Source organism: Gouania willdenowi, chromosome 6 (assembly GCF_900634775.1).
Source record: "Gouania willdenowi chromosome 6, fGouWil2.1, whole genome shotgun sequence".
Classification (NCBI taxonomy): domain Eukaryota; kingdom Metazoa; phylum Chordata; class Actinopteri; order Blenniiformes; family Gobiesocidae; genus Gouania; species Gouania willdenowi.
In genome coordinates, this window is record NC_041049.1 from 71,908,526 (window position 1) to 71,974,207 (window position 65,682).

A 65,682-nucleotide genomic window follows, 5' to 3' on the forward strand; every position below is an offset into this window, starting at 1 on the left:
TTGCAATTATTAATGACACAATTACAAATATAATTGACCCCAACCGTAGACACGTTTCTTCCTGCTGTTCTAACACTATCTCATCTTCATCTGTTCCACATCTGGTCGGAGCTGGTCCTCAGTGATTCTGTGATGTTTTGACCTCCTCTACGTGCCTGTATGATGTATTTATGTATTTATGTATTTACTGAGTGGAACACCAGCTTCTCTGTCTCTCTCTGCACAGGCCCAGATGAACAACATCCAGGAGGGAGCGGCGTCGGCGGCGTCCATAACCATGCACGCCTAACTTTTTGGGAGGAGCTTTCTCCTCTTTCTGCTTGGTGTTCAGCTGGTACAGACGATCAAACAAGTCGTGGTAAATACACGTGATGAGTAAACAACCAGAGGACTGGAAGGGTCCCGACCTTTTGGTCCTCATTGGTGGAGCTGAGCTGGAAAACAGCAACACAGAAGTGATGTCATCAGCTTTGTTTATGATGTAGCATTTTTATTGGAATGTACTCATATAATACATCCATCCATCCATCCATCCATCCATCCATCCATCCATCCATCCATTTTCCTCCTTAGGGTCACAGGGGTCTGCTGGTGCCTCGTAATTCATATCATGTAATTGTTTATTTTCTTTCTTTCTCAGTTGCATTTTTTCACTACAACCATGTGAACCATATTTTAATGAATAAAAACTATAAAATCATTCTGACTTTTAAGTCAGAATTATATACAACACCTTTTCATCTCAATTTTGTAGGTCTTTTTAAAGACCTCTTTTATTTTTATTTGTTTAAAGTCTTGTTTATTTATTTTCTTATTTATTTATTTATTTTTTCTTTTAATTTCCTTTACTATTTTTGGAATGTCTGCAAGCTCCTCCCACATTTTCTGCTTGAGAAATATGGTCTGAATCTGAATTACATTATTTATGTGTATAAGTTATAGCAGGGCTGCCATTGTGGGAGGAGGAACTTAAATTAAATTAAATTAAATTATTATTATTATTATTATTATTATTATTATTAATAATAATAATAATAATAATTATTGTAAATCCAAAAGTTCTAACTAAGGTGTAATATATTTTCATTATTGTATTTATATTTAAAAATACATTAGGACAAGTCTTGATTGTCCAGCTTTTTTCTGTGGGATTTTACATGATTTACAACAATTGCTCTTAAATTGTAAAACTCTAAAGCAGATGTTGACTTTTGCCTGACTGTAATCTAATAATGAATAATCTAAATAAAGTGTTTTCTTACCTTGCTGAAGATGAAGGAGTGAGTTGTGGTCCATCGTCACTGTTTAAAGTCTCTTCTGTGTCTGTTATGAAGCTGTTGCACAGATATTTCTTTATGAAGACGTGCAGATATTCTGTAAACCTAAAAAAAGAAGTCATGCACAGGGAAGAGGAGAGATTTCTTTTGTTGTTGATGGATTTAAAGAAATGATTTTGACTTATTTAGTGATAAAAATGAGTTTTCTGACCATGAGGATTTATGAATCAACATGTATTCATCAACGGTCATTATAATCAGATCATTTATTCAGCAAAATATAGGAGAAAAAAGCAAAGCAGTATCTATTGACTAATGTTATTCCAACAAAATATTGCATTGCATAAGAAAAGTATTCACAAGTAGTTTTCATTTACATAAACAAACATAAAATATCAATAAGGATAAAACAAACAAGATTACATAACATTAGAATCTTTCAGATGATGTGTATTAAATATTAGTGCAGTGTCGATACAGCTGTAAAACATCAATAATCAATATATGCAGAGACTGAGATCTGGACCCCCCCTGATGTAGACATTATGGGTTTTATCGTTACATTAAATCTATACTACACAATGCTCCAGCTGTTTACATCTGCTCACATCTTGTCCAGGCTGCTGGGGGGCTTCTCTGTCGCACCTTTTCCTGGTGGAAGGACCGTGATAAAAACACAGCAGCAGATGATGGTGCGCACTGATAATTGCATTTTGGCTGCTGTAAGTGTAGATGGATAATCAGGGTTACATTCATGGACTGTTGTATTTACAGTATAGGAAACAATCACAGGGTCACTTACCTCAGCCTCTACTGTAGAATGTGTCGTACAATGAACATTCACCTGAAATTTGCACAATTTCAAACCAGTTTAATTCCAAAGCAGTACAGACTTGTGTCAATGTCAGTTGCTAACATGAGGGGCTTTATAGGGGGTGGGAGGGAGCTGTACCTGAATGCCAGACCCAGTGGGAGGGACTGCAGGACACTTGATGTCAAACCATGAATGTCGTCAGTAAAACCCAAAACACTTGGATCCAATCAGCCACTGAACGATGCAAAGTGTAGACATTAATTGGGATTTATTACATGGATCGATTTTACCGACAGATATGATCTGTGGAGGCTTTTTGTTTGGTTTTATGTAAATTCTTAGTGTATTTTTTAAGTTTGCAAGGTGAATTAAATGGTCGTCTTGTGCATTTATTTTGGATGCAAAAGTTGGATCTGGATTTGACCTGAGGTTAGCTGTTTAATTAGCTGCAGAGCTAGCTCCATGTTCTCAGTGCGTTGGTATGGCAACGGTATGAGAGTGGTTTGTTTTGAGCGTTAATATCACAGATCAATCATTGAGTCTTCACTACACAATGCTTTTTCCCAGAGACCTTTCATTGTCGCTGAGGCCGAGAAGCAGTTTTTTGTGTTTCAGAAAACACATTTTATTTAGGATTTGGGTCTTTTAGTTCAAAAACATTTATGATCAAATTTCTCTTATTAATGTACCATTAAAAGTGAACCATTCTAATGATATTTCCCAGCAGGAAATAGAAACCAGCCAATGATGAGAGGCATAACTGACAGCATTTCTTTGTTACATTATTATTCCTAATAATAATCCTAATCCCTTAGACATGATGTGATACTCAGTGGACGAGATGAGAATGTATACATATATGTTTTTAACATGTGGGTGATTTACATGAATAGTTTAATGAACCACTACTGCTGTGATACAGAGAGAGAACCTATAATGTCCTGTAGACTCATTGTACAGTAGTGCTGCTCTAAGCAAAGTTTTAGCTTCTGTAGCTTTACATCGCAGTAAATAACATAAATATATAAATATATAAATAAATACATTCTTACTTACAGTAGACTATTGTTTTATGTTTATCATTTTCTGGCTTTGCAATGCAGTGCAGTTAAACTAAGGTGGCCTTGTGTTTGTTTGTTTTTTGCATATTAAAATATTTCATAGTAAAAATACACTTTTTTCCACATGTTTCCTCCTGGATCATCTAAACTACCACTAGCTCTGTATGTTATCAACCTCCTGAAGTGGCTTAATGTTGGTTTTTACATTTTAAGTGAACGTTAAGGGGGATTTAATGAGTTAATTCATCAACTTGGTCTTTGAAAAAAAAACTATTCTTTCAAAAATGAGTTTTACACTCTGAAGGTTAACTTCATCTTCAGGAATCGTTCTCCATGATGGACAACAGTCATTCCAACCATCTGCACTTAAATGAATTATTTCATCTCAATCCCATAACTAAGATTTATTTTCTGAATTGTTGCTAAAGGAATGTTCATAACACACAGTGAGACTTGTGGGTGTTTGTTTGGGGGACGGATCAAGGCGACGTCATCATTGGCCAACACAAACTATTTAATATGAGCAGACATTTGGTGTTGATTTGTCTACATTTCTGAACAGTCATAAAAGGTGTTTTCCTCAGCTTTATTATTTGAGCAGGATTTGAAAACCTTACTTCCCTATAAATCATGTGATCCCGACTATTCCCACTACTTTATTAGTAATCATGTCTAATCATTTCTAGCCCCATTACACCTGTACCACATCATACATATTGATGACAAATCAAATTTTCTTCTGCTGTTCTTTCCAGGCTTTCACTGATGACACTAGAAAATCATTATAATTCACTTCAGCTGCAGAGGATCATAATGTTTTGGCTGGTGTGTGCGTACTGGTCACTATCTACAACTGTTTACTCTTTATTTTGCTCTAAGGCAACAAGCAGAGCAAATAGGTCACATTTCCAACATGTTTAAAAGCTTCATTCCACTGTCTTTTTCAATCCTAGGTGATGGATGTCCCTCTAACGGCCCATGAACCACTTTTAAAAATAGCATGTTTGCGTAAGTTAGTCCCTCGGAAGGAAATGGAGAATTTGTAAGAATCACGTCCTGCTTCGTCACATTCTGCTGTCATGAGTCACCAGATTTCACAGATGCATCGTATGAACAGTTCTGATCTTTGCTGTATTCATAATTCAGTCACAGTAAACACTGATCACATCTCTGGCCTTTGGTGTGAACGCTGACATTAACACATTAAAGACTTCAGTGTTAACAGAGGTAAGTTCATTTTTGTCTTTGGAATTTTAATTCAGAAAAGGATACTTGGAAAAACCAAAATCAAGTGGCTGTTTGATTTTTATTTTTAAATTTCAAAACATTATGATTGAAATTAAAGGCATTTTTCTACCTAAATGTCAAAGAAGGATAAACAAAACGTTTTTCTTTACTGTTTAATGTTTTAATGTATGCAATAACAACACAGAAAAAAAATTGAAGACTAAAAAAAGTTGAAATTGGTTTTTTTTTGGAGGTAAAAAAAAGTTGAAAATCAATGTCGACATTTTTTAGGGCCAATAAAGACAAAAAATATCTGAGGTAAAAAAATAAATAAATAACGCTTGTGCAAAATGCCTGCCATGCAGTTTGAGGAAGTGGTTAAACTATACTTTAATTTAATTACAGATGTTACTTCAAAGTGCTCACGTGATTCCTCGTTAGTTTGATGGTTCGATTCCCCGCATGTCACGTGGGAGACTGGGGTTAAATTCTGTGATGGAAAGATTACATTATTATTAATCCTGTGCTTTTTTTCTATGTTTATAGAAGATATCATTTGTTAACCTTTCCACTGATTCAGTCTGCTGTGCTCATTATATTTTGAAAATGCAACTAAAAATCTGCAAAATGGTGACTTGTACCTTTAAGTCCTGGTTACAAAATCCTTAATGGATAGTTTAACGTTAAGTATAGTTTACCAATTTTCAAATTTTTTTCTTGAATTACATTAAATGTTTTTTAAATTTTTTTTTTTACCTCTGACATTTTGTTTTCTTCTGTGGTCCTAATACTCTACCGTACATTATCAATACATTTTTATAGGCAAAAAACACAATCAAGCTTATTGTTTAGTTACAACAGTAATTCAGATAAAAAATGTTTAGAATTCTTCTAAATGTTCACAATATCATTTTAAAGCTATCACTGTTTTTTTGTTCTTTAATATAATGTAATAATAAAAACATAATATAATATAATATAATGTGGTCAGTGATTCCATTCCTGTATGGCTCTAAATATAACTGTACGTTGATTTATAGACGTACATATTGGCAACTTTTGGTAAAACATAAAAGGTAATATTAATACTTTTTAGAAAGTTACTTATTGTACACAACCATCTCATATTTTCTACACTCGTTCTGAAAACACATTCTAGAGACACTCGTGCAGCTTTGTTTTGCACTAATTGTAACTTTTTCACATTTTTAATGAAGTGTTCGACCAAACGACTGAACAATAGTTTAAATGAGACATATGAAATTAACTGTTTAGGTAAATATTTTAATATCTGAGTAACACACATTATAATAAACCCTTTGTTTCCTAGTATGTAAATAACTTCCAATAAACTGCACCGGAGTTACCGTAAATCCATAGCATTCAAATTTTTTCAACAAAATTTTTTGATCAATTAGATCAAAAGTCTAATAATATCACACCAATGATGTTATTTTGATCCATTTCCCACAACCAATCATCTGTCATTTGGGTCAGTGTCAGTCAGAACGTTTCTCACTGTATGTGTGTCTAACTTATTATCATTAAAATAAGTATTTATATGTTCATAAATCATGTTCTCCATTAGTTTACGAAGAACTGGACGTAAACCAATAGGACGTCAGAAAATGGCCTCTTTTTGTTTTTCAATAAAGGAATGACGTCAGAAATACATTTTGAGTGAAACATTGATTAATAAGGTGAGTAATAACAGAGGCAATAATAAAAGTTTTAACAGTTGATTCATCCACTCCTGTAACTCTGTCTTTGACTGTCAATAATAATTGATTTTGTTTTGCAAACCTTTTTAATTTTTTTATTTTTTCCTTCCTATAATTTAATTATTAGAATCATAGGATGGACTCTCTGTTTTTATGTTTAATGTATTTTTTAGATTCTCAGTTTTTTTTAACAAAATAATTGTTCTAATGATCTCATGGTTTTGTTAAAAATCCATCTTTTGTCTCCAAAAAAAGATGAAGTTGTTATGTTTCCTTTCAAAAGTGAATTTAAGTTCTTCTACAGATTTTTTATTACAATAATATGTTTCCTTTTTCTTCTTGTTTTGTTTTACGACTGAGTTTCTAAGTTTGTGGTATAACATAATCTAGTCTGACTGATACTAATACTGATACTATTATTGATTTATTTGAATGATCTCTGTCCTGCATTTGTTTTCTTATATCTACGTCTAACCGCAGAGTGTCACAGTTGCGTACCGTAAGTTTTTTATATCTATTTACAGTTTTAGTCAGTAAGATGTTCACAGTTTTAAAAACTTCCTCAGCATCTTTTTCTTCCAGGACTTTTGACCAATCAGCACTTTTCACTTCATGCACATATTCAGTCAGATTAAAATATTTGAAAGTCATTTTTCTAATAAATTTCTGTCCAGTTCTAGGAACCTTTGTTTTATCATTTTATAGCAATAAGATTTCACCGAGCACAAACACACAGTATTTATTTATTTATAATAAAAATATACTAAATGTAAAACACAAAAAATGCACAAAAAGACAACTGAAAGAATAAAAAATACACATGACTCCAAAAAATATACATTACAGAAAAATACAATGCGGGCGCACGAAGGAGAAGGATGTAGACACACACACACACACACAGTATTTATAATAAAAATATGCTAAATGTGTAAAATAAAACAAAAAACTAAACAATATTTATACAAAAAAGTACACACAATTACAGCAGAAATGCATAAAAATACACAAAATTAAATATTTATACAAAAAAAACCACAAAATGAAAACAAAATCACACTACAATGTCAACAAAAAACTATAATTATACAAAAACACAACAAAAAGATACACAAATACACACAATGACTCCAAAAAAAATAATACACATAAAAATACACCAAAGAAAAAATATAAAAGTGAGTTAAAAAAAAACTCATTTATCATGTTTATGTCCCATAGAATTAAACCAGGGAAATCACACACGATGTTTTATTTTACACCCACAAATAAACCTTTTATAACACTACAGAGTGTGTACACCTCTATGTACATACAATCTTCAAACACATAATCATTTGGTCATAATTAACTCTGCTGAAGCTCCCACATGAATGCATACTTCTGACGGGCACTGGACTAGTTTAATATAAATTCTTGGAACGTGGAAGTCTGATTTGTGAACACATTTCTCTATGGATTATGTATTTTGTTGGATATAAGATAATTTATATTTATACAGTATTCATAAGATTAATGATGAACACGAGGCTCACTGAGTGTTTGTTGGTGTTTAGGTTGATTATTTGGTGCATATTTTGTGTGATCTATGCTATTGTGGAGGACGCTGGTAAACAATGCTGAAGCTGACCTCCGCTCCATCACGTCAAGTCAAATAATCTCGAGGTTGACTGGAGAACAGGTTCATGTACTGGCAGCAGAGCAGCACAGTCCATGGGGGTTGCAGGTTTTTCTTCCCTTCACAGAAACACTTGTGTTTTATATTTGCTCCTTGCCACACATTCTTTTGTGTTCATGGGGGAGGTTGAAGATGAGATGCTGACTTTTGAAGTCTTGCTGTCTTGTCACGTAAAGCATTCCTTACAGATGGAGTAGGACTACCAAGACCTCATTACTGCTCCTCTCTGACTCATTAGAATAAATATCTTTGTGCCTCGATCGCTGGACAAATATCATCCACACCTCAAGATAAATGTATGTCCTTTATGTATTCATGTCAATTAGCTTAATGAATATGTACACATGTGCTTCCATGTGTACCATCCGACCCATCGAGGTCAAACAATATCATTTGGAGGTTCATTGGCTGCACGTTTAGCTGTTAGTCACTAGATATTTATGTCTGGAATGAACAACTGATTTCCCTTCTCGTGGCCCCGGCCTGGTCGTTCTGTTGATGCATCGACAACCTCAGTGTGATGCACTAATAGGAGCCAGATCCTATTTTTTACCTCTTTGAGCTCACGGAACCTTCACACTCCCTCATTCACATGCCAGACCTTCTTTCACAAGGTTCTGAACCGTAGACAAACTACGACATTGGTTGTTAGAAAAGGTCGTGTACGTAAGACTTCACCTGCCATGGCTTTGCTAATCCTTCAACCTCTGGACACATCTGGATGCATCGTTGATCTTAACAGGAACCCTCTGGGGACCTTTTAATCGTCCATAGCCTCTATAATTTAAAGATGTGCTATTTTTATCCGCTTTCTCTCCAGATGCTCTCCTAAACTCTTAATATTGCACCAACGCACCCCTGGGGTCCATGAAGTGTCACATGTGATAACTTTTATTTGACTTCCTGCTCTTTAGACCTTCAACGTCCTCAGGGATTTACCTCAGAGCCCCACGTGCTATAAATACACCTCAAACATCCAAAACCTATATATTTTGAATTCCTCGGACATCTTCAGATGATCTCAAATACTCTGGTACTGAACCCCGCCCCTTTCTCTGCCTCTCACACACACACACACACACACACACACACGATCTCACACACACACACACACCCCCACCCACCCACCCACCCACACACAACACACACACACGCACACACACACACACACACACACACACACACACACACACACACACACACACACACGCACACACACGATCTCACACACACACACACACACTCACACACACACACACACACACACACACACACACACACACACACACACACACACAGCGATAGATTCCAGATCGAGTATTTAATACATTTCTGCTCCACATCACCTCTGAGGAATGCAGCACTCGTGCCATAAGTTTGGACCTGATGATTGTGAGCGTCTCAAAGAAAGAACGATGATGGGATGCAGACGCTGCTGGGGGTCAGGGGGTGTCGGGGGGGGGGAGTGTGGGGTGAATGGGAGGAGGTGAGGACGGGGGGGGGCAAACGGAGCCCATCGGGGGCAGTACTTGGCCTTAATGACAGGTTGTATAAAGCGATATTAGTGCAGATGTGGTTTTGGCCAAACACATCTGGAGTGCAGATTTTTGGAGTGTATTGTGTGTGTTTGTTTGGTCTGTAGCATCTCAAATAAACTGTTGCATGATGTGGAGAAAAGACAGAAAAGATTAACTTTGGCTTTTTGTAAAATGGGAGATTTTATAAAACTGTTTTCTGGAAATGCTTAAATATTCCATTAAAATACAGTTTTCTGTTGAATTGTTGTGTTGGATGTTAATCTGCATGAAATAATCCACATCAGTCCTAAAAACATGTGGTTTGAATCTAGAGTTTAACCAAAAGTGTACTTTAAATTTGTGGTTATTCATGCAAATTGTTGTTGAATTGTTATAAAACAAACAAAGATTTGAGTTGATTTTCATCATTAAACTAAACGTGTATCAGTAGAAAATAAGGTTTGGTTTCAAGGTTACAAAGTTTAGAGAAAACAGTTGGACACTATTTTGTTACTTAATGAATTAAATATGTTACCAATTATAATCAGACATCCACAATGTTCAATCTACTACAAAATGTGATGAAACATCCTCAATTTTACTTTTGTCCAGCACACAATTGTGAAAAATTCACTTTCTAATGGTTCTAATACAGGTTTACATGGAGCTTTAATTCCTCTTTAACCTGACATTGTAAACACATCATTCCTAATGTTAATTTAATTCTGAATTAAAATGAATTCTGAATTAGGTGGCTGGTTTATTCCATTTTTAATTCTGATTTGGAGAATTCCTCTTTCTTGCAAACACTTCACTTGCCTAATTCTTGCGCGACTTGCGGTGATGACGTGCAGGTGACGACATAATCCAAGATGGTGGCGGCCCGGACTCCAGCCTAGACTATTTAATAAGAGCCTTAAATTATAGACATAATGAAAAGAGTGGATGGACAGAGGCATAAACACACTGACTTATTAAACACACACACAGACGTATTAAACACACACACACAGACTTATTAAACACACACACAGACTTATTAAACACACACACACAGACTTATTAAACACACACAGACTTATTAAACACACACAGACTTATTAAACACACACACACAGACTTATTAAACACACACAGACTTATTAAACACACACAGACTTATTAAACACACACAGACTTATTAAACACACACACACAGACTTATTAAACACACACAGACTTATTAAACACACACACAGACTTATTAAACACACACACACTGACTTATTAAACACACACAGACTTATTAAACACACACACACAGACTTATTAAACACACACAGACTTATTAAACACACACACAGACTTATTAAACACACACACACTGACTTATTAAACACACACAGACTTATTAAACACACACAGACTTATTAAACACACACAGACTTATTAAACACACACACACAGACTTATTAAACACACACACACTGACTTATTAAACACACACACAGACTTATTAAACACACACAGACTTATTAAACACACACAGACTTATTAAACACACACACTGACTTATTAAACACACACACAGACTTATTAAACACACACAGACTTATTAAACACACACAGACTTATTAAACACACACACAGACTTATAAAAACACACAGACTTATTAAACACACACAGACTTATTAAACACACACAGACTTATTAAACACACACACAGAGACTTATTAAACACACACAGACTTATTAAACACACACAGACTTATTAAACACACACAGACTTATTAAACACACACACACAGACTTATTAAACACACACAGACTTATTAAACACACACAGACTTATTAAACACACACACAAAGACTTATTAAACACACACAGACTTATTAAACACACACAGACTTATTAAACACACACAGACTTATTAAACACACACACACAGACTTATTAAACACACACAGACTTATTAAACACACACAGACTTATTAAACACACACAGACTTATTAAACACACACACACAGACTTATTAAACACACACAGACTTATTAAACACACACAGACTTATTAAACACACACACACATAGACTTATTAAACACACACAGACTTATTAAACATGGAAAACGGAACAGGTTCACCTGACGACAGGCACTAGGACCTGGAGGCAGAGTAAATACGTCCCCGTACTGTATGTACAGACTGTAATATCACCAGTTTATCATTTTACCAGTTGTTAGAGCTACTGTCTTTACCAGGGAGTTAATATTTATTACTAGTGATTGTTTTACTATGATTTATTTACCAGTGATTAGTTCATATCTCCTTACGCTACGCGTTCTAAACTGAAACCATGTGTTATTGTTGAGCTGCTGCTTCAAAACTAAAACAAACTAAAAGTGAAAACAGTTCTAATGTGGTGTTCTGTGTTACAGCCGACAATAAAAGGTTTGTCGTGTGTTTTTCCCAATAGACGTGATACGTTACGTTCTCTCCTTGTCCAATCAGAGCCTTCCCAACCCCCAGACCTAAAGCTGAATTATTAAAGCTGAATAAACCTGTTTTCCATGTAAACCTCAATTGGGAATTACCATTACTATGTAAACACGAAGCAGGACACTTTAATTCAGAATAAATAATTCTAAATTAAAAAACATCATGTAACCGTGGCCAGTGATACACATTCTTTAGCATCATTCAGAGATACTGTATAAAGTTGATGAAGTTCTGTTTCCTCCTCTCTTGTTATTCCACATTTTTGTAAAAAGTCAGCTCCAAACGGACGAGTTGGATTTTTCTTGCGTTGTAACATCACATTGCGGAAACTCCTCCTCCTGACAATCCTGGCTCCTCCTACCCTATAAGAATGTGAGCTCCTCCCTCTCAAACTAGCTCACAGATAAAACAAACACTGTGGTTTAAAATAGAATATATATTGTACTTTATTGTCATATATGAAAAGCTTCATACACTAAATGTGTTAAACTCCTCCCTGAGGAGCAGTGGGAGCCACGATGTAGCGCCGTCAAAGAGCAAAACAGTCTTAAATGTAATCAGTCGTGTGAAGACAACAAGAAAGTGACGTAGCAGCTACGGTGAGTGTTTGAAACATTTGAATCATCTGACTGACTCTGATGCTGATGTGACAAACACACACCAACGTTTGTCTGACTCACAATCACAATAACCACTTAAATATCCATGTGTTTTACTGTAATATGCAGTTTTTGGCTGAAAACAATAACAAGTGTGTGTGCACGGAAAAGAAAATCGCTAGTGATCAGCTGTTGTGTGGAGTCAGCATCTATAGACACGCCCACTCATGCATATGCATGAAGGACTAACAACAGCCTGTTTTTAGAACTGCTCAGAAAGTGACTTTTCAGAACTAGAAAATAAACCTCAAATACTATGTTTTTAGTTCTTAGAACAAATGGAGACGTGTGAAAAATAGCAGAATACTGGAATGTTCTACTGGAATTAATAAATTAATTCTGATTCTGACCCTTAAATATTTCATATGACAGAATTGTTATGAATAATGAAATGTTTTATGATGAAGATAAACCTGTACTTTTCTATTTCACATCATTGTCCTATTATCACATGAAACATAAGTCATTTTATGTTTTATTCCTTTCCAAATTTTGGCACACGTTAGAAATACAGTCATTTAAAATCTGATTTGACTAATTTTACATATTTCCTCAATTTGGACCAAAGCTTGTAGAAATGATCATTTTACACTCTGAGGTTTCTCCATAATATAAACATAATTTAGCAATATGTACACAATGAACTAGATTATCTTAACTAGACTAAAATAATCTATAAGATCAATGACACAGAAAAGTTAAAACCAATAGCATCATATCATGTTTGAGCTAATGAAGTGACACATTTCAATATAACAACATATACATGACCAATTTAATATCATATATACAGTATAACCAGATAAGTAATCTACAGTCCTGTTAAATTATGATTTGTCATGATTTGTTTATTTTATTGGCATAACTGAACACATTTTCTTTTCATGGTTATCATGACATTAAAACGTGCTGTAATATTTTAAAGAATGTTTTTAGAATGTAAAATATGTATTTATATTTAAAGTCCTTTCTGTCTGACTTAATCTGTACTTCTATAACAATACATTTCATTTCTAACAGTAAAGGAAATGATCCTGGAGAGCTGCAGTCCTGCATGCTGTGAGTCCAACAGTGATCTCTAGAACATGCTGCACTGCAGTCCTCTAGGAACACGATTGGACAGTGATTTGTGGAGATGTAATCCATCAGTTTGATTTCTCTCATCACTCCCTCCTTTCACTTTTCTTTGTGAAAACTACGCCCTCTAGTGAGGACATAAAGCTGCAGTCAGCAACCTTTTATTGTTTTCTTTGTTTTGTTGCTTTGACTCAAACGTTCAGGTGATAAATCAGGTGCAGGAAATATGCATGATTAACATGTTAGAAGTTTATTAAAATGTTCCTAATATTCAAACCTAGTTTCACAATGAAGTTAAATTAAAAAAAAGAATTCCCGAAATAATGAAGGATTTCTGAAAATCACTAAAAAGGATATTTTCCAGGTAGCAGATTCATCTTTGGACCATTTGAAATCAAATACAAGGTGGATTTTCTGATTCTTCTAAAGTGACTCATCAAATTATCAACTAAAATATTGAAATTGTAAAATGATAACAAATGTGCACCGTACTGATTAAAGCCACATACTTTTCAAGAGTTCTGATGTCGTCAATCACAATAAGTCATTTAAGGAGTGAAATTCCTCCTTGATGCAAATGTGACTCCATATATCTCCTAAAATTAAACTGGTCAACCTTCATGGGTTTAAAGCTGCAGGTTGTAAGTTTTTTTGGCATAATTTGGTCAAAGATCTCCAAGAATCTGGAGATCTTTCTACAAACATGTGCTCCATGAGCTGCTTTTGATCGTTACTATTGGCTGCTCAGCTGAAGTCAGGAGCGTTCAGGGACCATCGGTAGTAAAAGTGAAATGACGGACGTTCTAGAATAAATCTCCAACCCGATGAACAACAGTTACACAGCAACTCAAGAGGAAAAAGGCAGACTGAGGTGGAGAAGAAACCAAATAAAGTCACAAACACTGAGGAGCAACAGATTGCTTTGTGACCTCATGGATCCCTCTGTGAGTGTGGAAGGTCCGCCGCACACACACAGTGATAACAGATGGGATAAATCATGTGTAAACCTAAGAGCAGCTTATTCAAGGTGAATTAATTTTATAAAACCCTAACCTTATGGATGTGGAGCGATGGTTCGCTCAGAGCGGCAAAAGTCACAGCCCCCTCTGTGAGCTCTCTGGTGGGGACGAGCTACAGCAGCAGCCGCAGCTCAGGACAGTAACTGCAGTGATACGTGCATTCATGTTAGAGTCTCTAAAACAAGATGAAGTCCATACATTTGTCACTAGTCTTTATTGTGAAAACAGTTGCTAAGAGCGTCAGATCACGTACCACCTGACTCATCAACAGTTTCTTCCCAAAAGCTCTAAACAATAAACACACGACGCCATAGACACCAGCATCACTACTTACAGTATATAATAAGAAATGACATACTGTCTCTTTCTGAACGTGTGTATATTTTATACCTCATCCACTTTTATTCTGATTAATTTTATATACCTATATAGGATTCTACATACTGCATCTTTAAGTGTTGTTTGTGCATTCCTTTTTATGAATAATCAGCAAGTACTCAATAACCTATAAGCAGAAACAAGTTCAGCATTTTTAATGGTAGAAAACAATGTTGATTCATGACATCATCAAAGATCAATAACAGGTAACAGCAACACATTTGTGATTTCTGACAATGTTTCCAGACATTTTTTAATAAACAGATTAATTTATCAACATCAAACTTTGAATATTAAACTCCATAGCCAGATTACACACACACACACACACACACACACACACACACACACACACACACACACACACACACACACACACACACACACACACACACACAGACTAATTATTAATTATTAACCCTAACAGGACATTAAGGAGATAAATGAATGTACGCTAACCTGTGTGTTTGGATCAGGAATATTCTTAGACGCTCTGATGTCATAAAGTCTTCTGTGGAGTGGAATGAAATCATTAAAATAAACACATTTAGATTTAAACGTGAGGGACATGTTATATTAGTGATGATTGACAGGAAGTGTGAATGTGCAATGATATAAAACCAACCCTTAAGGTCACATGACCATCTGGTGGTTCATTACCGTTACAAAGTAAACTAACCTAATACAGAAACATGCACGACAACTATATTGTGACTTCCCTTTGATGATTTATAATTAGTAGAACAGTGACTCGTGTATTTCTGTGAGAGCGTCATTAGAAACAGCCTGTCTAAAAATAGTGTGTAGTTCATCAGGATGTTCTACATCTACTGACTCTGGTTCTGGTTCTTCATCTCCTGCCAGTTCTTCTCCCTCAGACTGAGCTCTGCCTCCGTGAAGGCCGACGTGCCCCAGTTTGTGATCATCTGCTGGCCTTTAGATCCTAAATATGAAACATTCAAACAAACAGTGTTTGTTGTGTACTGGTTCATATTCAGTTTTAAATCTGATTTTTTTCATTTAACACAATAGTAATGATCATGTTTTAGTGTCTCCTTGATACTGGAAAATGATCCACAATCTCCCAGAAGTGAGAGAAAGATGATCAGTGTTATTATATTTCAGACTCCTTCACTAACGCTTCATTATTCAGAGCGACTAGCTACAGATGTAGCCACTTTTTATGGTGTTATTAGAGACTTTCACAGATGAAAATATGGATGGAGATTTTTGAAAAGACCTTGTGGTGTTTCTACAATAATCCCTCTTTATGACAGTAAAACAAATTACTGTAGGAATTATTCTGTAAATCATTTGAAAATGTGGTTAAAAAAACATGTTATAACGAGGCGAGACCTGTATTTACAACGTGAATATGTTTTGAAAATTGAAAATTAAAAAAATGGGCAAAAATAACAACCAGTATCTGCATTTGTTGACATGTTTATTCTTTTAAGAACTAAAATGAAAATAATGCAGGAAAAACAGAAGACTGACCTTGACCTTAAATAGGTCAAGGTCACACATTGAAAGGAAATGTTGTTCAATGTGACATCATGAACTTTGACCCCTACTGATCTTTTTACTGGTAGGTCGTATATAAATATTCATAGAGATATAGAAATATAAGTTTTTTTACACTTGACACAACCTTGACCTTGACAGTGTGTGTGTGCGTGTGTGTGTGTGTGTGTGTGTGTGTGTGTGTGTGTGTGTGTGTGTGTGTGTGCGTGTGCGTGTGCGTGTGTGTGTGTGTGTGTGTGTGTGCGTGTGTGTGTGTGTGTGTGTCACCTGGTTGGATAAGCCGTAATAAGCCTTCTTGATGAGCCACTTTGTGTTTCCAGGTTTTGGTGTTGTTGGAAGCGTCTTCCAGCTTTTTCATTACCGTCTGCATCACACAAAAAAACACTGAAATAAAAGCATTTAAAAGAAAATAAAAGTGTGTATGAAATGATGAACAAACAAAGAACAAAGTGTCTTCTATGGACAACAGTAGAGATGATGCTTTTCATGATTTTCCCACACGTGTCAGAAAAGATTGTGTTTGATTTTCATTGGATCCCAGGAGTCTTTTGGTCAATGTGCTCAAGAGGTTCTCAAAGTGGGGTACGCAAATTGTCATAGGGGTACACCCTATGAGTTCTGATGAACCGTTAGCCTGTGATCCTGATTTAGACACAGTGCCTCTCTAACATTAATACTTAGATTATGAATATTAACTCAAAGGAGAAAAGTGCTGGAGAATCTTCTGGATCTAAAGTCATTGTTTCTCTGAGCTTTGCTTCATAATAAAACCAGAGCTTCTAAAGTCATGGGTCACATTTACAGTTAGAACCTACCTGGTACTGCTCTAGCGCCCCCTGCCTCTCCTGCTGCAGCTGTTCCAGCTGTTCCATGGCGGCCTGCAGAGCGCTCTCCTTGGCCAAACGTTCCCTCTCCAGCTCCAGTTTCTCAGCCTCCGTCGCTGAGATGGTCTGCTGCTGCTGGAGGTGGATGTGCTCCAGTTCTCGACGCTTTGCAGCTTCCTCCTCAAGTAACCTGGAAACAGAAATGATTATTTAGCACACATTTCTAATTATAATTCTGATGTCACACAGTGCAGGACTAGGACCAGGGTTGGGATCAATTACAATTGCGCAATTGATACTTTATTACAATTATGGCATAATTGTATATGTAATACAAAAAACTGTTTTGTAATTGCCATGAGAATTCTGTAAAATATTTCCCACATATATATATATATATATATATATATATATATATGGGTATACTGACAGAAAAAAGACCTATTTTTAAAAACCTATATTTTCAATGATTATGAAGCCTAACAAAGTAACCAATAGATAGAAAATAAATGATAGATATTAGTTTTTAGTGTATTTTACAGCTGATTATTTCTACACTCACACAGTCTTTGAAGATAAAAATAATTTTAATTCAATTTTAATTAGAAAAATTGCTAGTCACTGTAGTTGTAACGGAATTGTAATTGAACATGGGTAATTGAAAATGTAATTGTAACTGAAAAATGTAATTGACTCCAGCCATAAAAAACAAGGGATTTAAAACCTGACCAGGTGGTGGCGCTGCTACAGTATTCACAGTTTAGATTAAATGAGGCAGTAATATTAATTCCTAATAAATCAGGACCTTTTCTCACTGCATCAAACGAACATGTTAAAGCTGGTTAGAATAAACATCATTAGGATGGAATCTATGTTAGGGTTTAGAAAGTTGCTAAAGTTTAAAAGTCTGTTGGCGACCGTGTTTGAAATAGTTCATAATTTAAAGAACAAACACTGACACATTCTGTGGCGTTCAGTCAAAGTAAAGCTGGAATGTGTGTGTCAGCAAAAAGGAAGGAAGGAAAAAGGCTCGAGTATCGTCTAATAATGTCTGCCAGTGTAGCGGACGCTCCAAATAACCATGTCTTTGTCATCAGCTGAAAATGTAGCAAACCAGACAAATAAACAACGTTAACCAATGAGAAGAGGTTATTCAGGTTATTCAGGAAAAATGTGTTTGTGTTTTGTAAACAAAAAAATAACCAAGTGGCAAATTATCAGAAAATAAAGAAAAACAAACAAAAACTGCTGTAGTTTTAAATATTAAACTAACTGTGAGACAGGATTCTCATCAAAAAGTTTATAAAAACTGAAAATATCAAATTCATCAGCACCGTTTGTTTCCCTCTGTGTTTAGATGAATCTATGATTCTATATATTTAACCATATATTTATCATTTTACAAAGGCAGCAATACATTAGAAAATAAAAGACAAACCGTTTCGGTCGAAGATTAAAACCGTTTTAAAAAACAAAAACATAAAAATAAGATAAAAATATGTTTTAAAAAGTGATTTAAAAATTGTCAGTGTCAGCAGAACTGATTTCTTCGGGCAGATGATTTGAGAGTGTTGGGACCTAAAGACCCTTTAGTTTTCATCTGGGCCCGTGGAACAGAGAGCAGACCTTAGCTTGAGGATCTTAAGATACGTGTGGGTGTATAAGGTAATAAAAGCTCTGTGAGGTAAGTTAGAGAAAAGCCATTTAGGGCCTTAAAAATAATCCAATATATCCTAACAAACAGTGTTAAAACAGACGTAATATGGTGATATTTATGGTTTTTGTTAAAAGCCTGGCAGCTTCACTGTAAATTTTGTTCTATGTATATATATATATATATATATATATATATATATATATATATATATATATATATATATATATATATACTGTATATATAGTGAAAGCCTATTTTTATTTTATTATTTTTTTAATTTCATTTTATTGTTTTGAGCAACACAAATGTATTCAATCTTTTCATGTGTACATCGTTCTATGTCACACTTGCTTTGGCAACGTAAGGAAAAACAAATGTATTTATATAAAGCATTTCATTCATTGTGCTTTACATGATCAAACATTGAACAACCTAAAATCATCTTTTTATTCATGTTTTGGAATCAATCGCCCATTGATCACTAAAATGATTAACATTTCTCTTTCTGCTGGTGTGTTCCCGTGTTCTCTTAAACATGCTGTTGTAAAACCTCAATTGAAAAAACCTAGTTTGGACCCAACAGAACTTCAGAACTTTAGGCCCATTTCAAAGATCTCGTTCCTGGCTAAAGTTCTAGAAATGTTAGCCTGTAATCAGCTCACATCGTTTTTGGAGGCTCACAACATTTGAGACACGTTCCAGTCTGGTTTCAGAAAGTTCCATTCCACTGAAACAGCACTTCTGAACGTGTCCAGTGACATCATGATGGCTGCAGACTCTGGTAAATGTTCCGTCCTGTTAAACCTGTCGTACGGTCGATCACGGAATCTTGTTTGAGAGACTGAGGGATGTGGTCGTCCTGAGTTAGAGTGGTTCAGATCTTACCTGACTGGTAGAACGTTCTCTGTGTCCTCTAACAATATGATGTCACAAACTACAGACTTAAAGTGGGGTGTACCCCAGGGTTTGGTCCTTGGGCCTCTTTTGTCCCTGATTGATTTACTCCCTCTTGGCAGCTGATCCAGCAGTTCAGTGAGGTCTCCTATCACCTGTATGCTGAGGACCTCCAGCTGTACTGCTCTATCTAACCCTCTGAACCTCAGAGACTGGCTTCTCTCACAAACTGCCTGGTTAAAATAAAGCAATGGCTCAGTAAAAATAGCCTCTAGCTGAACTCCTGTAAACAGAATCTCTAGTCGTTGTTCCAGACAGTATTGTTCCTCTTATTAAGCAGCACCTTAGCACCTTAAGTAGCTCTGTAGAAGGTCGTCTGAGGAACCTTGGAGTAACTTTAGATGAAGGGATGTCCCTAGAACGGCATTCTATGAGAAACATCTCTAAGCTGAGACACATGGTCTGTCGTCATGAGCTTGAGATGATTGTGCATGTGTTTGTTTCTTCACGACTAGACTACTGTAACAGCCTGTTTACATGCCTTAGTAAAAAGACTTGGGTTAGGGTTAAGTAATCCAAAACTCTGCTGCACGGTTCCTGACCCACACCCACAAGATTACTCCTATTTTAAGATCTCTACATTGGCTCTCTGTCATATCCAGGATTCATTTTAAAATCCTGGTACTGACGTCCAGGGCTCTTCATGGTCAGGTACCTGAATACATTAAGGTCCTGATCCAGCCCTATGTCTCCAATAGGAGCTTATGGTCCTCTTCTTAGAACCTGTTGATGGTCCCCCACACTCGCTTTAAAACACGAGGAGATCAATCGTTCAAGGACACACTCACACACACACGCGCACACACACACACACGCACGCGCACACGCACACACACACACACACACACACACACACACACACACACACACACACACACACACACACACATTCCTTGCTGTATATAAAGATGTTTCTCAGATGTAACATCTAGACTGTACTAATTTACTGGTGTGATGTTCTAAACTCAGATTACTGTCCAACCAGACGCCAAGGTTCAGGTGTGATGTTATTGTAGAGTGAACAGGCTAATGTAGGAGAGTGTTTTCTATTGTTTTATGATATGATAAGAAGATATTCTTCACTCACCGCCCCTGCAACTTGCGAACTATCTCCTCGTCCTGCCGGGCGCTCTTCTCCGCCTCCAGAGCGTCCTCCAGCTGGTGATACATGTCCTCCAGCTCACGCACTCTCTGCAGGTACTGCTCCAGCTCAGTGGACTTCTGGGCTACCTGCTCCTCCATCTGCTGTCGGACCTGATCAAAGGAAAAATAATGGATAATCACCTTTTGTTCATCATCTCTAATGAACTTCACATAAACAACTATGGATTAAAGCCACTGCAACACGTCCATCTTAATGCTGAACAAGAACTTACTATTTTTTCTCTTTCCAGGTCCATCTTGTAGCGATCCTGGAGTTCAGTTTGGGTCTGAAGACGCCGTTTGTCTTCTTCTGCTGCCTTGGCAGCCGCCTCCTCCAAAGCCTGAAGAAAAAGAACGAACGTAGTAAAAAACAAAAGCAGTAACTGTAAAACATCAGCGTGTCTACAGCAGCCCACCAGTGTTTCTCAAAGAACTCATCCATAGTCACAAACCAACCCAACAACGGGGAAAAATACTGGTCACTGTAATCGTGATTGAATTGTAATTGAACATGGTAAAATGTAATTGACCCAAGCAACATCTAGTATAGTCCAATAGTTTCAATCATCTACTCTAACATTTCAAAATGTTTAATTTGTTGCTTATAACAAGATGCCAGATGTTTCCTGACTAGCGTGCATCTGCAGGGTAACGATTCATCTGACCTTTCTCATGTTCTCCAGCTCCAACTGTTTGTCCTCATTGGCCGTCTGCAGCTCCCTCATCCTGAGCACCAGCTCCTCCTGCTCAGCCTGATGCTTCAGACGCAGCTCACGACGCTTCTGTCGAGCCTCGCGGTGCGGCGCTGCTCGGCCCTGACTCAGCAGGTTCACACAAGTCTGAATGGCTGAGGACACGAGAAGTTACTCCAAACCAATCAGATAAAAAAGTAGACAGAAGGTCATAAATGTGTAAAGCTTTTAATAATTAGTCTATCTTTTCATGGCTCACCGTGAATCCATTCCTGCTTCTTCTTCCTTTCTGACGCACTGATTTCAAAACGTTTATGTGACGTGTTGATGAGAAAGAGACACTTCTTTCCATCTTTATCCTGTAAAGGCTGCAGAAATCACAACCAGATGTTCTATACATTAGTTTCTACAACTATGACATATTCATAAATTCTACACTATTCATTATTGTTAATAGATGGCCAATAATAAATTATTTTTCTGATTTCCCATTCTGAGGCCGTTTGGCTATAATTTTAAATTTTTTAATGTCCCCAAGAGAAAAAAAAAAAGCCAATTTTTACCTCAACATTGCAGTTTTTATCCAATAAGATGTCTCCTTTCTTTTCAGCAAGGTCCTCCCCAACATAATAGGAGATGAGCGTGGGCTTCAGGATGAACCAGCGTTCTGTCCAGTTCTTCCTTTTGTGTCCTTTCTTCATCATGTAACCCTTTAGAAAACATGAACAGAAATAAATACAATATCTGTGATTTAAAATGTTTAACGCTTTAATTTTATTAACCTGTCTAAATAAAGATCATCGTCTACAGCTTTGACCAGTGATGGAACTGATTAATCATTAGGACAGATTTATTTTCATTTCATTCTTTATTTATTTAAATCATGTAAATGACAAATTAAAATTTTTTTTAAATCAAATCAAATAAATCAAGAAATAACAGAACAGTATCTTGAATCTTCAAATTCTTACACATCTCAGTTTACGTGAACAAAAAAAAAAAAGAGTTTAATTTTTTCAAGATTGATGCAACATAATACACAGTAACCATGGAGTAATTCTGTTATACAATAATCATACCTCCTTTACAGTTAATGTACTTTTTTACTATATCAATTTTCATGAAAATTTCATCCAAATCTGTTAATAACTGTTCAAGTTATCTAGCTAACAGACAGACAGACAGACAGACAGACAGACAGACAGACAGACAGACAGATGGAGGGTAAAACATAACTTAACCGCTCTGCGTTTCACACCTTGTGTTTGGCGTTGGTAATAAGTGGAAATAAACAGTATTTAATGAAGTGATTCACAAACTTTTTTGTATCTTGGCCCCATTTAATTTTTTTCTAGAATTAGTTTTTGATGGAGTTTGAGATGAATGCATTTTGGTTTATAAAAGTATAAAAATACAGTTTCAAATTGTGTGTTGTTTTAATTCTAAAAAAAAGAAAGAATAATAACTAAAAGAATTTAAAAATATATTTTAATTTTTCAGAAATTTCACAATACCCCATTTAAACTCCAGGCGACCCCATATGGGGTCCCAACCCCAAAGTTGAAAAACAGTGATTTAGTGGCTCCTGAATAGATTTATTTCTATAGTTTTATCATTTCAGGTCATGTCACGCCTGGGGGGGGACCAACACTCTCTCTCTCTCTCTAGTACCCCCTGTACTGCCATCGCGTACCTCTATAGGTACACGTACCCCAATTTGAGAAACACTGCTCTCCAGCATGTTACTACAGTCATTCTTCACCTGTTTGAGAACATCAAGGATGAGCTCCTGGTAGACCTCATTGATGCCCATGGAAAGCGCTGTTTGGTCCATCCCTCTACAGAAAAGGTCTGAACCCACCAGTGTGATCAACTCCCACACGTTCAGGCTCTGCTGCTTTGAACTCAGTTTGTAATCTTCAAAACGCTCCTCCACCCAGCTTCCCCCAATCGCTTCAGTCAGCCTACGCAACAAATACTCAATCTACACACACACACACACACACACAGTAATGTCAAAATATGCAGATGCTCATTTACAAGTGGTGAATAATAATAACAATAACAATAACAATAACAATAACAATAATAATAATAACAATAATAATAATAATAATAATAATAATAATAATAATAATAACAAGAACAATAACAATAACAATAACAATAATAATAATAACAATAATAATAATAATAATAATAACAAGAACAATAACAATAACAATAACAATAATAACAATAATAATAATAATAATAATAATAATAATTTGTAGTTTTCCATTAACTCTGTGTCAGTGATTCTGTCAGTGATGTTTTTCAAACACTTCCTGTGGTTTGTTACACAACAATAAATCCTTGTAAAAACAGGAAACAGGAAACTTCCTTTTCTGTTTTCCATCAACCAATAATTTAAAGTAAAGCAGCATCACTCAGATGTTGTAGGAACCAGTAGGTGATTGAAATGAGAAGAAGTCCTGACCACAAAGTAAATAATGGGAAGTATAAGTAAAGTAAATGTAAGTAAATATACTTCTCTTTAAAGAAAGCAGTGGTTTAAAGTTTACTCACTATAAACCACACGTTTAGAGGCTCATGAGAATATTATATTAATCTCACCCAATATTAATAAACAGCTTTTAAAAATCATCCCTGTTACACAAAATAAGTATCATATATATTTATCTAGTGTTATTCATGTTCCATTTATTATTTATGTATTTATAGAAAAAGATCTGTCATATCTACATTTTAACTCATCAATATAATCATTAACAATAGAAGAAGTTAAAATCCACAACCAGAAATAAATCTGAAACCAATACTTCCCAAACCTGTGGTGTTTATTAAATTATGTATTTTAGGGGAAATAAGTTGCACAACGTGGTTGTTGGTTTAAAAATAACTAAAACAACCAATGAGCTGAGAGTAAAACTCTATAAACTATAAACAATACATCACAACTCAATAGTTTGAAATGTTTATTTATCTATGAATTTAAACATATTAAAAGAAGACAGTAGAGGATAAAATAATTCATCGTGGTTTTAATAATGATTGATTTAAAGCTGTCCTCACCTCTTCAGAGACAATGATCAGTGGGTATCTGCTCTCAGACAGGAAGTTAAAGATGCACCAGATCCTGAACGCGTCCTCGTTGGAGATCAACAACGTCTTTGGTTCCAAGTTCTTCCTGTAGCAAAGTGTCCAGCACATTTTGTTAAAGTCCTGTCGGTCAAAGTTCTCTGACACCTGCAGCAAAGCAGAGAAGAACGTCTGAGATGAGTTATAACACTAATATTTAAAGTTATGTTCATATGGATCATGGTGATTTTCATTTTTGATTTATTTATTTTTATAACCCACAAAAGTTGATGCTGACTTTTATTATAGAGATTTTTGCAATTATATATTATATAATTTACTTAGAGAAAAAAAAAGGGAATATTATGAAAAACAATTAAAAGAGAATAAAAACAAAAACAAAAAATTGTGGGAAATAATAAATAACATAACCATGCGCAAATGCAAAGAAAAAAATGCAGACCATTTTATAATAAACAATGTAAAAGAACACAATAAAAACATAATAGCACAAGAACTCAACAGTTTTTTCATTAATACTGGAAAAGACATAGAGAAAGGCATTAATAAACACCCAACACTTAAATGGAACCATTATGACAATGAGAAGAAAGACATTGATAAGTATCTTGTACTTGAAGAAGTAACAGAAGCAGAGGTGGACAGAATAATCACTACCAGTACTTCAAAAAAATCCAGAGACGTTAATAATCTAACTATGAGTCTAATAAAAACCATAACAGCTGAAATAACCCCACCACTAACATATATAAGTAATCTATCATTTAAGAATGGGGTATTCCCAGAAAAAATGAAAATTGCAAAAATCAGACCGATTTACAAGGGTGGAGAAAAATGTAATTTCACTAATTATTGACCTATATCAATATTACCACAACTGTCAAAAATTCTGGAAAAACTGTTCATGAACAGACTCGACAAATTTATAGAAGACAATAATATACTACATGAAGGACAATATGGATTTAGAAAAGGACGTTCAACAGCAATGGCTATAAATGACATCACGCAGAATATAAGAGAAGCATTAGAAAAAAAACTATTTGTATTTGGAATTTTTCTGGACCTAAAAAAAGCCTTTGACACAATTAATCATGATATTCTAGAAGAAAAACTTCAAAATTACGGAATAAAGCGTAACGCCTTAAAATGGATTAAAAGCTATATGACAAATAGGAGACAATATGTTGACTTTGAAGAACACACATCAAAATGCCAAACCATACAATGTGGTGTTCCACAGGGTTCAATTTTAGGGCCAAAACTGTTCATTTTATACATAAACGACATTTTCAAAGTCACCAATTGCCTAAAACTAACATTGTTTGCAGACGATACAACCATTCTATGCTCAGGCAAAGACATTAACACTTTAATAGAGTCAACAAATGAAGAACTATTAAAAATTCAAACATGGTTAGATGTAAATAAACTAGCCCTAAACGTCAGTAAAACAAAATTCATTAACTTTGGAAAGAGAAAAAAAACAGGAGATATAAGACTGAAACTAAACAAGGAAATAATAGAAGAAGTAAAAGAATATAGAGTACTAGGAGTGTGGATGGACGACAAGCTGACCTGGAAAAAACATATACAAATAGTTAAAAACAAAGTGGCCAAAAGCAGTTACATCCTATGGAAGCTTCAACAAATCCTACATACCAAATCACTTAAAACAATCTATTCTTCACTCATAGCATCGCACTTAAATTACTCCGAAATATGGGGTAATAACTACAAAACGTATCTTGAACCATTATTTAAACTACAAAAAAAAGCTATAAGAATTTTACATAAAGTACCACACAACACACACACAAACGATTTATTTGAGAAGTCAAAATACCTAAAACTGCAAGAAATAATACACTATAACACACAAATACATGCATTTAGGGCTTCATCAGAAAAATTACCACATCAGATACAAAAACGTTTCACTTACAATCAAAATCCCTACGAATTCAGACATAATAATGTGTTTAGACCAAACAGGATCATATCAAACGTTGGCAAACATAGTACTGTGTATAGAGCCATGAACCTCTGGAACAGCCTTAACAAAGAGACACAACAGTCAGATAATCTGAAACAATTTAAGAACGAAACGAGGAGGACATTTTTACACACATACAGATCTCAAGTCAACTCTTCATTGAACTCTACAGCAACGACATGGAACTTCACGTTTGGAGAGTTGGAGGAACGTAAACAAAGACTGGAAAAGAAAGCTCGTGGAAATACGGGGGAAAAAGACTGTGATGAGGAGTAACAACAGGAACAATGACTGCATACGAGAACAGATCTCAAAAAAAAATAAAAAAATAAAAAAAAAAATAAAAAAAAAAGGGAAGAAACGAGGTTGGATGTAAAATTATCTGTGTTCAAATTAGGGGACGGATCTAGATAAGCATAATGCTTTTTTCCGTCGCCCTTTCCGGCATGAAAAAAAAAAAAAAAAAAAAAAAAGAAAAAACAATGATGTGATTTTGCTCTGAATGTCAAATGAATTTCTGTGAATGCAACCATGTCGGAAATGAACTGAATAAATAAATAAAAATAAATAAATAAAAATATTATATATTATTATTTGCAATATGCAACCCATCACTTTAGATTTGTTATTATTGGATTTATTGAGATTGTTTATGAAGTTATTGTAATTTATTTTATTCAATTGTAGAATATTCTGTATGTGAAAATGTAAAATTTCTGTAAGCCATTGTCTATAATAAATGAGTCAGTTTTTACTGTTGCTGACTAATAATAAAAGCCTTTTCTAATTTTATAACATTCCACACTATAAAATAAGCAATAAAATAAGTATGTATGATTCATGCTGATATTGTATCGAATCGATATCGACCAATGCTAAAGGCATAAATATCGGTATCGTATCAGAAGTGGAAAAGTTGGATTGGGAAACAACTTTTACTAATATGTGTAAAAAATGTCTGGAGTTATTTATATAAACCTTTAGACTTAAACACATATTATGTCTTTAAATGTAAACATAGATGTTTCAGAATTCACATGATGGTCCCGTCAGAATTACACTTGTATTTTCAGTCCCGTTTTGATAATAGTCGACTATATATCAATAATTCATAATAATCTCTTTGCTCAGTTTGATTTACAAGCTTTTTTCTAGAAAATTAAAGCTTGTCTGACTCACAAAGATTCTTTAAAGAAAAATATCTTCATGCTTCCTTATCCATCACCTTGTCTTTCTGAAACCTTTAAACAAACATGTTGATGCATTACATTAGACGTCATTAGTAGTAATATTTATGTCATGTTTCAGAGGAGTTGTGCACCTTTCAACAATTGTTTCTTATGAGTAGGACTGTTCTTAATAGAGCCAGGCCTACGTTTTAAACCTGGTTTAGCCAAGCCGTCCATGACCACGCCCCTTTTTACCATTCCATCAAACTGTTCTCAGCTTGGAGCTCTCAGCTCAGCCAATCAGCTAACAGTGTTTACATTAAATACACGTCTTCATAAAACCCACGAGATCAATCACAGATTTAATGATCAGAGACGTGAGGAAGCACGTGCTGCAGCTTTTATGATGAATAAGTAGCCAATAGAAACCTCTGCTGAGACCAACAGGATGTGACATCATCTGTTACTGAACAGTGAGAATAAAGGACGGACACATTTTAAAAGTATTAAAGGGTTAAACATGGTGTTATTTAATCAATTTATCACAGAAAACAACTGATCATGTGAGTTTGATGAGTGTTAACACTTGCCAGCGTTTAATAAAAGAAATGCAATTAAAAATGTATTTAATGAGACTAGTAAGTGTTAACGTTAATTTTAATTAAACAGAGGGAGCAGCAGTGGTGCTGTGTGACGCTGATGTCACGTCCAACACTGCAGACGCTACAGGTGAGCACTGAGCAGCACTGTGAGCACTGAGCAGCACTGAGCAGCACTGTGAGCACTGAGCAGCACTGTGAGCACTGAGCAGCACTGAGCAGCGCTGAGCAGCGCTGAGCAGCACTGAGCAGCACTGTGAGCACTGAGCAGCGCTGAGCAGCACTGAGCAGCACTGAACAGCACTGAGCAGCACTGTGAGCACTGAGCAGCACTGAGCAGCGCTGAGCAGCGCTGAACAGCACTGAGCAGCACTGTGAGCACTGAGCAGCGCTGAGCAGCACTGAGCAGCACTGAACAGCACTGAGCAGCACTGTGAGCACTGAGCAGCACTGAGCAGCGCTGAGCAGCACTGAGCAGCGCTGAGCAGCACTGAGCAGCACTGAGCAGCACTGAGCAGCACTGAACAGCACTGAGCAGCACTGAGCAGCATTGTGAGCACTGAGCAGCACTGTGTGCACGTCTCTTAAAGTGATAGTGTATCTTTGTCATTGGGAGCCTTAGTGCTCCGCCCTGTCCCTGAAGCCCCTCCCTCTCTGTATATCCACAGCTTTCTCATTATTAATCTCTGATCAATAAATAAACACATTTATACGTGTGGTAAACAGAGGTGATGATACACACGTATATATTATATATTATTACTGATGGTTTAAACACACTGTGATATCATTGATAATACGCTACACATTAAACATGTAATAATGATTATATCATCATTTACTATGATATTCTGTTTATTTTCATTTTTAAATACTGTATTAAAGTGGTATTTTAAAGTATAATAGATTCTTTTTGACTCCTTTTGTAGATTTTTAAAGAATCACTAAATAATAATGATGACATGGTTTCATGACAGTGACTCAGCAGATTAAACCTGGTCAGAAGCAGGTTTGACCCACGGACTGTGTTACTATGGTAACCAAGGTGTTTTCTCATTGATGAAACCACTGTTCCAGTTAAAACCAGGCTTAACAGAGCCTGACTCTCAGGTTAAACCTAGACTAAACCCTGACTCTGGGTTTGATCAAACACCCTCAGTTTTCTAACAGCACAGAGTCGCTGTGATTGTCTTTCAGATCATCTGTGTCAGATTAGCATCAATTCCTCAACAAAACCCAGATTTGGCCATTTTTCACATACGATGTGATATTTTCTAATATCATGCTATTATGCTTTATTTGTTGCATCTTTGAACAAAGACACGAGACATTCTTTAAGAGGTTTTTGTTGTTATTATATTAAATGTTTATTTTCTGTTTTTTTTTATAGATTTGCTTTCAACAATTGTTTCTTCCTTTATCGTCCTACCAACACAAATCCCTTGAACAATGACAGCTTGTTTAATCTGAAACTAAAGTACTTTGTTCACTTTGAATATCTTTGTTTTTCCTTGTGATTACATTTGTATCGTCTGTTGATTTAAATTGTCGTGAGGTTTCCTTGTGTGTCCAAGTCCACGAACTTATGAACAATAAATATCCACAGGGACATCAGGCTGCTCTAACATTCATCACTTTATAAGTCCTTTCTATCATTTATGTTGAATAATCTCCTAACTGGACTCATACTTTTTTGTGTGTAAAAAACACCATCATACCAAAGAGCTTAAAGACACCACTGGCCCAAATATAAATACAACTTTAACACGTCCTTCTACATCTAAAAAGTTATTATTTATTACCCAAAGACTCAAAGAAGCAGAACCTTTTACTTTAAAGTCTTTACACGTTAGAAGAAAATTGAAGAAAAGCTCTTGGAGGTGAAACTGGCAAAAGGAAATGTTGTCATGGAGTCCGTGAACAGAGGCGTTTCCATGGAGACGAGGGGAACCCTAGCAGTGTTTCCTGTGATTTTAAGCCACATCCCATTCTGCTAGAAGCCCCTTCTTCTGAGAAGAAATGAGGAAATCCACCAAAACTAAATCTTAAACTTAATCTTAAACGATCTCATCTGCTAACCTGCTGCTGGAATCTACATCTCTACATTCTCTATTCTAATCTAATCTATATTGTGTCAAATAAAAATTGGTCTTTCCACCTATTGTGGGAGTCATGGAAAGATCAGAAAGAAAATGTATCTAAATGGTGATAAAGATGTAAGTGAACTTGTTCCCAAAAACTACAAAGACCAGAATATACTTTCAACTAAGCCCAACCACACTTTAAAGGTCTATCATTAAGCAATGGGAAACAGTAAAATGTAATGTAATTTCTTTGAAATATTTTTTACTAACTTTGCTTCAAATTTGAGTTTAAACTCTCTTAAAAAACCAATATGAGCAACTTTCTATGTTGAACAGGAGGTTAGGGTTAGTAATTACACTGATACGTTCTGTTAACACAGGATCTGATGGTTAGGGTTAGTTTAGGTGGTTCTCCCATGTGGAAACCTGGGTTAGGTGTTCAAGTGAGACGCCATCTAATAACGTACTATGCTCTCCTTGATTTTTTATCAATATGTTCTTCAGGGGGTATATCTATCGCAGGGTCAGCCAACTCTGATGCACACAGTGATGTAACTTCCTGAAACCACAATAGCTGCAGTTCTTTAAACTTCAGATTATCTAGAACTACAGGTCGACTGATTTTCAAAGGCCAATACCGATTTAAAAAATGATAATTCAGCTGTTGGCTGATATCTAAAGCCGAATTTGGAAGCTGATATACTGATTATGAAAGACAACTGAAACACTCCTATGATATAAATTTATATATTATAAATTAAATTAAATACACCAATAAAACTCAAGTAAAACAAAAAGTACAGGACAAGTAAGTAGCAGTAAAGTGCAGTAGTTGGTTTAAACTTATCCCTACACTAAAGGTCAGAAAGGCGGAGGTGGCTGTAAAGGCAGCTGGTAGTAGTGGATTAAAAACTGGGTATCTGCATGATCTGTTGGACTCCATGTTGGATATACTGCTCTACTACTGTAACATATTTAATGCAAAAACATGCCACATATGGAACACCAAGCAGCCACCTAAACGTAAAAGAAGATTTGGGAGTTACAGGATCACGCTGAGCCGTTACAATCACTGTCTCTATATGATTCTCCCACTGTTTACATTATACAAAGGCATGTGTTTGTACGCTCACTGAGTATGAGTTCATGTAAGTTTTTAAAGACTAGATATGGACATTGCATAATATCTGCAATCCTGCACAATGGTTTGGTCCAAACAGAAAGAACAACAAAAGTCACCATTAAGGCCCATATAGAAGGATACACATACATATGGTCAAAAATCTGACTTTACCTGATGCCTGTGCTTCTAGCGGGGGGCGTACACCTAAACCCTGGGCCTGTGACGCACAGTGACGGCCCACTGGGGGCAGGACTGGAGCTTGTCAATACGACGGAAGTGCTGAGAGTGATACCGCTGGGGAATAGAACAACTCCCCAAATTGCATCACGAGCCTTGCTGTGGCACCACAGCCGCTCTCGGCGCTGCTGTCAATGGATCTGACGAGGAGGATCAGCGATGGTACGGCAGACGGGAACACGACGCCAGGTGAGACAGAGACACCAAGCATGACGCACTGAGAAACCCAAATGTGGTGCTGGCTGCACGGAATCCAACAACAGACACAACCTCATGCCCCTCAAAGAGCCTAAACACAGGGTTCTAATCCACCAACAATGGGCACCTTTCCTAAGGCCACGTGGGAGGAAAACAAATAGGTGAAATAAAGCAGCAAAAGTAACTAACACTACTGATGTAGCACAATGCACACATGAAGCTATACTGAAAAGACAAACTAATCACTTTTATCCATTGCAACATATTGTCTACACTGTCAGTCATGTGAAAATGATAAAAGACAGGGACCAAAAGCTACAAGGAATCTTTCACTTAAAAATACACAGTTTATTACCAAAACATGATGAAATAAAGACACTTTTAAAAACTCAAACCTACACTTTTTATGCTTCACTGAATCCTGGCTAAATGGTAAAAGTAATACTAGTTTGTTGGACATTCATGGTTATAGTTGTTTTTGAAAAGATAGAAAGATGAAAAAGGTACTAATTTATGAGAAATTCTGTGATGAATTAGAGAAACTGTTGAAAGTCATCTCACATAAATCAGAAATTATTGTCATGGGAGATTTTAACATAGACTGGTTTAACAAAAGTAAAAAGAGAAAATTAAAAATATGATTTTACACAGCGTGTGAAAGGTGCTACAAGAACTACAAAATCTAATAAGACACATTGATTTAATTTTTGCAAACAAAGAAGAACAAACTCTGAAGTCATATAACTTCTTGACTGGATTGTCAGATCATAATATGACTTTGATAGTGAGAAAATTATCTAAAAAACGCTTTGCAAAACTCAAAAAGCTTAACTATAACTCACTAATAATGCCTAGAAATTATATTCCCAAATTGGACGAAGAGTTAAAAGAAATAAATTGGACCAACATGTGTGGGATGAGGCGGACAATAGCTGTAGGCAAATTATGAATAAAATAGATGGAATTGTGTCTAAATATTTAAAAAAGAGGAAAAATGGTAAACAGAGATCATTATCCTGGATAAATGAATCCATAAAAAGACCAAACCCTAAAAAAGACAATTAACAGCAATTTTACATAAAAGCCTAAGAAATCACGTGATCAAGGCTTTGAGATTTGCTAAAAGCAATTTTTATATCACAACAATTACTGAGGCAAGAGGAAATCCATCAGTAACGTGGAGAAGCATTAAGAATATTGTGAAACCTAAAGGAAAGCGTGGGTGCGTAATCATGACTTTATTTCATGGGTTCAGTTGTGAGATTTCTTTGATTTGAAAACCAGGGTAAAGTATCAACAACCCAAGAATCAAACAAACAACTCAGCAAAAGATGCTATAGCTGTCATAGAAAACATAAACAATAGTCACGCTCAAAATCTTTTCAACACTTCCGTTCTAAAAAAAGAAATAAAGAATTACTGGTAAAACCTTTTACTCATTTGGTAAATCTCTCTTTTAAAAAAGTAGAATTCCCAAATGACTGGAAACAATCAAAAGTTATATCTATATTTAAATCCAGAAAGGCAGATCGAGCATGCAATTATAGACCGATTAGCATTTTGCTAATCTTTTCCAAGGTACTGGAACAGATTGTAGCCAATCAGCTCGTCTTTCCTCTACAATTCAATATTCGACTGAAACGACCAATTGTTTTTTTATTGAACTTAAACTGGAAATTGACAAAGACCAAATAGTTGGAGCGTTCTTTTTAGATTCAAAAAAGGCCTTTGAACTATTGAATCATACTGTACTTTTACAGAAATTATCCAGGTTGAACTTTGGCAAAACAACAATACAGTGGTTCAAGAGATATTTGGAACATAGACAACAATGTGTAATAATTAACAATGAAAAGTCATCCTACACAACATTAAAAACAGGTGTCCCACAGGGATCAATACTTGGGCCTCTCCTCTTTACACTGTACATTAATGATTTAATAAACATCTGTCTGGGTGCTGGTTTACAAATGTATGCAGATGATGCAGTTGTCTATGTGAGTGGTAAAAGTGTTGAAACCATTACTGCACAACTGCAGCAACACCTTAAGTCTGTGTCAATATGGTTTCAACACTCAGGACTAACCCTTAATGTGAGTAAGATGGTGTCAGTTTGTTTTGATTCCAGATCACATCCCCTAGAAGAACTACATCTGACCATTAATGGTCAAGACAACGCACAGGTAACAGAAGATAAATATCTGGGCCTAATCTTCGACGCCCATTTATCGTTTGAAAGTCATGTCAAAAAAACTCACAAGAACAGCCAAAGCAAACTTGTACAGCTTTAGAATCATACGGAACTGTTTAACATTTTATGCGGCAAATGAATTTATGCATGCAATGATTTTCTCTAATCTCAGTTAATGTTTAATCTCCTGGTCACAGACAACAATCAGACCTTTAACACTGATTTACAACACAGCAGTAAAAATACTAGATAAAACATCTGTCAGAACGCACCATTGTGGAATATTGCAGAGGTTAAACTTTCTTAACTTTGAAAATTTTATAAACTTTTGTAATTTAAAATGAATGTATAAATGTTTGTACAACCAAGGCCCTGATGTTCTCAGACAGATCATAGTCCCACTTTGATGTGTGGGCTCCATCACACGAGGAGCTGCTAATGGAAATGTGAAAGTGACCTTTGGACAGTCAGCCTTTACTGTCCACAGCGTTAAACTCTGGAACTTCTCGTCTCCTGAGCTGAAACAGGACTTAGATCTGAACTAAAGTGTGTTTTAAAAAGAGTGTGTAATTATTTTTAGATTGCACTCATTGTGTAATGTCAGAATTAATGTTACTGTAAATGTATTTTCTGTGTATTTGAAAAGCTCTTCTAGGGACGGACATTGTAAATTAGCCTTGGCTATAAATGTTGTAGTGTGATACATGTTGTTTGTTCACATTTGTCCTTATCAAATAAATTAATGAATAAATAAACAAACTAATTACCTGTTTTAGGTTTAATTACCACTCACTCCTTCCCTCTGTTCACAGCCTCCACCATTAAACCTAAGCTTCACACTGTTCATCATATACACAACTACGTCTCACTCTCACTTTAAAATAATCACCTCTTCACCACCCTTTACATTTCCTACCTTGAGTCTCTCCTCCATGTTCCCTTCCCCCCACCCAGGTGTAACACTGCTCTCCCTTTTTATATCCTCCCTATAATAATGTGTTTCTTACTCTTCCTTAAGGAGGGCTGGTGATGGTCGGCCGATGGTCAATCTTAAAAAAAGTCCACATATTGGCCGGCCGAGATATGGGTCGACCTCTAGCTCTAACTGTGCACAGAGAACCTCCTGGAATGACCAAGCAGCTGCATCTTTATCATTCATCACCAAGTGCAATGCAGATGTAAAGACGTTTCTCTGCCAGTCAAACTGACAGGTATGAGTGTGTTCATGATAACGACAGTTAGGTCCTTTGGTTTCAGTGAAAAGAAGTGTAAAATCCTCAGTATACACAAATGTCATGCTTTGTAGGTACAGTTTGAACATCACCGCTTCCTCTTCATGCATTAATGCTCAGAATGCTAAACAGTGCAAACAGCAGCCCAGTTAAAACCAGCTTCCTAATCCCTCTACCTAACCCCAAAGATGCCAACATAGCTCCAAAGGTGTCATCATTTAGTGAACGACACTTAATGGCAGCCTTCATGACACCTTAAGGTTCAAACATACTCGGGCGGACACACGGGAAGCGGATTAAGGCCAATTAATGCAAAGCTCAGATTTTACGACTGTGCTGACTTCTTTACATAGTTGATGGTCTGACATCATCGTCAACAGACTCTGATTGGCTTTCGTTATGCAGAATGGTGAATGGATGTAATTATTGTCATGGGACGTCAGTGAAGTTCAAGTGTTATTTAACTTTAGAACATTTGTAGACTACGCAGAGCTTTTCTATTGTTGTCCATAAATAACACAAATAAATGAATTTCTGCTCAAGTTGTGTCTGAAACAGGGGTGGGCTTAGGTTTGTTAAATTAGTTGTATATTTTCTGTCATTTACAATGAATCCTCACATTGTGATGTAATAAAAAAAATAGAAAAATATAAACACGGTATGACACAGCACGTCTTTGTTAATCTTGCGTTGTCCGTCTTTCCTGCGATGGCTCAGTGGTTCTCTCATCTTCCCCTCCTCTCCGTCTCCGCTGTTCAACAGTGAGACCCTTATCTAACCCACCAAAGGTAACACGCAGCACCCTCTCCTTCACTACCACATGTTCATTAGGATTCAGGATGTGAACTGGAAGCACTTTTTATACTGAAAGACCACAGAGAGGGAAAAAGTGAGTCAGGTTGGAACAAACAGTACTGACTAAAAAGGGTGTGACCAGTTTAACAGGCTGATGAGAATAGTGAGGGGTGGGCAGACAATGACATCATCTGAAAGTCTTGAAAAGGGGGAAATGAGTATTAAAACTGATTTAAAGCACTAAGTTATCTAAAAACAATGCAGGTGTCCTCCATGTTTCCTCTGCGTTAGATCAGCTGTGATCTGTAGACATTCAGACATGACAAAGGATCACTTGTTTCTCTGGAATGTTACGCACTGACAAACCTCAAAGTGCTGAGTACGTGATTATAGGGTCATCTCTGCCAGACCAACAGAATTCAAGGATGCAAAGTCACAGCGTGATGCATGAGATTTAAATAAGAGCAGATAACAACCGTGGACAGGGGAATGAATGTAAAATTCCAAATTGTTTATTTTGTAACCTTTTTAACTATGTTGCAAAATATAAGACATTTTACAGCTTCAGGCAAGTGACAGAAGTAGGAGAGAAAGATAAGAAGCAGTGATACAAAATTAAATTAAAAGCACATTATTTTTGGTGTAGATTAAAGTACTCAGCACAAAGTGTCAACTTTAGATCAGTTGCTTTTTGTGATTTAAATAGTATAAAAATATTCAGTAATAGCAAAGTGTTTCTTTTATATTTTAGTGACAACTTTTAAACAGTAGAGTCTGAAACAGGGCAGGGATTCATTCCCAGTTCCCCTGTGCATAAATGGGTGGAGTTTCCTCGACAGCAGCTTGAATACTGTAAATCACTGTCACCTACGCTTCAATAGATGGATGGGTGTGGTCAAGTACACAACAGTGTATGTACGTTCAACCCTTTCCTTGAACCTTCATCTCATTTAGAAATAGAACATTTAGCATTTTATGATACTTTCTCTTCTTTTCATATCAAAAGTTGGTAAGAAATGTCGTCAAGATAAAAAAAACCCATCTGATCACCACCACTGTGGGTCCGTAGGAAAGACCCTCAACCCCCAGTATGCTCCCAGTACTCTGTAAGAGATTATTGTAGTATTGATGTGTATCAGCTGGTACCACTTCCACTGATCAGTAGTTAGCCCAATAACAACTGTGATTGGAGGGCTGTAACTTTAAAGTCATGACGCAACAAAATAAAGAACAACTGATGTAACTTTAGAAATGTACGTGAAATCCACTCCTCGTACTGCAGATGTTGTAACTCTTACTACATCCAAACGAATGTTAGTGGTTGAAAAAGCTGACAGTGCACTTCTATTCTTACAAACTTTATCTGTCCCTGAAAATATTGGACACTTTTATCTTTGAAATGTCAATGCTAGGGCTGGGTATCGCCAGGTATCTGGCGAGGCGATACTGTCACGATATTTTGCCCACAATAACAATATTATCACGATACATCACAATATCTGTGTCCCTGAAGATATTCAGAATGTATTGACTGCACTGAATCCATTTCACAGGAATTACAAAACACTGTTAATGAATTTCACATGAATGACATCCAAGTAAAACAAGTGTATACTACGCACACACACACGCACACACAATATTTTATGGAAACTGTACGGTGGCTGGGAAGTGTCAGGTGAATGCATTTACAGAAACGAACACAAATGCAAACACTTCCCAGCCACCGGGTTTCCACAACGGAAGTGTTTCCGACGGACCGGTATTACAGACGGACACGTTTGTGACGGATGTTTTTAACCCACCAGAACAGAGAAGAACAAGAAGAAGACATCGAAACGCGTATGAAAGTAAGTGAAAGTTGATTAGGATACTCTTGTATTTTTCACATCAGGCTATCACATCATAATACCGGTCCGTCTGTAATACCGGTCCGTCTGTAATACCGGTCCGTCTGTAATACCGGTCCGTCTGTAATACCGGTCCGTCGGAAACACTTCCGTTGTGGCCGGTTTGCATTCGTGTTGGTTTCTGTAAATGCATTCACCTGACACTTCCCAGCCACCGTAAAACTGAAACATTTCACTGCATATGAAAAATAAACATTTCAGTCAGTGCATTGTAATATAAACAACTGGGTGGTCTATGAGAACCTGGGCACACATTTTCACTCAAACTTACTACCGTGTGTAAAGTTTAACTTAAACCTGTAGTGCAGACGCAGCATACATTTCACTGCTAATACTAATATACATTTATTCTTTGGAAACTTGAAAACCTGAGAACAAAATAAAATATAGCCGCAAGCAGCGATAAACGGCCCTCGCCTTTGCTGCGCCGCTTTGAGATATAAACTATTTATGATTTTTGTTGTTGTACTAACATACAAACATGTACAAAACAGAAGTTCATGAAAAAATTCCATTGTTTTTTTTTTGCCCCATATTAAATTCTCTTCACTCTGTAGGGGGCGCTAACGCATCAATGTCCGTTTCTCCACATTGAGCTGGTTTAGGGTCGAGAGTTTAACAACTGATTCACATTTGATGCAAATTGGAGTTTATATGTGAAAATGGGAACATTTTCCAAAATTAATATTTTGTCATTTTTGTCCAAAATTCGCGGCTCTACGCTGCAAACACCGTAAAAGTTATTAAAAATCCATGGATAATTTTCGGTGTCCCACTTCTCTAGACGATCTCTAGCAATTTTGAACTACGTCAGTGAAACGCTCGAGGAGAAATGCGTTAAAATACAACATCAGCGAAAATAGCAATTTTGCAATTTTCAATTCAAGATTCTGCACTTCCTGTGTATTTTTTGGCGTGGTCTGTTATAATAAATGTGTAACACACAAAGCCATTTGGCAAAATTGTTTAAAACAAAACACTGTGTTATTTTGAACAAGTAGAGAACGCTGATAGCCATCTTGTGACATCATCACAAGGGGACATTTATAACTGTATGAGGACGTTCATCACTCAATGACTGGTTTGTGTTTCTGTCGAGGTTGTGCACAGCTCAACAACAGCCACAGTGACACCAACACAGTGCAACAGATCAGCCTTTGTCCATTAGGAGCCAATGGAGGCTCATAGGTTTGCTACGAGTGAGCGCTAAACACATCTGCTATGTCATACTTCACAAAAGTAGGATTTAAACAAGACAAACATCAACAAAGTTAGAGACAAGAAGCTTATTTTAACAGCCTGACAAAATACAACATCTATCTAAAGATGTTTTATCATTTAACCACTTGTTGGCAACAGTTTCAATCTACGGGAATAACTTTTTCTACAAATGTGTAAAAAGCTTCACAATGTGACAGTCCTATTTTTATTATTATTAATATTTTATTATCAGATCAATAAAGTCAAAAATGCAATAGTTTAAACAATTCCCAGCAGACGTAAACTTGTAAAGGTGAGTATTCTAGAGTCAGGTTGAATGGACACAATTTAAATTTAAAGATAATTTCCCATCAAGAGAAACGTCACAGATTAGTGTGCAGACTGTTGACTATGAGTCATTTTAAAATATTATTTCCTCTGTGAAAAAATAGGAAAACTGAATGGTGGTGTTTTATGACTAACTATGTCCTGATGTGAAGCACAGGAGTCACTGACCAGTGTCGGGAACGTTACTTTAAAAAGTAATTAGTTATAATTAATCACTAAAAAAGTAACTGAGTTAGTAACTAAATGACTCTATAATAAAAGTAACTCATTACCAAGGAAAGTAAATATTTGTGTTACTGTTAAAAAAAAAAAAAAAAGTTGTTTTATGTCAAATAATTGATATTTTTTAGATGTGTGTCGTTGTGAGGTGTTTTATTAAATTATAGTTGTTTACAACAGATGTGGACAAAGTCTTCACTCCTGGATATAATGAACACTTCACATGTACGTTCTTGTCTTTGATCATAATTAATATAAAGTAGTGTTTGTATCGTTACCTTAAAAATAACAACTTTTCATCAGATTGTTCCACGCTCACCATCTCTGCTGAGTCATCACATCTGTAGTGTGTGTGTGTGTGTGTGTGTGTGTGTGTGTGTGTGTGTGTGTGTGTGTGTGTGTGTGTGTGTGTGTGTGAGTGATGGCACATGTGTAAAAACACTGGCTCTGATTGGCTACCATGAAACATGACTCCGCCTTAGCCAATCATATTCTCTCACCTTGTTTCTAACCCACCTCCTCACTACAGCTGTGTATGAAACCAGGGATGTTTTCTGATCACAGTTCATTTAATCAATACATGTAATGCACCACATTTAACGTTCAGTAACGATAATGGCGTTATAACGGCATAAAAAGTAATTAGATTACCCCGTTACTGAAAAACAAACACCGTTACCAAACGCTGTTACTTTAAACGCTGCTCATGTCTGACCTTATCCAGGATGAACTTGTTCAGGTAGGGCATGTATCCCTGGTTGGACACAGGACCCTCATCATCATCTTTAAAATGTTCCTCCAGCGCCGCCGGGTCATGTGGTACCTTCATAACTGTACATAAGCTATGAGACAGCACCTGCAACAATAAAGAGGAACATATCTGATGAGAAATCTTAACTTTTCTACTTGGCATTAATTCATTTTCTTAATGATATCAGTGATAATACAGTGAGTACGTAAAGTATTCAGACCTCTTTAAATTGTTCACTCTTTGTTGGAGACATTTGCAAAAATAAAAAAAGTTTATTTTATTTCTCATTAATGCACACTCAGCACCACATCTTGACAGAAAAAAACAAATGTAGAAATTTTTGTAAAGTTATTAAAAAATAAAAAGTGAAATATCACATGGTCATAAGTATTCAGACCCTTTACTGTGACACTCATATTTAACTCATGCTGTACATTTCTTCTGATCCTCCTTGAGATGGTTCTGCTCCTTCATTAGAGTCCAGCTGTGTTTAATGAAACTGATTGATTGATTATTAAAGGCCACATCTGTCTATATAAGACCTTACAGCTCACAGTGCATGTCAGAGCAAATGACAATCATGAGGTTGAAGGAACTGTCCAAGGAGCTCAGAGACAGAATTATAGTAAGGCAAAGATCTGGACAAGGTTACAGAAGAATTTCTGCAGCACTTAAGGTTCCTCAGAGCACAGTGGCCTCCATAATCCTTAAATAGAAGAAGTTGGGAACGACCAGAACTCTTCCTAGACCTGGTCGTCCAGACAAACTGAACAATCGTGTGAGAAGAGCCTTGGTGAGAGAGGTAAAGAAGAACCCAAAGATCACTGTGGCTGAGCTCCAGAGATGCAGTATGAAGATAGTAGAAAGTTCCACAAAGTCAACTATCACTGCAGCCCTCCACCAGTCAGGGCTTTATGGTAGAGTGGCCCAATGGAAGCTTCTCCTCAGAGCAAGACACATGAAAGCCTGCATAGAGTTTAACAAAAACACATGAAAGACTCTCAGATTATGAGAAATAAGATTCTCTGATCAGACCAAGGTTGAACTTTTTGGTGTTAATTCTAAGTGCTATGTGTGGAAAAAACCAGTCACTGCTCATCACCTGCCCAATACAATCCCAACAGTGAAACATGGTGGTGGCAGCATCATGCTATGGGGTGTTTTTCAGCTGCAGGGACAGGACGACTGGTTGCAATTGAAGGAAAGATGAATGAGACCAAGTACAGAGATATCCTAGAAGAAAACCTCTTCCAGAGTTCTCAGGACCTCAGACTGGGCTGAAGGTTCACCTTCCAACAAGACAATGACCCTAAGCACACAGCTACAATAACAAAGGAGTGGCTTCAGAACAACTCTGTGACCATTGTTGACTGGTCCAACCAGAGCCCTGACCTAAACCCTACTGATCATCTCTGGTGAGACCTGAAAATATCTGTCCACCAACGTTCACCATCCAACCTGACAGAACTGGAGAAGATCTACAGGAAGAATGTCAGATGATCCCCAAATCCTGGTGTGAAAAACGTGTTGCATCGTTCCCAAGAAGACTCATGGCTGTACGAGCTCAGAAGATGTTTCTACTCAATAATGAGCAAAGGGTCTGAATACTATCCGTACCCACTGTACGTTTCTGCAATTTACCTTGTCTAACTAAGTCCAACTTAAAAAAGTTTAACCTTAATATGGTTTATCATGGGTTCTGTTTGGCTGTGGCTGATAGTTTGGTTCTGGCAGGAGATTATGGGATGAGAAATTCAACGTGGAGCTTCTCAACACTTCAACTAAAAAACATCAAGATCAAATATATTAGCTTTTAAATTGTGTTTTTGCCTTTTAAGAAAAAGTGATAACAGTTAAACACAACAGATTGAAACAGAAATACTAATCTGATGGCCAAAAACATCTACAAAAAAAACCATTTGAGAGTTATTAGTCATCAATAACACTATATTTCATACGGTCAAAGCTGTGTACAGTATTTTTTCACTAACCCACATCAAGAATCTCTGATTTTTGGTTTTAAAAGCAGAGTTTATCCATTTCAGTAATTTTTGCATCAGTGTACACATTTATGTTTAGTTTCATCAGCTCTTCCTAATCATTGATTATTACTGACTCATAAACTTCCTGAAATAGAGTCAAACACACTTAATAAGTTTAATTGTCCTAACTATTGTTATTAATGACCTCCACCAAGGAGGTCATATTTTCAACAGCATGTATTTGTTGTTTGACTGTTAGCTGGATTACGTTAAAAGTACTTTTCATTTTGACAAACTTTAAGCCAAAGATAGATTGTACTACATGGAATGGATCCAGATCTATGTATAGATTCACTATCTCTCATCATTGGCCAAACTTGATCTTTATCAACTCAGTTATGTCCAGATGTTTTCATCAGTTAGCACAGACAGTTTCATCTGGATTGCTCATTTATTTCATTGCAATTTATCTTAAGATAAAAATAGAGTTGCCGAATGTGTATATTTAGACCTACTGTATATTATTAATATAGGATAGAATATTCTTACAAATCTTTATAGTGTGAATGATCATGGAACTATGATCATGATCCAGATAAGAGGAGATTTAGCGCTTGGCAAAGGTTCATGCTCCGACTGCTCATTTCATATTTCTATAATACAAACACACACTGATGTGACGTAACTAAGTGTGAGATTTGACATGTTTTCTGCAACACTTGCAATACATTAGATGATCTGTTTTATGTCAAAAAATATCCTGAACATGTGTGTATTGTCCCAAAACATGTAGGTGAGGGTTTAGGTCGTGTCATATACAGTATCTATATCTACTTCAGGTGGTGGAATCTGTCAGATATGAAATTTCACGCATCTTTCTGTTTAGGGTGACAATTGATTGTTGTCTCACAATATGTTTGTGAGGGTTTATTTAATGATTAAAAAGCTTTATTTGTCATTGCACACGTTACAGGGCAACAGAATTTCATTTCAGTTTCAATCATGTCCAAAAAAACATGAAAAGACAATCACATACAGTATATAGTATACAGTAACACTTATAAGTTATAACATGGGGAGACAGGGGCGGGAGAACTGTGGGTCCCCACCAGAGCGGCGCCCCATATTTAGATGAAAAAAAGGGGTAAGGACAGAAGGAGAGGTGAGGGGAAAAAGGCTGGTTTTAAACTGAATTCCATATTGTGGAACATGAACAAAACAACAACACAGTCACAGAACAGCAAGAAAACACATGGGTATTCCATGTTACATTGTAATTTGTTTTTAATAATTAAAAAATATATAAATGATTAAAAAAAAAATATATATATATATATATATAATAATTTTAAAAAAATAACAAGATAACAAGATTGTCATTTCCATCCATTTTCCACAATCAGAGACACTTCTACACATTCAGCTTCTGGATTTTCACGGGGCGTCATCAACCCAGAAGTTGCCCTTACTTAAATGAGATTTGAGGAAGTGAAATTGGAGGCAGATGGACTTGTGTGTCTGCTGCACAAACATTCAATAATGTAGAAAACAAAATAAAGAAATTAAAATGTTTAAAACCTAATGATATTTTTCCTACTAATTTAATGTGGGTGTTCTGTTCAGTTCTGTAACTTTGCTCTGATCAGTCCATGAAAAATAGACAGATTAGGATAGAAACCATCCTATTGATCTACCATTGATCTGAGTTAATACATCTACACAGTCTGTCAATCAGTCTGTATTATTTGAAGATGATCCAGTGACCATCATCCAGTAGGTCTGACCAGCGCTGTGTCAGCACACGCTCATATGTTACCATAAATTACGCATCTGATCCGCTGATTCTGGCCTGACATCAACACAAGACTTTGACAGTTAAAACATAGAGAGAAAGACACAGACTGGAGCAGTGTGTATATATCTATATATGTATGTATCTATATATCTATCTAAGTAAGTAAGTATTTATTTATAAAGCGCTTTTCGCAGATAAAATCACAAAGTGCTGTACACAGAAACAATAAACATACATTTACATCACATGTGTAGCATCATAAAAGGGCAGTAAAAATTAAAAATAAAATCTTGTTAACTAAAAGCTTTTTTGAAAAGCGAAGTCTTCAAATGTTTTTTAAAAGTGTCCACGCAGTTCATCTCCCGGAGAGACTGGGGCAGACCATTCCAGAGTCTGGGGGCTGCAGCCTGGAACGCCAGGTCTCCTCTGGTTTAAATTTAGTTTTTGGGAACCTTAGTAGACCCTGACCTGAGGATCGAAGGCTGCGTCCTGAAGTGTAGGGACACAACATGTCTGAAATGTATAGAGGAGCCTGGCCATGCAAAGCCCGGAATATCTCTGCGCATAACGACCCTCTTTTTCTCTCTCTCTCACACATGTAAGAACGCACACATTTTCCATACGTAAACAATCACCGCAAACATTTCCAGATTTCATGAATCACATTGTGTCCCCTGCATTAATTTATTTGCATTTCCTCCTCCCATATTTTTGCTCCCCCTGGGAGATCCGCCTCCTATGCATATTCATCAGAGGGAAACGTGCTAAATAGATTGACAGCGCATTCTGACACGTAGAAGATGTGCAGTTCTGATTCCCTGGGCTTTCTACTCTTTATTAGTGCGTTGAGTGACGTTTGTACACGTTTTAATACCACTAAACATTTAGTGACTCCGCCCCTGTGTTGCTACTGTAGCAGGCTATTAAATGTGATTATATTAGGTCAATAATTAATTATATTATCATCACACTAGAAAATGAGTTCAGAGCCGCTGCTATAAACAATTCACTAACCTGACAAGAAATGAGCCGAACAAATTCAGTTAGCTTCGCTAACCACTAGCGCCTCCTTTCCTCTGATAACATTGTTCTCCCTGATTTGTTCTAACTTTTTGCAGTCTCTAAAACTCCAAATGTTTTTCACTGTCTGACGATTGGTATTTTTGGGATTTGCTTGTGTGCGTGCGAGTAGTTTTGCTGCTGCAATATCGCCAAAATGGCAACTTCTGGGTTGATGACGCGCCGTGACAACCCTCTATATGGTTCAGTTGTAGAACCTGTTTTAATGACACTTGAATACATAACAAAGCAGATAATCATTTATCTGGTTTTAGTAACAAGTAGAACCAGTTCAGTTCTGTCATTTATGATATCAGTCTGCAGAAGCTGAACCCAGTAAAACCCTGGACAGAACCCAGTCTCACATAAACCACACAAACATCCACAGTGACATAACCTTTCACTCATTCAGACAATTTTGACAAACAGGTTCACCTAACGTACACGTCTTTGTGTGGGAGGACGTTGGAATGTCAAGATAAAAACCAGTAACAGCTTTGGGAGAACATGCAAACATGTCAGAATCTCCATGGTAACCATGATGTGTGGTTATCTACATTGTAGATAGACTACATTGTAGGTTACTGTAGACTCTACAGTGAAGGTTACTGTAGACTCTACAGTAACCTTCACTGCTCCAATGGGAACATCTTTAAATCCAAATTAAAGGCTTTTTCTCGACTGCGTATGACAGATATTTTAACCATATTTATAGTTTTTACTGATGATTTTAATGTTCTTAATGATTTTTAATCTTTTCTAATGATTTCAAGCACACTGAGTTAACTTATGTATGAAATGTTCTATGCAAATACATTACAAGTGTAGACATTTAGTAAAGAAATAAAATAAAAACAGTTATTATAGAATCTGAATTTTAAATAGTGCATAAAAATGATAATAATAATAATGATTTAAAAAGTCATTGCCACTAAAATTTAACAATAATATTTATAGAAATAGTTCATATGAAGAGATAAACATAGTCTGAATATATTTTTTTACCAAAATGATATTAAGGTTATGTTACAAATACAGGTTTAAAGCTGTTTTGGACTTATTTTATAAACTTTGACAAAAGGAACGTTCAATAAAACGTTAGTAGCTTTAACACAAGTATTGATCCAGTATTTATAATCACAGTAACTCACCTTCAGCTGAGATTTAGACACTTTTCCACTTTGATCAACATCCAGAGACGTAAACGCGTGCCAGATAAACTTTAACAGTTCGTCCCGAAGAGCCATCGTGGATTTATGGTGTGTGTGTGTGTGTGTGTGTGTGTGTGTGTGTGTGTGTGTGTGTGTGTGTGTGTAAGACACGTCACGTGACATGACACCGGTCGCTTCCTGGTTTCGTAGCTTCATGTGACGTAGAACATTAGCTCCACCTAGCGGAAGTATTATGAACTGACCATTTTTTACTTTGAAAGATTCGAGATGTTTATTATCATAAGGACACTTACTCTGTCCTTAAATTATTATTATGTTTTTTCATTTGACAATATGTAAAATGTATAAATATTATAAAATAATAAAATTACATTATAAAATAGTTTTCTTTCTTACTTTGCTGTCCACAAGGAAACCACAAAGATTAAAAACAAAGAAAAGAAAATTATGATAATAATAATAATGACCATCATTTTTAAAGTAATTAAAACTTATTTTATGTATTTTGGAATTTTCAGCTTTATGGTTTTAATTTTGAATTTCACATAGAAAAGTGATTATACTATAATAAATAAAAACCTGGGCAAACATTAAGCTAATGTTATGCATTAGGGGTAGGACGATGATACAATATGATATGATATGATATGATAGCCGATAATGGTTTCACAATAGCAATACAATATATTTTTAGAAAACGCTCTATGAAAAGTAACCATGATTTTATTTGACTATTTTACATAATCTGTGTGGGATCTTTTCAACTCAACGGGACTTTTAAAAAACATAACAAAAAAAACTATTGTGTCGATTTTATTTTTTTATCTGACCATATATATTTTTTGCTGTATTGAAGTATTTTCTTTAATGACTAATTTAGTCCCAAGATGAGGAGTCAGTTAAGATTTGATCATCTTTTAGTTTATGGCTCATTGTGTTGTATATCCCATAAAACCATTCACACGTCACTGAATTCATCTCATTTATTAATCAGCGGGTCACATGGGTGGTACAGTGTGCTGGTCCAGTCTTCTTGATGGTTTTAGTTTAGTATGGGTTCTTGTTGGTGTGATCCATGATGGCCATCAGAGCCAGCCAGGTCTCCTTGGCCGTGGGGATGATCTGATTAGCGGGGAGGATGAAACCATAGCGACCAGTGTCTCTCAGCTCAAAGGTGTATGAGTACTTGATTCCCTGGTTGTAGGTCCAGTCAATGGTGCCACCGCTGGCTTGGTCTGTAATACAGTACGTTCATACTGGAGAAATGTTTCTCTGCACAACCATAGGTAATAACAGTTTAATAGTTAATTATGTAACAGTTGTTTTCCTCTATAACAGGGTTGTCAAACTTATTTTAGTTCAAGTTCTAAATATGAACCAGTTTCAGGTTTAAAGTGCAGCAAAACCAGTAAATTCCACATGTTTGTAAAGTACGTTGGTCACAGACATGATGTCAGTCTGTAGGATCTTCAGTTATTTCTTCATTTTGTGATTTGTTTGTTTGTCATTCAATTAATGTTTCAAAATAATTTTAGTACAATTGCAAGATTTTGGAAAACAAATTTGGATGAACTACGGCCGAGCCCGTGGAAATAGCACGTACCACGTTCCCGAGAATTCAGTCAAATGACTCGGTTCCACCAAGTAAATAATGGGGCCCCTGGGGGCCCCTGGGGTACATCTGGAGAAAGGGGCCCCATTCATATATTGGTATGTGTCAATGATTCTGTTCCACCAACTGTCGCAATATTTCACTCACAAATAAATGATAACACAACTTTAATGGAAATTGGTGAAAAACGGGGGTGGGGCCTAATTGTGAGAGGAATAATCTTAATCTACGATGAATTAGCTTTGAAACAAAGTGAGGACGTTTAGAGTCACACACACCTGGTGTCATGTTCACATCGTACTGAGATTTATAGATTGTTTATAAAGACGTAGAAGTTTGAAATGAGTCACTTACAGATGGTGTTGATGATGCTCCCGTATCTGTAGCGGGTTCCATACAGCGTGGCCAGGTCACTGATGGCCTTCCTAGCCAGACTGTGCTGTAGAAGGACACAGAAGGTGATTATTGTCAGACATGTCAAGCATTAATAAGAAGCAGAATATGTTTTAGTCACCAGCTCAGCCTGGTCCTTGGCTGGGGTCCTGGTGTAGCCGTAGGGGTAGAGGAGCATCTGAGAGTAGGAGTGGATGGACACAAAGGCCTTAAAGTTTCTGTGGGACTTCACAAAGTCCACAATGGACCTGACTTCAGACTCAGAATGAGCACTGGGTCCACGGTAGGTCTCTGAGCAGGGGTTATTGCTGGCTCCAGGAGCTGTTCATTACCAACAGAAAACAAATGTAGCTATTAACAGGAAAATAGGCCTGTTTTAAAGATATACTGTACTGTACTTACTGTACTGTACTTACTGTACTAACTGTACTGTACTTACTGTACTGTACTTACTGTATTGTACTTACTGTCTGAGACTCTTATACTTGTGTAAAAACTTCTGCTTTCACAGCGACCCAACATTTAAAGCAAATATTTGCTGAGCAGAATGATGAGTTATATGGAAGAGATTAGCTACATTAAATGTTTTTTCAAACATACAGTAAGTGATGATGTGTAAGGATTTAGTTTCATAAAATGGCCTCATTGAGCAACATTTGTATTAATCTTATGATGGAAATAAAAATAAAAAAAACACTTTCAAATTTCATAAAGGACTAAAAAATTCTTAGAAAATCGTTCTAAATAGAGCAGAAAACACTTTAAAAATCAGAATAAATTATAGATAAGAAATACAGTAAGTACAATAAGTGAATAAAAGTGAGTGCATGTAATAGGAGAGGTCATGTGTCATTTTGAGTGGAAAACATTGACATTGAGTGTAGAGGGCAAAGTAAAACATGTACAGTAGCTGGTGATATGCACAATACAACACGGTACGCCAATCACCAAGAAAGAAGAAGAAGAAGAAGAAGAAGAAGAAGAAGAAGAAGAAGAAGAAGAAGAAGAAGAAGAAGAAGAAGAAGAAGATTTTACTTTTATGCATTTAAACTTTTTATAACTGAAAGAAATGCAGTTGTACAGAAAATGTAGACGTCATGCCATTGACTCGGTAGATAAAGCATTTTGTTGTAAAAGTGTTATGTTATCTTAAAATTATATATATATATATATATATAATTATGTGTTTTTAGACAGTGATCAAAGTTACCTCCAAAACCAGCATCCCAGTTCCTGTTGGGATCAACACCAACACAGTTACTGCCACGGTTGGGCTTCCTGGTCTTACGCCACATACGGTTCTGAAATTCACATATTCTTCCTTAACAATGATTATATAAACTCACTAACTGCTGATGAGGAGTTGGACATTTACATAAAGTTACAGATCACAGACTCACGCTGGAGTGTGTGTAGTAAAATCCATCAGGGTTGGTCACGATCTCCAGGAAAATGTCCATGTTGTTGAGGATGGCGGTGAGAGCGGGATCCTTTCCATAATCAGTCACGATCTAATGGCAGAAAATAGGACCTGAAGTAACAGAGAAATGAAATAAAGCTCCTTCTAATCGTTTCACCTTCTTAGCAAACCAGGTCCCACTGGCCTGAGTCACCCACTCTCTGGAGTGGATTCCAGTGTCGATCCAAATGGCGGGACGTTTGGTTCCACCAGTGCTGAACTAAGACACAAAAACACAAACTGAACACATAGAATATCTTTAAACCAAACACATGTTGTAACTCATATTGTACAGTAATAATTCTATCTGTGATGTCATTTACCTTCAGCACATTTATAGGGCGACCTTGGTAGCTCTGACCAATGACAATCTTGCTGACCAAACTGGGGTTCTCAGCGACCAGCATATCCTGGAATTCATAAATCTGGACCAAAAACAGAGTTGCATTTATTACACAAACTTTAAAGGAGACATATCATGGTTTTAAATCCTTCCTTTTTACATATAAATCATACAGTTATGGTCTATATAAAGCAGAACTGCAATGCTTGGGTCTGAATTCCTCATTATTATAGCTCCACCCCTTTTCTGATGTGCTTCTGAGAGCAACTCGTTTTGGTGCTGTCTCTTTAAATGTAAATGAGACACTTCATACCCCGCCCACTCTCCAGGTGACACTCGGTTCAACTCCACCCTGCTCGGCCATTTTTGTAGTTTGATAGAAGAGATATGATTATGTAGCGGTGCATAAACTTTTTATTTACACGTTATTTACAAAATGTCAACAACGTTAGACTTGTCCATCCAGCCTTACATGTTCCAGCCAGAGTCTGACCCAGTGGAGCGAGATGAAAATGATGATGATGAACCTGCAGAACCCTAACAAGTGAGCTAACACAAGCACCGAGCTAACGCTAGCGCCAAGCTAACGTCATGAAATGCATTTTAATACAGTCTTTTCAAAGACAAAAACGTCAAAATGAAATGACTAATGAAAACTTTAGACTTAAATTAAATCACGTAGGCCATATCATCAAGGATCTAAAACGAGCACACAGCGCTAACATATGAAGACGGTGCTAATGCTAATGCTAACAAAACAATGACAGGGACGTCTTATCATCACTTTTTAGCGTTATTTACAGCTTAGCGAAGTGCTCTGTTCATCGTCTCCAAAGATAGAAGGAATTGAACCCTCAACCAGACAAAGTCTTTCTGTAAATCCTTCTTTATACTGGTGGAGGTTGATGAAGCAGTCATCATTGAAGTGCTTCACACACACAAAAATGACCTTATCCACAGATGTGGTACATTTCTATAAAAAATAAAACTCAACCAGACACTTTGAAAAGGTTCTGATGCTGGGAGACGGTGTAATGAAGCGTGTGGGTTACTACATCCAACAACCCAACATTTAGACTTATCCTCTCGTAACTTCTGCATCCTGGAGCTTGGACTACAAAATAAAAGTCAGAAATAAAAATGATGGATTGCTCGAAGTGTTGGACCTGGAGTTGATGAACTAATTTAGCAGTTCTGCTGCAAATACTGTAATGTAATAGTTCAAAAAACGTAATAGAGAATAGAAAAATCTAAACAGATTGAAAAATATCACCAAAACAGAATATAAAGATATCTACGGAGCACCTGAAGAGACTAATATGATTTTTTCTGTTCTTCTAAACACTCTAAATATACAACAAAATGCATTTAAGGGCTAAAAAAGTGGATTTAACATGATATGTCCCCTTTAAGACAAATATTAAAGCCAGTAAATGCTATAAGAACATTTATATAGATAGATATTAAAGGTGGGACATTATATTGTGATATTAATAAAACGTCACAAGTTGTATTGTTGAGGGTACGAGTGGTATCGTGAGGTGTCTGTCATCGTCATGATCTACTACACAACAGATTTCTATTGATTTAGTTTTTAGTTTTTAAATTAAGGATTAATACTAAAGATGGACAAGAATTGTAAACCATTTTAAATGAACTGGACCTGAAGTTTTGTTTGAAGAAGTTTTATCTTTTATCCAGTCAGAGATATTCTGGGATTTATATTTACTGTAAAGTTGATCAAACTGGATGAACTCAATGTGTGACTCATTAGAAATCCCTGATATTAGATGACTCAGACGGATTGTTGCTGAGTCGTCCAAGAAACGAAGAGATGATGGTATTTTAAACAGATCAGAGATGATGATGATGATGATGATGATGATGATGATGATGAAGTCTTGACCCAGGTCTTGGTATTTTGTTCTTTAGGATGAACCAGTTTTTGTTTCACAGATAAGTTCAATCTTACACAGAGTGGTTTTAAAAGATTGTTGGTTATTGACTTGTACAGTAAACTGGACTAAAGATGATGAAAAGTCAGTGTAAATGCTGGTACTGACCTCCTGCAGGGTGTGGTACCTGGAGTAGTCAAAGCTGTTGGTATCTCTGGGTTCCACAACACGAAGAGCAGAATCCATCTCTTCTTGCTCCTCATCCAGCATCACCTGCAGAACAAGATTATTTACAGTTATTATTCCTGTCCTGTTATGATGATGAGTCCATAATGTTCATACTGATGTTGGGTTAGTTGACCTTTAGCCAAAGATCCACTTCATTCTTTAGTTATTAGACTTTTTAACGTAGAAATTCATTATAAACAATGAACTATAATGTGTTGACTACACACAGAGAACTGGTCCACGGTTGTTGGTCAGAGATCTAAGATAGTGCCTTGCTAACGTGAGCTACCGTAGAGTTTTTCATACTCTATGTTGGACTGCAGAGGTGTGGTCCTGTATAAGATCAGTGAGTTGGTTGTACCTGCAGGTCCTCGATCATGACGGAGTATTCAATGTCCAGAGTCTCCAGGTAGACCTTCACAGACTGCAGACTGTGGGATGGAACTCTGACATCTACAGGAGAGTGGACGTCAGTCACTCCCCTCCAGAAATCCAACTGAAACCAAATAAGAGAAATGATGCTATGGTAACTATATCTAATCTTTATTTTAACGTACCTCAAACTCTTGGACGTCCTCCAGTTCTCTGATGAGGGAAAGCTGGACCTCATCTTTGGCAACAACACGAAGTATCTGATGCCTGTAGGAAGAGAACCACATATAGTGTAAATAACATTATAAACAATATAAATACAGTAGAAACTCTATAAATAACATTATAAACAATATAAATACAGTAGAAACTCTATAAATAACATTATAAACAATATAAATATAGTATAAACTCTATAAATAACATTATAAACAATATAACTACAGTAGAAACTCTATAAATAACATTATAAACAATATAAATACAGTAGAAACTCTATAAATAACATTATAAATAATATAAATACAGTATAAACTCTATAATTAACATTATAAACAATATAAATACAGTATAAACTCTATAAATAACAGGATGAAAAGTATATATAAATAACAGTATAAACATCTGTTATATTCAACAATTAGAAAAACTTTATCAAAAATAAAGATATAATATCTATGAGCTAAGTCTATAGCCTTCCATACATAACGTGTTTGTGCCAATATTTATTTTTTACCAATACAAAGAACCCATAAGGGCCATTAAACGTTGAGTTTTGAATAAAGACAAACTTGTACGTGTTTTTTTCTTATAAACAAATAGCAAAATACAAGATGTATTAAAGTTGTGATTATTAAATAAAATGGGACAGTATTAGAGCCAAAACACTAATTTAGGAGAAACTCCTGCATGTTAAAGAAAAGACTAATCGTGAAATCTATAATAAATATACAGTTATTGGCATTACAGGAAACACATGGAGCTGCTTAAATATTCTTTGTCTCAAACTTCACAACAATAAAAGTAAAACGTTAAATACATATGTTCTAATCATAATACAGAGAAAAACAAAGAAGAAATAAATTTAACACAAATATTCTCACTCTGTATATGCTTGTATTGTTTTTTTCAATTTCACTGAGTTTTTACAAGACTTTAAAGTCTAATGAAGTTTGTTCCATAATTTGATAACCCAAACAGAAGTGCACAATAAATTCAATTATAAACATTGTCTCTATTATGATCAGATTATTTGGTAATCTATAGAGCACAGATTTGTGAACCGACACCAATTTAAAAGAAACTAAATAAAGAAAATGTAACAGTTGTGATTTTTTTTTTTAAAGTTAAAACAACATTGAAAGAATCTAACAGTGCTTATAAAATGTTATTTCTTCACTAAAGTGATGAAGCAAATACTGTATGTTCTCCTTTTCACATCTTAACCACCAACCGTCTGCTTCCTGTTGGTGACATATTATGAGTTGCATATTTTATCTATTCTATATCACAGAAACATCAATGCTCAGTTGTCCCTATTTTCTCAAAAGTATATAAATCTCGTGGCTTTCTAAAGATTTTGAGCACTTTTTATTTTTTACTGATAAACGGCTGCAATAACTCTGCATGGGTCAAAAACAATGGATTTAATAACACAAACAATACTTTGTGTTGCAGTTATAAAATAACACATACCTGCATGGGAAAAGTTGATTTTATTTTTTCATTTATGTTTTTGTTCAACATGTAATTTTAGGTTATATATATTTTATATTTTTAATTGTTTCATGAAAACCCATAAAAAGTCTCTGAGCAGCCGCATTGACAAACAACTAAATACACTATATAATAATAATATAGACTCAACTGTTTAATCTAAATATAAAAGTGTTTCTATGGAAACACCTGCTAAAGAAACAACAAACTTTACAAAGCAGCACTTACTTGTGATTCATATGAGATGTGAATAATCATAATTCTTACCCTTCAAAGGTCTCCTTTGTCAGAGCAGCCACCAGCAGCAACGCTAATACCAACAACACCCTCATGTTGACCAACAACGTGGAACTAAACACAAACCAGGCTTTTATAGATGAGAACTCAAACACGCTTTGGGTGGAAACCAGCAGCTGGTTTTATTCACACGCCAGTCTGCAGATACCACACAGTCCACCATGTGTGACATTAGAACACTTATTAAGACAAAAACATTTCAAACTATGCATTCGTACGGCAAATACGTATTTGGCAATTTAAAATGTAAAACATTGGCAGAAATAACAACCTGTATCTGAATTTGTTGAAAAGTTATTTTTACTAATTCAATGAAAGAAATAATGCAGGAAAAACAGAAGACTGACCTTAACCTTTTATATGACCTTGAGCAAAGTTCAAGGTCACACATTTAAAAAGAAACGTTTTTTTTTTTTTTTCTGCACATGATGTCAAAGGTCAACACTACAAGAAGTGCAATCATTATGAGACAGTAATGCATGTTTTGTTATTGCAATAAAATAAATCGATTTATTTTATTGCTTAATTGTGACCATCACCAGCCCTCCCTAAGGAAGGGTAAGAACTCTTTTATTATAGGGAGGATATAAAAAGGGAGAGCAGTGTTACACCTAAGTGGAGAGGGAGGGGGAGGGGAAAGGGAGCTGGGAGGAGAGACTCAAGGTAGGAAATAGAAAGGGTTGGGAGAATAGATTGTTTTACAGTGAGGGTGAGATGTGAAGTTGCAGAATATATTGTGCTTATTATATTTTGTAATCCAGCCAGTATAGTGACAAGTGTGAAGCTTAGCTATAATGGTGGTGGCTGTGGACAGGGGGAATGAGTGAGTGGTAGTACCTAAAGCAGGTATTTGGGATTAACGTGTCTAAAGTTAAGCCCAGTATGAATTCTGTATCACATCCCAAGTCGTGCCAGTGCATCGTATACCAGTATATGTGCAATAACCGCTACCGCAAACCCAGGAACTGCCCCAGGCCCACAGATGCAGCCAGGCCAGCAGAAAGAGCGGGGGCCAGGGAGCCCCAGGCCCCCCCCCTCCCCACGGCCGAGCAACCGCCCAGACGCCCCCAAGATCCCAGACTGAGAGACAGCCACCGCCCCCCACACACACATCTGAGGAAGCCCCAAGCAGCCGAACACCCAGCGCATCCCGCCAACAACCCCATCCCCCGACCCCAAGGCCCCCCACCAGCATCCCGCTGGGAGAAAAAAAAAGAAAGGAAATGTTGTTCAATGGTACCAGTCTGAGCACTGGATCTAGTCTATAGGAGTTCTAGGACAAACGAGTTGTGGAAGAAAAATAATACAATTACAATGTATTTGGCCATTTTTAATTGACCTTTATTATAACTGACTTTAACGCTGTTTACAATATTCTGAACTGTTTGTTTGGTCACAATACAAGAAAACAAATAAATAGATAAACAACCAGAGTCAATATTCACTAATACGACGTCCCTTCAGTGCACATGTCCCATCTACAATCAGCAGGTGTTATACAACAGATGATAGAGGTGGAAAACATCTGCATCGTTCTCAGAATACTCACAGTATCAGCGTCACGTTCATTCCTTTGGTTGAACACGTGAACGACACAGAGAAACAGCATTAATTATGTTATGTTATGTTATGTTGTGTTGTGTTGTGTTGTGTTGTGTTGTGTTGTGTTGTGTTGTGTTGTGTTGTGTTGTGTTGTGTTATGTGCACCACTTCCTCCTTCTCTAACATCTCTGTGAGAACTCACAATGACCAACGCAATAAAAAAGTCTTTATTCAAACAATTCCTCAAACTAATATTAAATTAGTAAAACAAATAAAACAGTAACTTTTTCTGTGTAAACTGGTTTTTTTTAACACTGTTCATACTGTTATTTATAGAGTTTATACTGTATTTATATTGTTTATGTTATTTACACTATATATGTATACTGTTATTTATAGAGTTTATACTGTATTTATATTGTTTATGTTATTTACACTATATATGTATACTGTTATTTATAGAGTTTATACTGTACTACTTATGTTACATAAGATCCAGTTGCAGATTTCAGATAGGACATGAACACTGAGATAAAGTTGTTTATAAAGGTTAGAGTAAAACAATGAAATGGTGACGTCACCTTTTAAAAATATAATATTACAGAGAAATAGGTTATTGAAGTGACACAAATTAAATACAGTTTACAGCCATGAAACAACAAAAAACTGATGCACAAAAACAATAAATATTATCCAATAAATAACTGCAAGGAGACACTATTAACAACACAATGTTGAAATTTAAGCCCACAATATGTATTTTATTATTTTCATCTGTGCAAAAACAGAAATTTTCACAGTGACACAGAAACCAATAAATTAGAGCTGATACAAACATAACATTTAACCTGTATTTACCTAACTTACAAGACTGTGTGAACACAAAGGATCAATAATGTAAATATCTTGTGTCTAACTTTGAAAAGGACCCATCATTAGAGTATCATCATCATCATCATCATCATCATCATCATCATCATCATCATCATCATCATCATCATCATCATCATCATCATCATCATTATTATTATTATTATTATTATTATTATTATTATTATTATTATTATACTAACCCTAACCCTTTAAATGTTCACAAAATAAACATTTTACTTTAAACGAGTGCTTGAACACATGTTCACTTTAGGCATCTTTTGTTGCGATGAAGACCCGCCCATGTTCTTCGCTGATTGGCCGAAGCTGGAAGCACCGCCTGTTATATTATTTCTATTGGTTAGAATGAAATCCATCAGGACAAAGTCCCGCCCCCTGTCACACTGAACACCAATGAAAAGTGAAACAACGCCGTAGTTCTCATCAAGCTAAAATTAGTTATGAAAGCCAACTTCCGGAATGTGGGTAAAATAATAATAATAATTTAGCAATAAAGGCGTTGAAATGCAACGTGACGACAACAAAATCTGGTGATTTAATTTAAAGTTTTGCAAATTAAAACAGAAAACGAATTACTAACTAATGAGCACAACAAACAAAGTGTTTGTCCAGAGCAGAAAACATTATTATTATTATTATTATTATTATTATTATTATTATTATTATTATCCACCAAGTCAGATATCTTGGCAACAAAACCGATTAAACCCACAACCTTTATGGAGGAACGTATATCACATTATTTTATCACAAATTAATCAACATCAACAAATTAATTTGTAAACACTATAATTCAGATCCTGCATTTTTTTTTAATGTAATTATTTTTGACATACTCAAGCCTACCCCGGGTTCTGTTTTCTTTTATGTTCAAAGTGTTAATTTTGTTCTGGTTTGTTCTGATAAACCTGTGGATCTTGTCAATATAATCTTTGTAGAATAAATAAATAAAAAAAAAAAATGTTTTACTCTTTTATTTTGAAATCCCCAGCCGGATTATGATACGGACTCGTGTTAACTTGATCTCCGTGCAGCTCACAGGACTTCCTGGAGGAATTCAGAATCTGAGCTTCATCTTCATCTTCATCTTCTTCTTTTATTCTTCACTTTGTTTCCAACACAAAGAACAGAACAAGTGGCTGAAAATGGAGATAGAGAAGGAAGTGAAGAAGGTACGTTTGTTCTGTTCTTCTCCGTATCTCAGTGTCCGGGTAACGCCCTGTGAGGTGTTCCTGTCCTGGACCAGGTGGACAAACTTTAACATTTAAACATCTTTAGTTTTTATTTAAATACAGTTAAAAACCTTTATATTTAAACATCTTTAGTTTTTATTTAAATACAGTTAAAAACCTTTATATTTAAACATCTTTAGTTTTTATTTAAACACAGTTAAAGTCAGTTTTGCTTTCTGGTGATAAAACTGTCCATAAATATTGGATAACTTGCAATAAAACACTAAATATAACCCAGAGTAACCATATCACTACTGTTATAAACTACATTTAAAAGTATAAGTTTTAGACTAAACGTGTATTAACATTAACATTCATGTTTAAAATAAATGATTTTAGTGTCTCAGCTTGTTTTTAGGACATTAAAATATCTATTATTTTCCATTATTATCTAATGTATCTATTGGTAACCATGTGTTAATGATGCTTTCACGTACAATCGTGAAACACATTAATTTATACTGTTGTAACATTAACGTGAGATTAATTCATTAAATCTTCCCTGGATTTGAATTAAGTTTTAAAATTAGTACAAGTTCAATGTATTGAAATTATTGCGGTTTACAACGAATAAAGTCAATTTATTGCAGATTTTACTACATTTACGTTACAGAAATTTCTGTTCCATCTATTTAGGTTATTTATTTAAACTTTTTGAATCCAACCTGTGATCTATTATTTTGGTTTTGTTTTTTTACTCTTTATATTTCTATGTTTTGTCCATCCTGTACTGGGACGTATTGTTTAATATTTGCTTGTGTTTTAAATCCTGATTTATTTATCTGTTTATGTTTAACTGAGATCATTTTAAAACCAGCTTTTTGTGGAATATTTAAATCACTTTATATATTGTCTGAAAACAACAGTAATCACATGATGCTGGTATAGTGTATTAATAATTCATTCTCTCTGCATACAGTAGATTATGTCTAATCTGAGGGTCTTTGTGTCGACGTGCTGAGAAATACGTTGGTGTCGTACGTCAAAGACTGTTATTAATCTTCAGATGTGATTAAGTTCCTCCACTATCCAGTTGTTATTAAATTAATATTTAAAGAACATGAACATCTGCTCACGACTGTTGACGTCTTTAAAAGCAGACGTTATTCTGTTCATCATTTATTGGCCAAAATTAAATAAAATGTTTCTTTTAAAGAGAATATATAATATTTTGCCACCTAACCTTTAAAACACTTTTTATCCAATATTTTAAAACAATAAGAGACTAGTATTTTTTTTAGTAAAGCTGCTTCCTCACAGTGTGTGCTCTCCATCTTACAGCGTCTTCCACTAGATCTGTGTATCATTGTAAGTGGAGAGTTATTTGTCATAAATATGAGTGAGATTTATGTCTCATATTAAACCAGGGTTATGTAAATAACCTACAGTGTTAGAGGGTTGATTCCTCCAGGGGTGTCACATCCCTTTTTCAGGGCCCGGGGGGAGTGATCTTATCATCCCTGCAGGGCCTGTTTCACTGTGAAAGTGTATTTGGGGGCGATCACAGCCTGTCATGTGGCTTTTGGGGATAAAACGATGAGTCAGCTCCCACTGATCTGCCATTTTTTATGAAGTGAGCACACGCCCCTTCGCATGGTGTGGTGTGATGGGGTCGTTGCTTTGGCAATGGCTCCCCATTACCAAGAACAATGGGGGTCATTGTTTTGGCCTATGAGGGTTGGGGTCTGCGGCTGCCTGAGGGGCTGCACGCACACGCGACTCGATGTCCCACCACATCCTGGGCCTTGTTCAGGGGAGTGTCTGTTCAGGACACCTCACCCCTCACGTTTTTCCGGGTTTACATGCTGGACTGTTTGCTGTCCTGATGTATAACGGACTCTGCCTTGCGGGCTGGTTTTTTCGCTCGATAACCATGTCTGCACTACGGCAGCTGCCGTATCCCATAGTGAGACATCTCACGAAATATTATGAAATAGAACTTTAGGTTTTGTATATAACCCCGGTTCTATGAGTGAGATGTCCCACCAGACAACCCTTCTTGCTCAAATGAGTGAGAAGAGGTGCTTGTTTTGAATGAGGAACTGTACCTCCACCCTCCCTCTTATGGGGGTGTTCCTCTCAGTTTAAAGAAGAACGGCGTCCTTATAAGGAACATGTGATCTGTGACACCATCACTTTATGGAACCTTTATGGAACCCAGAATAATAAACACGGACAATGAACGAAAACTGGTTTTTACTGAGTTACAGAATCGTTCTGAGGTTTGATATGATATTGGAAAACATTTACATATTCCCACAAACTATTACTTTTATTATTATTTCCTTTGATTCTGAAGAACATAATACAGGCTAATTAACCTCCAGAAATATTGCCAAACATTGTTAATATTGTTAATTTAGTCAACTTTGATCCAGAAGTGCAGTGAAAAAATGCATTAAACTCACAAAAAATGATGGTGTGCAGGATTTGACGTGTTTGTCAGGTTTTGCTACATGTGCTAAACTCGTTTTATTAATAAATAATATTATGGAAATGTGTGATATTGTCCCAGAACATGTACAGAAAGTTTAGTCTGAAATCTGTCATATTATGATAGTTTGTAGATTTGCCCACACATTTATGGGCTAAAATTTCATGAAATGTCTGATATTGTTTAAAAAAACATTGCATGCAAGAGTATATTTCATAGATGGAAAAGAACATTTCAAAGATCAATTTACATCTTACGTCTTATGGTTTTAGATGCTTTGTAAACATATTGTGATTACAAAACACAAGTGGTTTAAGTCTCTAAACACACTGGAAATACCATTATAACACAAACTTCCCCAGATGTTTCCTGTGCACATCTGGTACCTTCTTGTTCTTCTTCTTCTTGTTCTTCTTCTTGTTCTACTACTACAACAACAATGAGGATCTGATGTGGTTCACCCACAACAACCATTAAACCCTCTGATCTGCAACCAGTGCCTCCAACCTTCTGAGTTTAGATCCTTTCAACACGTTTTGTTGAGTTTAAAGAATAAAACAGATTCAAATTTCCACAAATGTTGTTGATGCTGCTCATGATTTTGTCAGAGCAGGTGATGTTCAGTCTGAAATGAAAGTCTTCAAACCAGCTGCTACCAGCGTTCACTGACTCAGCGTTCACTGACTCAGCGTTCACTGACTCAGCGTTCACTGACTCACATGCTGACTGTGTGAAATGAATGCCCCTTTAAGACAGTCAAACATCCGAGTCATTGATTAACCTCTGCATGGTTTGTTCTAAAGATACGGGAAAGTTGAGAAGTTGTTCGTCACATTTACTCTAGAATGACATTTCTGGTCTTCTCCCACAAGTTTACTGTGTAAAAAATCTTTGTGATATTATATTATAATATTGTCCCAAAACATGCATGTGTGGGTATATTGCATCATATTGCAATTTTTTGCTTGTTTTGGTTTAGAAAAACAATAAAAATATTGATAATAATTAGTAATTTACTCCATTTTGTTAACAAGCTTTATATTTATTTTTTATCATTTACTTTGTTTTTGTGGGATTCTGTTGCTGCATTTTATGTATTATTGGTTTATTTAATCAGGGACGCGTACATTAATACTACATAATATAATAACATAATATACTTCCATTATAGACAGTCTATAGACAGGACATTGACTTCCTCCTCCATCTGATACGATATCAACACTAATCATACATACTTTTATAACTTATTTTGTAGTGTGGAATGTTAGAAAAGGTTTGATCATGTGATGTTACTCAAACAGAGAACAATAGTCAGTAACACTAGTTACTGTGTTAGAGTGGAACCTCATCATCTATAGATAGATGTTCTAGAGCAGAACAATTTATATCTGTGATTTTAGATGCTGTCTGATAAAATCTGATATCAGACCGTTATCAATATCAATATCGGATTGGGACACCCCTACATAGCACTGTGCAGAAGACGCTGAAATGCTCACCTTAATGGGCGTGTCTGTTTACATGTCAATCACGGCAGAGAGCTTCCTGGAGGCGTGGCTTCTCCAGCTCAGTGCTGCATCAAATTCATCATCAAAGTGGGAATGTGTCATTAAATTGTAGTGATGTGTTTGTGCTCAGCCTGTAGTAATAAAGGAGTAAATCATCCTCTAACTAATGATCGATGGATCAATGATAAACACTTTATCATGTGTATGAAACCATAATACAACTTTATCATGTTTAAAGCACAGAAATGTTCATTTAACTTAATATGGACCTTTAATAAGAAACAATCATCGGATTTAAAAACACAACATATCATTTTAAAGATGGCTACTAAACATATTGTTTATGATATTTCTTTATTAAACGTTAATATAGTACAATATAATACTGATAATCAACCTGGACTTTCTTTTCCTTCCACACACACACATACACACACACACACTACATTCTTGTCTGTAGGTCAGAGTCCTCTGTTTGCTGCAGAGATCATCAATGACCATATATGGTCACAGAACAGACGTACTGAGCTTTCAATGAATATGAGCCACAATAACAGATGTAAAGCATATGTTGAGCATCTAACGTTAACATGATCACTAGTCCACTCTGAGAGAACACGTACGTTTAGCAGTGGAACGTCTGAGTGATTAAAGTTAAAAAAACACTGTTAGGTCCTAATTAGTTAAGAAAGGAAACACAGTGTGAATGTTCAGTATTAATAATCAAACCCAGATGTGAGCGTAGAGGATCTTTGTTCCTGTGTATTTGATGAATAACTCTGTGTCTATGTGTGTTTTGTTCACAGATGACTCTTGGTCATGAGTTTGGAGCTGGAGCCGCTTGTTTAAAGTGTAAAGACAAATGTGAAGGCTTTGAGCTGCACTTCTGGAGGTTTGGAGAGAATTTTCTATATAATGTCTGTAAAACATTTGTGTATATTCAGAGTTCTCTGAGTTGTTGGACTGCAGAGAAAAACATTCCTATACGACAGGTGTTCCCAGGAGAACGAGAGGGGAGAACGTGTTCTACTTTATAGCATCACTTCCTCTTTGTTTCATCAGAGCTTTTCTGATAAGCAGCAGGAGTTCTCAGGCTAACGGACACATGCTGCTCACATGAATCACCAATAGGTTTACATGGTTACTGTTAGTGTAACACTAGCACTGTTTCTATAAAGCTAATCCTGCAGAAGGTTGTGAGCCTAAATCTGAGGGTGTGTTCCTTGTTTTATGCTTTTTATAGATTAGAGGATGGTAAACAGGAAGTGATCACAGAGACGGTGTTTGAGCTGTAGCAGGATTAGCAGTGGTGAAAAACAATTGATTACAAACCCAGAGTATCAGATAAAAGAAGCTGTTATGATGGTGGACACAATAATGGGCTGTTCCAAGATCAAAGTCAACCCCGACTAAAAAAACCCACAGGCTAAATTAAGCCTGAATTCTGTTTTAGAAACTATGAAAATATATTATCAACAGACGTACTTCCTGCTTTGAGCCTCATGTGAACTTAAATATGCACCAGCAGGAGTGGAGACGATGAAGGAAATGACCAGTATTGGTAAAATGCTGTAGTTCATTCTGAGGACAGGATGTACAGTAGATGGTTCTCAGGGTCAGAACAACTATGGGGTCTTCAGAACATTCCTATCCATTAACAGACAGAGTTTTTAATTACTTACCATTCTTAGCTTTATTTAACCAGGAGAATCCTTTTAAGAATCATTTCAGAAAGTGGATTATTTCCAACATGTGCAGCAGCACAAGTAACAATTTATAAACAATGTTTAGAAGTTCTTAAAATTATTCAAGATGGAGTCGTTTAACTGAAATGTTGTTAAAGTAAACATTTAAGTGTTTTTAATGCTAATGTGTGATGAAGCGCTCTAAACCAAAGAGAATGAGTTCACACACATTTCTACTATTGTCTTGAACAGATTGTGTCATACATTTTGTACTGTTGTTCTGGACGTGAATTTCCCGCGCTGTTCTGCAGACGTGAAGTCAAATGACGCTAGTGTGCGTTCTCGACAACTTGGAAATAAATCGGAAATAAAGAAGAATGAGAAGAAGACGGCTTGGAGACAAGCACAGTGGACTAAACTACTGTTTGGTTACGCAGAGGCATGTGCACAGGTCTAGCAGTAAACATGCACAGAGTAAATAAATAACTGTGTCACAGTTGGAGTGTTGATCAGGACGTCCCAGTCTGACCCAACACTGAAAACCTCTTTTTTTTACTCAAAGAAAGTTTGTTTACGTGGTAAGCACCTTTTGATTATTATGAATTAATCAGCTGTTTATGTCAACATCAGATTAGAACATGGGTAATAAGAGAAAGTGAAACACAAACAGAGACCCATGGGATCTATTTAATAATCCATGTATTAAAGATAATTCCTGTGATTGTGCAGTAAAAGGAACGTTTACGTGTGATTCTTTATAATTACTGCTCCTTTGTCATGTTGCCCCGTGGATCATTGTATTCACTGTTATACAGTTTAAGCTGCAGCAGGAAATGAAGAACGCTGCACACTAACCACACCATGTGACCTCAACACCACCCCCAGTTCTACATATCTGTCTGAACCCCACCCTCACGGTGCCGTCGGGTCTCATCAGGGTTGGGTCGGGTGTCCATCCCCTCTAGTCATAGTAACCAATCAGCTGTAAACAGTTGATGCTTGGCTGATGGCTGCAGTCACACTCACCAACTATGGAGTCTGATTTATGAAAAATGAAATTCCTCTTCGTGTACATATTTTCTCTATTGCATTATTTTTAATGGATTGAGGCATCGATCATAGCGTTAGCTGATGTAATGGTACATATTGTTCTGTTCTCTCAACCTATCAAAGCTGTTTTTATTAACACTAAACTTCTCTTTATATCTG

General features: G+C 36.1%; 3 protein-coding genes and 1 long non-coding RNA gene across 6 annotated transcripts in view; 2 read left to right on the plus strand and 2 right to left on the minus strand.

Moving 5' to 3' along the window:
- Positions 1 to 6,065: 6,065 nt before the first annotated feature.
- Positions 6,066 to 25,654, plus strand: LOC114464206 (uncharacterized). The gene is made up of 3 exons (XR_003674175.1): positions 6,066 to 6,079; positions 8,431 to 8,435; positions 25,482 to 25,654. It is a non-coding gene; the product is annotated as an uncharacterized LOC114464206 (long non-coding RNA).
- swap70b (switching B cell complex subunit SWAP70b) lies at positions 14,622 to 46,976 on the minus strand. Of its 3 annotated transcripts, XM_028448264.1 has the most exons (14): positions 46,843 to 46,976; positions 40,820 to 40,960; positions 24,777 to 24,950; positions 23,464 to 23,685; positions 22,265 to 22,411; positions 21,961 to 22,069; positions 21,675 to 21,856; positions 21,243 to 21,350; positions 20,954 to 21,120; positions 17,247 to 17,445; positions 16,699 to 16,795; positions 15,743 to 15,850; positions 15,367 to 15,418; positions 14,622 to 14,672 (listed from the first exon to the last, which is right to left on the minus strand). In XM_028448264.1, the coding sequence occupies exons 1-14, from the start codon at positions 46,936 to 46,938 to the stop codon at positions 14,642 to 14,644; spliced, it is 1,833 nt and encodes a 610-aa protein (XP_028304065.1). In that variant the 5' UTR covers positions 46,939 to 46,976; the 3' UTR covers positions 14,622 to 14,641. The 3 variants fall into 3 exon arrangements, with proteins under 3 accessions (XP_028304065.1, XP_028304066.1, XP_028304067.1); XM_028448265.1 differs by lacking the exon at positions 14,622 to 14,672 and having other exon boundaries at positions 15,147 to 15,418; XM_028448266.1 differs by lacking the exons at positions 14,622 to 14,672; positions 15,367 to 15,418; positions 15,743 to 15,850 and having other exon boundaries at positions 16,712 to 16,815.
- An 852-nt stretch (positions 46,977 to 47,828) lies between these two features.
- On the minus strand, positions 47,829 to 55,258 carry cpa5 (carboxypeptidase A5). Its single transcript, XM_028449740.1, has 11 exons — positions 55,149 to 55,258; positions 53,351 to 53,432; positions 53,155 to 53,289; positions 52,734 to 52,838; positions 50,651 to 50,752; positions 50,446 to 50,547; positions 50,269 to 50,379; positions 50,079 to 50,169; positions 48,990 to 49,189; positions 48,830 to 48,914; positions 47,829 to 48,098 (listed from the first exon to the last, which is right to left on the minus strand). The coding sequence occupies exons 1-11, from the start codon at positions 55,211 to 55,213 to the stop codon at positions 47,911 to 47,913; spliced, it is 1,266 nt and encodes a 421-aa protein (XP_028305541.1). The 5' UTR covers positions 55,214 to 55,258; the 3' UTR covers positions 47,829 to 47,910.
- Positions 55,259 to 58,621: 3,363 nt separating this feature from the next.
- Positions 58,622 to 65,682, plus strand: part of tes (testis derived transcript (3 LIM domains)) — a 15,298-nt gene continuing 8,237 nt past the window's right edge. The window contains exons 1-2 of the mRNA XM_028449741.1: positions 58,622 to 58,783; positions 63,595 to 63,680. Of these exons, the coding sequence (XP_028305542.1) occupies positions 58,757 to 58,783; positions 63,595 to 63,680 (113 nt within the window). The 5' untranslated portion in view covers positions 58,622 to 58,756. The remainder of the gene's footprint in view (positions 58,784 to 63,594; positions 63,681 to 65,682) is intronic.

What these genes read in the sequence shown, in the direction of transcription:
- swap70b (XM_028448264.1), bottom strand. Translation starts at nt 46,938, where the DNA reads ATGGCTCTTCGGGACGAACTGTTAAAGTTTATCTGGCACGCGTTTACG. An exon ending in ATTACGGCTTATCCAACCAG is followed by an intron (nt 15,851 to 16,698) that starts GTGACACACACA and finishes TTTCATATTTAG; the next exon opens with GATCTAAAGGCCAGCAGATG. An exon ending in GATGAAGAACCAGAACCAGA is followed by an intron (nt 15,419 to 15,742) that starts GTCAGTAGATGT and finishes TCCACTCCACAG; the next exon opens with AAGACTTTATGACATCAGAG.
- cpa5 (XM_028449740.1), bottom strand. Translation starts at nt 55,213, where the DNA reads ATGAGGGTGTTGTTGGTATTAGCGTTGCTGCTGGTGGCTGCTCTGACA. An exon ending in GGTACCACACCCTGCAGGAG is followed by an intron (nt 50,753 to 52,733) that starts GTCAGTACCAGC and finishes TTTTTGGTCCAG; the next exon opens with ATTTATGAATTCCAGGATAT. An exon ending in GGACCTGGTTTGCTAAGAAG is followed by an intron (nt 50,380 to 50,445) that starts GTGAAACGATTA and finishes TTCTGCCATTAG; the next exon opens with ATCGTGACTGATTATGGAAA.